The 72,089-nt window shown below is 38.8% G+C and overlaps 4 protein-coding genes and 1 non-coding gene across 11 annotated transcripts; 3 read left to right on the plus strand and 2 right to left on the minus strand.

The window, feature by feature from the left end:
* Positions 1–14,656: 14,656 nt before the first annotated feature.
* On the plus strand, positions 14,657–16,476 carry LOC122048492 (nodulin homeobox-like). Its single transcript, XM_042610055.1, has 3 exons — positions 14,657–14,767; positions 15,250–15,284; positions 15,656–16,476. The coding sequence occupies exons 1-3, from the start codon at positions 14,657–14,659 to the stop codon at positions 16,227–16,229; spliced, it is 720 nt and encodes a 239-aa protein (XP_042465989.1). The 3' UTR covers positions 16,230–16,476.
* Positions 16,477–16,919: 443 nt separating this feature from the next.
* Positions 16,920–17,035, plus strand: LOC122049780. The gene has a single exon (XR_006131037.1). It is a non-coding gene; the product is annotated as a U5 spliceosomal RNA (small nuclear RNA).
* Positions 17,036–30,782: 13,747 nt separating this feature from the next.
* On the minus strand, positions 30,783–33,890 carry LOC122046519 (aluminum-activated malate transporter 9-like). Of its 2 annotated transcripts, XM_042607255.1 has the most exons (7): positions 33,759–33,890; positions 32,635–32,965; positions 32,402–32,542; positions 32,005–32,274; positions 31,780–31,919; positions 31,541–31,687; positions 30,796–31,455 (listed from the first exon to the last, which is right to left on the minus strand). In XM_042607255.1, the coding sequence occupies exons 2-7, from the start codon at positions 32,942–32,944 to the stop codon at positions 30,949–30,951; spliced, it is 1,515 nt and encodes a 504-aa protein (XP_042463189.1). In that variant the 5' UTR covers positions 32,945–32,965; positions 33,759–33,890; the 3' UTR covers positions 30,796–30,948. The 2 variants fall into 2 exon arrangements, with proteins under 2 accessions (XP_042463188.1, XP_042463189.1); XM_042607254.1 differs by lacking the exon at positions 33,759–33,890 and having other exon boundaries at positions 30,783–31,455; positions 32,635–33,127.
* LOC122046517 (pentatricopeptide repeat-containing protein At5g39350-like) lies at positions 33,739–36,587 on the plus strand. The gene has a single exon (XM_042607253.1). The coding sequence runs from the start codon at positions 33,754–33,756 to the stop codon at positions 35,818–35,820; it is 2,067 nt and encodes a 688-aa protein (XP_042463187.1). The 5' UTR covers positions 33,739–33,753; the 3' UTR covers positions 35,821–36,587.
* On the minus strand, positions 36,225–45,867 carry LOC122046516. 6 transcript variants are annotated; one of them, XM_042607252.1, is made up of 15 exons: positions 45,515–45,867; positions 43,967–44,266; positions 43,717–43,894; positions 42,514–42,653; positions 41,199–42,426; positions 41,004–41,104; positions 40,710–40,854; positions 39,656–39,724; positions 39,522–39,567; positions 39,054–39,439; positions 38,166–38,245; positions 37,923–38,058; positions 37,479–37,640; positions 36,904–37,002; positions 36,225–36,765 (listed from the first exon to the last, which is right to left on the minus strand). In XM_042607252.1, exons 1-15 carry the CDS (start codon positions 45,544–45,546, stop codon positions 36,649–36,651), a joined length of 3,219 nt encoding a protein of 1,072 aa, XP_042463186.1. In that variant the 5' UTR covers positions 45,547–45,867; the 3' UTR covers positions 36,225–36,648. The 6 variants fall into 6 exon arrangements, with proteins under 6 accessions (XP_042463186.1, XP_042463182.1, XP_042463184.1 ...); XM_042607248.1 differs by having other exon boundaries at positions 39,656–39,721; positions 43,967–44,357; XM_042607250.1 differs by having other exon boundaries at positions 36,904–36,986; positions 43,967–44,357.
* Positions 45,868–72,089: the final 26,222 nt, after the last annotated feature.

Consider the following 72,089-nt stretch of genomic DNA (forward strand, 5'->3'; position numbering starts at 1 on the left):
TAAACTGGATGGTTAATGATCGTGTCGGTGACCGATCGTGCTATCCATGTATCACCGATCCCCTGGATCGATCCAAACTCCCGACCCTAAACCTCGGGCTTTACACCAACATCCGGTCAACCTTGACTGTTGGTTCATCATTCTAGCATCCGGTCACTCCTTGACTGCTAGAATTCTCCACCAAGTGTTCGGTCAATCCTTTGACCCACTTGGCTTTCCTCTTCGTGCCAAGTATCTAATCACTCCCTTGATCTACTTGGACTTCCCAACGCCAGATGTCCGATCACCCTTGATCCATCTGGATTTTCCCTTGCCCGGCTTCACTCACCAGGACTTTCACCTAGCTTCACTTACTAGGGTTTTTACCTGGCTTCACTCACCAGGATTTCCAATCTGCCTGGCTTCACTCACCAGGACTTCCAAACTGCCTGGCTTCACTCACCAGGACTTTCCCGAATGCCTGGCTTCACTCACCAGGACTTCCACTTTCACCTAGCTTCACTCGCTAGGATTTTCACCTGGCTTCACTCACCAGGACTTTCCACATCCAGTCCAGAGAACGAGCTACCGAGCCCTCTCTGACCACAGTCCGGAGAACGAGCTACCGAGCCCTCTCCGTCTTCCCATGTGCCAAGCTTCCATACTTGGACTTCTCCGTGCCAAGTCTCCATACTTGGACTTCTCCGTGCCAAGTCTCCATACTTGGACTTTCTCCCGTGCCAAGCTCCCTGCTTGGACTTTTCCGAGTCAGGTCAACTCACCTCGGGTCAACCAGGTCAACCTTGACCACGAGTTGCACCCACAATCTTCCAAGCTTGTATCCTTGTCAAACATCAAGATACAACTTTTCTGTTCACGTCAAACATCGTCATAACTCGTCAAACATCAAAACATAACTCGAGTCAAGTCAACTCGAGTCTGGTCAACAAGGTCAACCTTGACCTAAGGTTGCACCAACAATATCAAGTCTAGAACAATTTGCTAAATACATTAGACTATCTATTATTTGTGAGTATCTTAATTGAGATACTGTCACACCACTCTTATTCTTGTGGAGAGTTTTTGAAGGATCACAGGGTGTGACGACAGATTTAACTTGGCTATAGCCATATTTCTCTAACACTCTCTCAACATAGAGTGACTATGAAATTGCTATTCCATCAATTGAACGAGTCAACTTCAGCCCTAAAATCATGTCAGCACAACCCATATCCTTCATATCAAACTTACCACATAAGAGGGTCTTAGTCTCATTAATAATAGAAAGGTTAGAACCAAAAAGTAGAATATCATCTACATATAAACATAAGATAATACAATTATCACTTTTCATTTTAGCATACACACATTTATCAGAGTCATTCATTTCAAAGTCAAATGATAGCATAGCTCTATCAAATTTTTCGTGCCACTGCTTTGGGGCTTGCTTCAAACCATAAAGAGATTTGACTAATCTACAGACTTTATTCTCATTTCCAGAGACAACATGTCCCTCAAGCTGATCCATGTATATCTTTTCTTCAAGATCTCTATTTAGGAATGTCGTTTTGACATCCATTTGATAGACCTCAAGATGATATATGGATGTCAATGCTATTAACACTCGGATTGTAGTAATTCTGGTAACAGGAGAATAAGTGTCAAAATAGTCAATCCCTTCTTTCTGTTTGAATCTCTTAGCAACTAGGCGGGCTTTGAATTTATCTACTGACCCATCAGGTTTTAGTTTTCTCTTAAACACCCATTTACATCCTATAGTGGTACACCCAGGAGGTAAATCTATCAACTCCTAAGTGGCATTAGAGATAGTCCATTTCACTTTTAATGGCCTCTTTCCAATGTTTAGCTTCAGGAGAAGCCATAACATCTCTATATGTCACAGGGTCACCTTCTATATTATAGGTGATAAAGTCCTGGCCTAAATCCGTAGACACACGTTGCCTCTTGCTCCTTCTCAATTCTGTATACTCACTAGATTCATCTAGTCTAGAGTGACTTGAGGAAGGTGTACCTTCTACGGATAATGGAGTTTCTACGGAAGCAGACATATCTCTAGTAGGAATACCAGATATAGACTGAGGTGTTCTCGTCTTCATAGGAAATATATCCTCAAAAAATATAGCATCACGAAGTTCTACAATAGTATTTGCATCTATTCCAAAAATTTTAGATTTAATAATCAGAAACCTATATGCAATACTATTTTGAGCATAACCCAAGAAGATACCATCTGCGGTCTTTGGACCAAGTTTTTTCCTTATGTGTTCAGGTACTAGTACCTTTGCAAGGCACCCTACTTGTCCTCTGGCCTTTCCAAAGCTCATATGAGCTTTTATCCCTGGACCTCATGGGGACTCTATTTAACACATGACATGCAGTATATAGAGCCTCCCCCCACATGAAGTTGGGTAACCCAAAACTGCCTAACATGGAATTAATCATATCTTCAAGGGTTCGATTTTTTCGTTCTACTATACCATTGGATTGAGGACTATATGGAGCAGTTACCTCGTGAATTATACCTGCATCTTGACAAAATTTTTTAAACAGGTTCGAGGTAAACTCTCCACCCCTATCAAACCTTAACCTCTTAATAGATTTATTTGTTTGATTATCAGCTTCAGATTTAAAAATCATAAATTTATCTAAAGCTTCATCCTTAGTTTCTAGCAAATAAACATAACAATAACGAGAGTGATCATCAATGAAGGTAATGAAATATCGTTTATGGTCTCTCGTTATTACACCGTTAAACTCACAACAGTCAGTATAAATCAATTCTAAAATATCAGAATTTCTATCAACTGATTTGAAAGGTTTACGGGGTTGTTTATATTGCACACAAACTTCACGTTTTTTCTTATCATTTATAACATGCTTAGGAATCATGTCTAGATTCATCATTCTTTTTACGGTATTAAAATTGACATGTCCTAATCTGTCATGTCATATATCATAAGACTCAATGTTATATGAACAACCAATATTAGTAGATTTATTTACGGTAGCATTTTCTACATTGAGTTTAAATAAACCTTCATTAAGATAACCTTTTCCAATAAAGGTTCCTAAATGTAATATTACAATTTTATTACATTTAAAGTTCAACTCATAACAGCGCGGACTAACTTTGACCCGCTAATCAAATTCCGACGAACCGCTGGAACATGATGCACCTCATGCAGTGCCAGGACTTTTTTAGAGGTGAACCTCAGGTCAACTTGTCCTATCTCAAACACCCTAGCTGCAGAATGGTTCCCCATGGTCACAGAAGTGCCTTCAATTACCTGATAAGTAAGGAAGGCAGAGCGATCAGCATAACAGTGCACATTAGCACCTGTATCAACTAACCATTCATTGGGTTGATAGATCAAGTTTAGTTCGGGTTTGAAGGTAACAAACCGATCGCTGGTGCCGTCACTAGCAGTCACAACATTTGCTTGTGCCTTGGTGTTGGACATATTGCTCTGGTTTTTCTTCTTGGGGCAGAATTTGACATAATGTCGAACTTGTCCACATGCCCAGCACGGCTTGGTTCCATTTTTCTTTTGAATCTTTGGTTTGGGTTTCATCTTGTTCTTCATTTTCTGATTTTTGAATTTTTTCTTATCAGATGAGACTACTACGTTTGCCTTTGGAATAAAATCTATAGGCATTTTTATATCATCATTTTTATGTTGCTTCCGATGTTCTTCTTCGATATTTAAGGCAATCATCAAATCTTCTAGAGAGATTTTACCTTTCCTATGTTTAAGAGTCATGCCAAAATCTTCCCAACTCGGAGGCAATTTTTCGATGATAGACAAGACCTAAAATTTTTCGGGTAATGACATATCTCCTTCAGCAAGACCATGAATTTGAACTTGGAATTCATGTGTTTGCTCAACCACAGATTTCCCTTCAATCATTTTGAAGTTTAGGAATTTTGGCATAGTGTACTTTTCTAAACCAGAATCTTCGAAATTGTATTTTTTATCCAAAGATTTCTATATTTCTTTAGTAGAAGCCGTTAAGTAGTACACATCAAATAGTACATCTGAGAGGACAGACCAATGACCAATTTGAGGAATTTGAGGTCAATCATGAAAGAAAAAGGAATTCAATATATCAACCTTGAATTCCTTTTTCTTTCATGATCAACCTGCTGCAAAAGGCGGGTTCCGCCGCCCAGCGGCCCCCTACGCCTGCTCCATGGTATTGTAGGAGGAGGGTAAATCAGGGTGAATGCTGGGTTGGCAAGTTGATGGTTGTTCGAGGCTTTAAGCCAGCAGACGGGGATATTATTGTTGGTTGCTACTCGGAAAGCCTATAGGTTCCACTGTACAAAAATTTTGTACAAAGATCTGAACCTTTTCCTAGCTACCATGTGTTCTTTTAAATTAAATTTTGGATCTCCTGCGGAACTTAACACGTTTGATCCAAAACTTAATCTATTTGTTCTTTTAGGTTTTGACTTGGATCTCCTGCGGAACTTAACACGTTCGACCCAAGTCTCCTTAAGTTATTAATTCCATTAAATATTAATTTCCATAAAAGGTTCCCAGTACTGACGTGGCGAGGCACATGGCCTTCTTGGATATGGGAGCAACCACCACCGACTAGACAAAACCTTTAATAGAAAGCTAATATTTAATTTCCTAAAATAACTTTAGGTTAACCAAAGAGAACAATCAAATCACAAGGAAAAGAAAGAAACAAAAGAACACAACTTCGAAAAAACATATTCGAAATACTAGAACGTAAGCCTCTTGTATTTGGTATTATTTCCATAAATAACTAGCATGATGCGGAAAAAGAAATTACTAGTTATACCTTGTAGAAAAACCTCTTGATCTTCTACCGTATTCCTCTTCTAACCTCGGACATTGTGTGGGCAACGATTTACCAAGATGAGAAACCACCAACCACCTTCTTCTTCTCCAAGCAAGGTTCGGCCACAAAGGAAGAACTTTACCAAAGAAGAAAATCAAAATACTAACCAAGCTCCAAGAGATGCTAGCTTCCTCTCCTTCTTCTTCTTCTTCTCTGAGTAGTATCCGGCCACCACAAGAACTCCAAGGGAGAGGGAGAGGTTCGGCCACCACAAGAGGAAGAGATGGAGATGATGGCCGGCCACACCAAGAAACAAAAGAGGGAGAGGAATAATAGATCTTGTGTCTCATGAAGGCACCCTCACCCCTTCTTTTATATTCCTTGGCCTAGGTAAATTAGGAAATTTAATTACAATAAATTTTCCTTAATTTCCTTGACATGATTTAATTGAGAAAAATAAAATAATATTTCCCCAATTAAACAATGATGGCCGGCCAAAACAATAGGAAGCAAATTGGACAAGTTTCAATCAACAATTAAAACTTTCCTTATTTGTTTCCGGAAATTTTAAAAAATAAAATTTCTCTTTAAAATCTCTTCATGGTTAATAAAAGGAAATATCTATAATTTTAATTTTATTAACATGTGAATAATTTTAAAGAGAAAATAAAACAACTCTCCAATCTACAAATAAGGAAAGAAATCTAATCTCTTTCTTTAATCTTTTGTAAATTTTTACAAGAGAGATATTTAAATTTTAATTCTCTTTAAATTAAATCTTCCACATAATAATAAACATTAAAATTAAATTTTCTTTTTAATTAATTATGGCCGGCCCTACTAGCTTGGGTTCAAGTTAGGGCCGCCACCTTACCTAGGCCGGCCCTAGCTTGGTTCCCAAGCTAGCTTGGCCGGCCCCCTTTAGGTGGGTATAAAAGGTGGGTATATGTGGGTATAGTACTCTATAAATAAGAGGCTACGATAGAGACCGAGAGGAGGAATTGGTTTTGGTCTCCCGATAAAATTACATCCCATGTTCGCCGAACACACAACTTAATTTTATCAATGATAATTCATTCCACTAGAGAACTATCATTGAACTACCGCACCAATCCCAAATTACATTTTGGGCTCCTTCTTATTATGAGTGTGTTAGTCTCCTGTGTTTAAGATATCGAATGTCCACTAATTAAGTGAGTTAACGACAACTCATTTAATTAATATCTAAGTCCAAGAGTAGTACCACTCAACCTTATTATCATGCCGGACTAAGTCCACCTGCAGGTTTAACATGACAATCTTTATGAGCTCCTCTTGAGGACATTATCAACCTAGTATCACTAGGACACGGTTTCCTTCTATAATCAACAACACACACTATGAGTGATACAATTTCCCAATTTATCGGGTTTATTGATTCATCGAACTAAATCTCACCCATTGATAAATTAAAGAAATAAATATCAAACATATATGCTTGTTATTATATTAGGATTAAGAGCACACACTTCCATAATAACCGAGGTCTTTATTCCTTTATAAAGTCAAGATAAAAGGAACGACTTCAAATGGTCCTACTCAATACACTCGAGTGTACTAGTGTAATTATATAGTCAAGATAAACTAATATCTAATTACACTACGACTTTCTAATGGTTTGTTCCTTTCCATTCTGGTCGTGAGCTACCGCTTATAATTTATAAGGTAATGATAACTTCTGTATGTGACACCACATACTATGTTATCTACAATATAAATTAAATGAACAACTACAAACAAATGTAGATAATTAGACCAAATGTGATTCTTTATTCATAATGAATATTTACAAAGCTTAGGCTTTCAGTATACACTCCAACAATCTCCCACTTATACTAATGACTAAGCTGCCATATCTTCTACCATACATCTGATTCCCATTCCCTCCACATGCCGATCGAAGCTTTTAAGGGCCTTAGTGAAAGGATCTGCCAGTTATCCGATGCAATCTTGGCGATGACAACTTCTCCTCGCTCACGATATCTCGTAACGTGGTACTTCGCTCTATATGTTTACTTGCCTTATGGGCTCGTGGTTCCTTTGAGTTTGCAATTACCATTATCACAATAAATTGTGATGATTTTGGGCAAACCAGAATCACATCTAAGTCCATTAGAAAGTTCCTGAGCCATACCGCTTCTTTAGCTGCGTCGAGGTCGCTACATACTCAGCTTCCATGGTTGAACGCATTTCGCTTAACACTCCTCCATGAAATGGCTCCACCTCCTAAAGTAAACACATAGCCCGATGTAGACTTACTGTTATCCCTATCTGATTGGAAATCTGAATCCCACAGGGAGCGGATCATCTGCTTGGTAAACTAGCATATAATCTCTAGTCCTTCTCAAGTACTTTAATATATGCTTTACCGCAGTCCAATGTCCTTGTCCAGGTTACTCGATATCTGCTGACCATGCAAAACAGATATCAGGTCTCGTACATAGCATTGCATACATTAGGCTTCCTACAGCCGAAGCATAAGGAACTGCTTTCATGTCCTCTATCTCTTTTGATGTCTTTGGAGACATCTCTTTAGATAGAGCTACTCCATGTCTAAAAGGTAAGAAACCTTTCTTGGAGTCTTGCATGCTAAAACGAGCAAGGATTGTATCTATATATGAAGCTTGGGATAGACACAACATTCTTTTCTTGCGATCCCTTATAACTTTGATCCCAAGAATGTGTGCACATTCTCCTAAGTCCTTCATATCAAATTGTTTGGACAACCATACCTTACGTCCGATAATACCTTGACATTGTTGCCAATTAACAAAATATCATCTACGTATAGTACAAGAAATACCACCACATTTCCGTTACACTTCTTATATACACAAGACTCATCCGGACTTTGAATAAATCCATATGACTGGATTACTTCATTAAACCGGATGTTCCAAGACCTTGAAGCTTGCTTCAATCCATAAATGGACCGATTGAGCTTGCATACTAGATGCTCTTTGCCTTTTTCAATAAATCCTTCTGGTTGCTTCATATGGATGTTCTCTTCAAGACTTCCATTAAGGAAAGCTGTCTTGACATCCATTTGCCAAATCTCATAATCCATATGAGCAGCAATGGATAAGAGTATCCGGATAGACTTAAGCATGGCTACCGGTGAAAAGGTTTCCTCATAATCGATTCCCTCTTTTGAGTGTACCCTTCGCAACAAGCCTAGCTTTGAAGGTTTCTACCTTCCCGTCCGTCCTCTTTTCCTTTGTAGATCCACTTGCATCCAACGGCTTTTACACCATCAGTGGTTCTACAAGCTCCCGCACCTTATTAGAGTACATGGACTCTATTTCGAATTCATTGCCTTTTGCCAAGATCTGATCTATATCTTGGAGTGCTTCATATATCCGGGATCGTGTTCATGTTTACCCGGATCAAGTCCAAGACTCTCCCAAGAACATGAATCTTTCAGTCGCTCACAACCCTCCCACTACGACGAGGCACCGTCGTGGTTGTGTATCATGTGTGACACGTGTTGCGCTCTTGTGGTACTTCATCTTGTATCGTTGTAATCAAGTAGACATGTCCTCTCTAAGTTCTTCTAAAACGACTTTACTCGGGCTTGTGATCCATTATATAGTCTTCTTCTAAAAGCGGGCATTGGTGCTAACAATGACCTTCCGGTCTTTAGGACTATAAAATAAACCACCTTCGCTCCTTTGGGATATCCTACAAACACGCGAACTTACGAGATTCTAACTTATCAAGATCTGGTTTCAGACATATGCTGGACTACACCAAATCCGAATATGTCTTAGACGGGTTTTCGCCCATTCCACAATTCTATGGGAGTAGAAGAAACCGATTTAGAAGGTACTAAGTTCGGAATGTATACTGCTGTTTCCATATCCCAAAACGAATTTGGTAATTCTGAATAACTCATCATCGATCTAACCATCTCCATAAGAGTCCTATTCCTTCGCTCGCTACACCATTCGGGTGTTCCAGGTGCGCACAATTAGGATTGAATCCTGACTCGATAAGTAATTCCTAAACTCTCCTAAGAGGTATTCGCCACCACGATCGGATCGTAGTGTCTTGATACTTTTACCTAATCGCTTCTCCACATCACCTTGTATTCTTTGAACTTGTCAAAGCATTCGGTTTTGGCGCATTAGGTAAATGTATCCATATCTTGAATAATCGCCCATGAAAGAGACAAAATATTCAAAACCTCCTCTTGCCCGGACGGACATAGGACACACAAATCAGAGTGAACCAACTCTAATACTTCTTTGGCTCTATACCCTTGGCCTTGAACGACCTCTTGGTCATTTTACCTTCTAAGCAAGATTCACAAGTTGGAAAATTTTCCAACTCTAATGAACTTAAAGTCCATCGGCTATAAGCCTTCGAATCCTACTTAAGTTAATATGACCAAGCCTTAGATGCCAAAGATATGCTTGGTTCATTTCAAGGTTTTTCTCTTATTAGAATTAGAAGATGAATTATAAATTTCCATGTTTTGCTTTGTGGAAGAATTTGATTTAAAATATACAAATTGCCAACTAATGCACCGGAACGGATAATCACTTTATTTCTTTTAATAACTACATCATTATCGAAAGAAACTGAATATCCATCTAAAAACAGTTTAGAAACTGAAATTAAATTCTTTCTAAAACTGGGTACATAAAGACAATTTCTTAAAACTAAATTTCTATTTCTACTAAAAGATAAGTAGACGTCTCCCACTGCAACAGCCGCCACCTTAGTAGAATCTCTCCTTCAGATAGTCGTCGGGTTTCCCGGAACCCCTGCAAGGAATTGCAGACATGATCATGGCTCCCGTATCTACACACCAGTGCTTGTAGATAACACCGCTAAACATGTTTCAACAACTAGAGTATGAGATATACCTTTGTTTTGGTTCTTACGAGGATAGTCCGCCTTCCTGACTGCTAGATGAAGCACTTGCCCTTCTTCTTCATTCAATCTGTACACTGAGATTTATTCACTTTCTTTCTTGAACCATTTGTTTCTTCTTCTTCTTACCTTCGGTTTAGAAGTAGAACCATTTTCAAGATAGTGAATTTGAGCATTGTGACGAAATAACCCTTCTGTTGTTCTGTCAGTAGTTCCCCTAATAAATAAATCCTTTTATTCATATTATAGTTCGTGGAACCGCTCAAAACTTCTAGGTAGGGTTTGGAGGATCATATCGATCCGGGTTTCCCATCAATTTCTCCTCCAAGGATCTCAGATTTCGTTCGGATAAGCCATCATGTTTAGGATATGATCCTTAGGAGTACCCTCTTGCATGGTGGTCATTATCTTCTCATAGCTTCTTGTCTAGAAGCCCTATCCCGATGACCAAAGAGTTCCTTGAGATTGTTCATAATATCATAAGTCGTTGGTAAATCTTTATGCCGATGTTGCAATACATTTGACATTGAAGCCAAAATGTAACACCGCGCCATCTCATCCGCTTACCCATTTCCTATGATATTCAATCTCCTCTTGGGTAGATTCACCAATGGGTGCATCAGCTATGAAAGACAAATTTATAGCTTTCAGCAGTAAGAACAATATCCGTGTTTCTTTTCCAATCTATGTAATTTGGTCCAGTAAGTCTATTTTGTTGAAGTATGATGGACAGTGGGTTGAAAGTCATCCTAAGAATCACAAATAACTTTTGGTCGAACTCTAAATTTAGAATAATATTGATTCCTCAAACAATACTATTTTAAATTAACCAACACCTTAAAACACCGTGAATTTTGTATGCCACGTTAGTGTGGACGTATACAAATTCAACATTTGTAAAAGGAGGGTTTTAACCCATTAATTTTATTATCTTGTCAACCTAAATTTTTGACAAATAAAATTAATAGTTGGTATTATTTGGTCACACAAATAATAGCAGTGACTCCGTTGGGGAGGATACTATTAGATGTGTCTAAGTGTACACCATTACTTGACACTAAGTCCATTAATAAGATTATGCCCCTTCCGCTGGGGAAGATCACACGCCTTAATTAACTTCCTATAGTCATCCAAAATGGAAGTCTGTTCTAGTGATCCGCAAACAAGCTCATCCGTTATGGAGGAAGGCACTTAGAGCCAACGCGCAAGCTTGTTTGCATCACTTACAAACCCAGTAATGGAGACCATGGGATTTACTTAAAATCCTCTCCCACTTAGTTATTTATAAATGAGGAATTTTAACTATGCTAGCCTACTAAACTTGTAAACTAACATGCACACATAAAAGACAATATAAAAGCAATAAATAGAAAATCTAATTTTCAACTATTATGGCTTTTATCTTTAATCGTCCTCCGTGTGTTGTCATCCCAAGGCTGCCATATTTGGCCACCGCCACGGGTCTATTGTCGCATCCATCTTGCTCCGAGTTCCGCGCCTCGGTCCTTAGAAGGTTCCACGCTTTGCAAGATTCGATCCATGACACAAATAGAATTTTACATTTTGATCCTATATTCCATAAAAGGAATGTACATGTATCTAGATCAAAAATAAAATCCTAATAAAACTAAATACAGCTCCTGCTGTATTTTTAATACAATCATGCACACACATATAAATGCCCTTGACATGTCCAAGGGTCCAATCACACATAATAACTAAAAGCCATAATAGTTGGATCCTGCGTCCATAGAGTTAGCACATCCTACTATTAACCCGCCTAAATTATGTATGACATGTGCATAATTAAACTAAATACCAAATACACAGAGGCAAAACCCTAGCTCTGATACCAATTATTGGTTGCTACTCGAAAGCCTATAGGTTCCACTGTACAAAAATTTTGTACAAAGATCCGAACCTTTTCCTAGCTACCATGTGTTCTTTTAAATTAAATTTTGGATCTCCTGCGGAACTTAACACGTTTGATCCAAAACTTAATCTATTTGTTCTTTTAGGTTTTGACTTGGATCTCCGCCGGAACTTAACACGCTCGACCCAAGTCTCCTTGTTATTAATTCCATTAAATATTAATTTCCATAAAAGGTTCGACGTGGCGAGGCACATGGCCTTCTTGGATATGGGAGCAACCACCACCGACTAGACAAAACCTTTAATAGAAAGCTAATATTTAATTTCCTAAAATAACTTTAGGTTAACCAAAGAGAACAATCAAATCACAAGGAAAAGAAAGAAACAAAAGAACACAACTTCGAAAAAACATATTCGAAATACTAGAACGTAAGCCTCTTGTATTTGGTATTATTTCCATAAATAACTAGCATGATGCGGAAAAAGAAATTACTAGTTATACCTTGTAGAAAAACCTCTTGATCTTCTACCGTATTCCTCTTCTAACCTCGGACGTTGTGTGGGCAACGATCTACCAAGATGAGAAACCACCAACCACCTTCTTCTTCTCCAAGCAAGGTTCGGCCACAAAGGAAGAACTTTACCAAAGAAGAAAATCAAAATACTAACCAAGCTCCAAGAGATGCTAGCTTCCTCTCCTTCTTCTTCTTCTTCTCTGAGTAGTATCCGGCCACCACAAGAACTCCAAGGGAGAGGGAGAGGTTCGGCCACCACAAGAGGAAGAGATGGAGATGATGGCCGGCCACACCAAGAAACAAAAGAGGGAGAGGAATAATAGATCTTGTGTCTCATGAAGGCACCCTCACCCCTTCTTTTATATTCCTTGGCCTAGGTAAATTAGGAAATTTAATTACAATAAATTTTCCTTAATTTCCTTGACATGATTTAATTGAGAAAAATAAAATAATATTTCCCTAATTAAACAATGATGGCCGGCCAAAACAATAGGAAGCAAATTGGACAAGTTTCAATCAACAATTAAAATTTTCCTTATTTGTTTCCGGAAATTTTAAAAAAATAAAATTTATCTTTAAAATCTCTTCATGGTTAATAAAAGGAAATATCTATAATTTTAATTTTATTAACATGTGAATAATTTTAAAGAGAAAATAAAATAACTCTCCAATCTACAAATAAGGAAAGAAATCTAATCTCTTTCTTTAATCTTTTGTAAATTTTTACAAGAGAGATATTTAAATTTTAATTCTCTTTTAAATTAAATCTTCCACATAATAATAAACATTAAAATTAAATTTTCTTTTTAATTAATTATGGTCGGCCCTACTAGCTTGGGTTCAAGCTAGGGCCGGCCACCTTAAACCCAAGCTAGCTTGGTTCCCAAGCTAGCTTGGCCGGCCCCCTTTAGGTGGGTATAAAAGGTGGGTATATGTGGGTATAGGACTCTATAAATAAGAGGCTACGATAGAGACCGAGAGGAGGAATTGGTTTTGGTCTCCTGATAAAATTAAGCATCCCATGTTCGCCCCGAACACACAACTTAATTTTATCAATGATAATTCATTCCACTAGAGAACTATCATTGAACTACCGCACCAATCCCAAATTACATTTTGGGCTCCTTCTTATTATGAGTGTGTTAGTCTCCCTGTTTAAGATATCGAATGTCCACTAATTAAGTGAGTTAACGACAACTCATTTAATTAATATCTAAGTCCAAGAGTAGTACCACTCAACCTTATTATCATGTCGGACTAAGTCCACCTGCAGGGTTTAACATGACAATCTTTATGAGCTCCTCTTGAGGACATTATCAACCTAGTATCACTAGGACACAGTTTCCTTCTATAATCAACAACACACACTATGAGTGATACCATTTCCCAATTTATCGGGTTTATTGATTCATCGAACTAAATCTCACCCATTGATAAATTAAAGAAATAAATATCAAACATATATGCTTGTTATTATATTAGGATTAAGAGCACACACTTCCATAATAACTGAGGTCTTTATTCCTTTATAAAGTCAGTATAAAAGGAACGACTTCAAATGGTCCTACTCAATACACTCTGAGTGTACTAGTGTAATTATATAGTCAAGATAAACTAATATCTAATTACACTACGACTTTCTAATGGTTTGTTCCTTTCCATTCTGGTCGTGAGCTACTGTTTATAATTTATAAGGTACTGATAACATCATCTTCTGTATGTGACACCACATACTATGTTATCTACAATATAAATTAAATGAACAACTACAAACAAATGTAGATAATTAGACCAAATGTGATTCTTTATTCATAATGAATGTTTACAAAGCTTAGGCTTTCAGTATACACTCCAACAATTATTCCACATTGCAACTGGCGACACTCGAACCGTCGCTCTATGCTGCAAACATACCATCAACTTACCAACTGATCTAGCCCCTGGGGGCTTCTTTCATGATCAACCTGAGTCTATGAGAGGTGGAGAGAAAGAGAACACTGAGTCTGAATTGAAAGGTACAGGACTTCACCTGAACAAGATGGACTTTGACTGACAATAGCCATTTTCCACAATCTGAGTATCTAACAGAAAGTTGCCTCCCAGAAGATGAAAAAGCAGAAAATGGCCAGGGTGAGGAAAAGCAACCAAGAAAGAGAAAGCGAAATATTATGAATGAGATTCAGATTTTAATGATTGAGAAGGCTCTATTGGACGAACCAGAAATGCAAAGAAATCCGGTAGCACTTGATGTAGTAAAATTGATTATGCTAACATAATAATTTATAATTGTATTAATAAATGACGAACATATAATAAACAGGTAAAATGAGTAAAAGTTAAGAATTTGTGTATCTCCGGTTGAAGCGTCGGACGTGCCGACTGTCTTTAGAGAATTTGTTGTCACCCATGGTGCAGAGGCTCTCCGGCAAAATCCTCCCAAGATCCGACAACCGCTCGCGTCGTTCGTAGGTGCACTCCAAGACGAACGCCGCACTCGAACTCAACCTCAAATCGCAAACCAAGCCTCAGAACTCAGAACAATGGGAGAGAAGAAGAAGCTGAAGGTAGAAGAAATGCTTTGCTTCGGTGTGATTTCAGAAGGAACGGAGGAAGTGTATTTATACACTTCGAAACAGCGCACGCACCAAAGTGTACGTCGCTTTGCTCCTTCACGCGAACAGAACCGCGTCTCTTCGTTCACGCAGACAGAAAACCGAATGGAGTGAACCAAACCGGACTGGCAAAAACAGACCGGGCCGCCCATAAGCGCGAGACCCACGAGCTGGGGATAGGCCCACGATAATCGCGTACGTGACGCCCGGTTTATAGATTTCCGGCTCGAACCCCCCAAATCCATTCGATTTGGGCTTGGCCCGCGCATGCGTGTAGGCCCCCTTATTATTGCTAAGCAAGGAGGGAAGAGTTCCATATATAAGGTCTTCCAAAATTCTTAGCTTGACAATGTAGAACTAAAAACAACTAAAGGGAAGGGAATAGTTTGAATTACAATTCAACACTTCAGGCATGGTCTGATAAACTAAGTTTGCAGGCATGTAATAAATCTTGATATCATTTTCTCTCTTTGGATACTTAGGAATTCTATAATAAAAGCTTAAGTTAAATTTTTTTTCAGGGCTCTGAAATTACAGCATCTCAGCTAAAGAATTGGTAAGAGCTATCGCTTGTGTACTGTTTTTTTATACATATGATAGGTCTCTGATTGAGGCCCTTTTGTTTCTACACAGTGTTGTTGTCTCTTTTTCCACTAGAAACTATTAGACAACAAAGTCGATTTTGTCTTGATTTGAACAGATAACTTTTGAGTTTTACTGATCTACTTGAATCTTCAGTCCGTCACATCTCAAAAATGCTAGTTTTTGTTTGGGTCATGAGTAAGACTCCTGATAATAATAGACAATAGTTCTTGGGCAGACATCAGGCTATGGTTTATGCACAATTTCCACTTTTGAGTCTCTTGTCTAATATTACTCTATCCTTCAAGTTATTCTCGTGCTTTAACAAAGCAACTGCTTGTGCAGGGTAAACAATAGGAAAGCTAAGCTTGCCCGAGCTGCAAGAGAGGCCCGTGCTCCATCCGAAGGGGATATTTCCTACCCAGACAAGTCGAGCGGTCCATGCTCTTCTCATTTTTGTGATTCCCCTGAGAGCCCCACTGAAGAAAACTATGCTGCCCCCGGTAGAGGAATCTCACACCAAACCATTTCCAGAACAGGTAGCATAGAAACAAGATCAGCCAGATGCGAGGATATGGACATGAGTACACCAACTGATTTTGTCCACAGGTCTCAGCTAAATCAAGCGCCCTTGAGATCTCATTTGTTCGAACCAGGTCAGTTGGTTTCAATGGAAGATGCCGAAGGTAACTTGGTTGGCAAAGGACAGATCATTCAGGTGGAAGGTAGATGGCATGGGAAGAGCTTAGAAGAAAGTGGCATATGCATTGTGGATGTTACAGAGCTCAAAGTTGAGAAATGGAAGGAGGTGCAACACCCTTCCGATGCAGCGGGACATACTTTCGAGGAGGCCATGGCGAAAAACAGCGGCACTATGTGGGTGGCCTGGGATGCAGCAAGGCTTGCTCTGTTGCCTTAGCAAATAACATCTCTGCCAAAAGATAGAAGCGCAGGAAGATAACAAAGCTGATGATTTAGATTAAAGTTGTTTCAGATAATCGAATTCTGTTACCTAAAATGCAAATGCTCTTGTCGAACCGAATTCTAATATGTATTTTCTGCAAGTATTTTGTCAACCATCCATTTTGCTTGGCTTTTCAAGTTTGGGTTCGACAATAACCTTTCAAGTTGAACAAGTAGTGGTATACTTCTCATTCTCTTCCTAAGTCAAACTAGCTTGTTCCTAACAACAAGCATTAATCCATTATCATATTATATTTATCAAGCTATTTGCAAGCATAGACTGTTCGACAGTAAACTGACGGCAGAGCACACATAAAGGGTGCAAAAGACCACCAGTCTAGAATGCTCGGTAAACCAGTACAATCAAAGAGAGTTTGTGCTCCCTTGACGCTACGAATTATACTGCTCATCTTCCCATTGTCTATACACTCTTCGGCAAGATCCCACAGTTTCCCAACAGTGCGATTCCAAGAGCCGCTTCATGATATCCATCGCTTCTTCCCTCTCGTCATCGGAGCAAGCGAAGAGCACGAGAAGGAGTGCTGAATGTTTAGCTAGTTTTTAGTCCCACATCGCTCGTTGTTGACGCTGCTTCCTGCGAGAAACGCTATAAATAAGTGCGAGATGCTGTCTTGCCAACTCACGCAGCTGCGTGGTGAGCGCAAAGCGAATTATTCTTTCGCCTTTTACTAAAGAATACCGTGTGCTCGTCACTTTAAGCAGCATACGCTAATTTTTGAAGGGGCTTCTTGTAAAAGAACTCCTGTAAATTAAATATTAAAATTTTATTTAGCAGGTTTTGTTTACTTGTGATTTTTTAAAAACCTATTATTTTACGTAACTACTAAAATATGATATTGGATGATTAATCATTTAATTAAATATTAAGGGTAAAGCTACTTTCTATTTAAAGTGGCTTTTTGTCTGGGCTTGTTTACAAGAGATATTGGAACGGATAAATTGGTAAGCGGCATAGAGCATATAAATATATCATATTAGGTACCCAAGCCTTGATTTGATGGATACTATAATTTTTATGCAGATAATGTAAGGGCAAATCCTTTCTGTTGCTCGCTGAGAGTCATTGTTTCAAAGAATACCATTTAAGCTTCAACTTTTTGAAATATAAAAATTACGCTAAACATATCCCTAAATAATGATTTAACCACCAGGCAAAATAGTTGGTCAACTAAAAATATCCATGGACGTACGTGAATTCTATGTTCAAACACCATTAAACCTCCATAATATCTAGTATTTTTTTTTTAATGTTATTATTTGTACATTATTTTACTCCAAAATGTTCAATGACATAGAGACTTATATTGTTCATGCAGAACCAACAACAAATAAAGATATTTATATGTAACAGAATCTTCCAATAGGCAAATACTATGTCAATTTAAAAAGAACACAACGTAGTATCAACCGTTGTGGTTGATGTGTGGCTTACTTTCCATTCTCCTCAAAGCTCAAATTAGGTTGTCCCTAACAACAAGCATTAATCCATTATCATGTTAATTTATTTATTAAGCTATTTGGCAGTGTTTGTTCCTGTTTGATATCGTCGACTTATGTTGATAAAGTTACCAACACCAAGGAAATGTTAGACGACCAATAATGCTTGCGAAGCTTGAGAGAGAGAGTTAAAATGGAAGCTAGAAGGTGTTCTGACTCAATCATTCCGACGCTCAAATCAAGTTTCTGACACGAGGAAGAGAAAAAGAATAGTAAGTGAGAAGATGGTGGTTTGTGCGTATGTGTACGCGTGCATGTGTACCTTTTGCCTACAAATCATAGGAGCGGACTTCTTTTATATCACTATTGTAGAATGAAGACATGATACCTCTCTCGTTTAGGTTCTCTCCTCTAGGTATTTGATTGATAGGATGTCATACTCTAGTAGGAAAAGTATCACATTCTTGTATTTACAGTCATGTCACTCACGTTATGTAGTGTAGAGGATCATGCTGTGCAGGGGCGGATCCCAAATTTTAAATTTGGGTGGGCTGCATGCTAAGTGACAAAAATAATTATCGTCAGAAATTTGTATACCCTTGAACAACCTCCAAATTCTCAATTTATGACTGAAATCGAGATCAAAATTTACCTAGAAATCACCGTCCTAGGTTACCGTGGTTGACAAGACAACAATAGCTCAAATGTAGTTCCGACACGAAACAAGGGCCAACGACCCTTCTCAAGTTGCGATATTACTTCAAGATTTTGGTATCAAACTACCAATAGAAAATTTAGGTTGCGGACTTTCTAAATATGTAATCAATCTTGAATTCTGACGATCAACGATGCTACAATTGACAATGAAAGCAACAACAATGATTTTGGAGTGAATTTGAAAAGATCGAGATGTCTAGCCATAGGAGAGAAAATGCCTATATCATAAATTAGAAAAGATTTTTATATAGTAATAAACTAATAATATTATTACTAATAATATTTGTATATAATTAATGATCAGTAGTTTCATTTTGTTAAATTTAATTTTTTTTTCAACATAATTCCTATTAGGTAAATTAAAAAACACCCAAAAGAAATATTTTTCTCTTAAATTATATAGCATATTTAATAAGTATATCATTCGTCGATCATATTAAAATATATTAAAAAGGAAGATTAATTTCATCATCTTGTACCCGTCCATGTGATATCTCACGTGCTATGCCAACCCGCATGGTGTCCCACCTGTTATTGAGTAGGCTAGGCTAGTTGGACTAGAGGATTCGACCTATTGAGTTAAGGGGTGTCAGGTCGGCGAAGTCGAGAGTTAATGTGTTAGATTGGCTTAGCCGAGCCGGGTGAGTCGGAGGAGTCCAATCAGTGGGACCAAGCTGAGTGCACATTAGGCGTCGGATCGGCGGGGTCGAGCCGAGTGAGCCGGGGGTGTCTATTCGACGAGATCGAGACGGTTGAGCAGGAGGCATCAGATCGACAGAGCCTAATCGGGTACACATGAGCTGTCGGATTGGCGAGGTCGAGATAATTGAGATGAATGATTGAGTTGAAGGAACCAACATTCGTTAGGAAGACTACTCGGGGGAGTCGACCATGTCGGGAAGACTCCTCGAGGGAGTTGGGAAGACTCCTCAGGAGAGGTCAATGACTCGGCTGATCAAGTCAACTCGGTAGTTGACACGTCCTGTGGAATCTATGTTAACCAAGTTAAGGACCCGCCACGCGAACCCTTATTTACCTTTGCATCACAAACATCCCCTTAAATCTAATCCAAAAATGCGGGAATCTGACTGACTAGACTATTGGTGCTGAGGATCGAGGAACTCTTCCACTGTTAATGGAAATATGACATTGTTAGAAATAAGATAAGCATATTAGACTTGGCCATGGGGACTCTATCGGGGTAAAGGAGATGAAATGTCACTGACCGTCTGGATAGGGAAAATGAATGTTTGATCCTCAATTATGTGCAGTAGAGAGAGAATAGTAGACTCAATTTCATGACTCCTGAATACTTGTGGATTCAGAGAGAGAAGAACTCGATTCACGAATATATCCGAGTCGTGAGTGATTGAACCCTAAAAAGGGCAATTGTTGATGGATGCCATTAGCCTGAAATCAGGGGGATATACGAGCTCGATTGACGATTATGTTTAAGTCGGAAGATATTTGACCCTGAAAAAGATAATTACTGATGAATATCACTAGTCCGAGACCATGGTGATATATGAACTCGATCCACGATTATGTTCGAGTCGGGAGAGATTGTACCCTAAAAGGGATGATGGACATTACTAGTCTGAGACCAGGGGATATATGAGCTCGATCTACGATTATGTTCAAGTCGGGAGAGATTGAACTCTAAAATGAGAAATTGTTGATGAATTCTATTAGTATGAGATCGGAGGATATATCAGCAAGATCCACGACTATGCCGGAGTCGGGAGATATTGAACACTGAAAAGGGAAATTGATGATGTTGGTGTATTTCACATCAATGATCAAACATGAGTTTTGATGAATGACAAGTGGATTAAAGTTAGATGTGTTGTTTATCTAACCTTGTTATTGAGTGCGCAGGGTTGACCAACTTGATGGGTCAAGAGGATAAGACACTAGGTAGGAAGTCCAATCGGGATGTGTGATTCCTGATTGGTAAAGTCAAGATGCAAGATTCTAGCAGGAGGTCGAGATATTTGATTCCCGATAGATTTGAAGTCCGGATGTGCAGTTCTAACAGGAGGTCAGGATGTTTGATTCCCGATTGACGAAGTCCGAATATGTGATTCCGGCAGGAAGACCTGGTGGGTCAGATTGGACGTCAAGGAGGTAGCTTGATATTTGATAAGTGGAGGTAAGTCACTGGAGGAGAGCGACTCAGTGAAGATGTATCCTGTTTGAAGTGACAGTAGACGTCAGTTCAGTTTATGTCCATTTGGAAAATCTAAACTGAAACCATAACTAGATCCGGATCTGAAGAACATGATCTAATTAATATTATTTTTATTGCACTAACTTTATCTTGCAAGGTATATTTTATTTTGTTGGACTAACACTTTTTGTAGGGTGAAAGGAGCACAAATTGCCTCGGGTAAACAGACCTGAGGGCCTTCTATGCGACGGAAGGCGCCTTGAGCTGAGCAATGGAAGGCGCCTTCGGGAGCTTGGAAGGCGCCTTCGGTCAGATAAGGCAGTAGGCTTCATCGACAATGAGGAGCAGCTTTGTCGGGATAAACTTTGGGGTTGAAGGTGCCTTCAGTGCTATGGAAGGCGCCTTCAACACTCAATAAAAGAGTATCTCGACCAACCCTCAATACACACCTCATTTACAAACTTTTATGCAATCGTACGATGCTCCGACTGCTCCAACATCGTGTTGCTCTTCTGCTACGATACTACTACGCTTGACTGTTGCTGAGAAGCCGTCCAATACCGAGATCAATCGATTAAAATTACAAGTGTTGGGTAATGAAGTTTCATTTTTGTACTTAATTGTTGCATAAAGGAAAGTGTAGCTTGTTACACTTTTCCTATTCTTTATTGTACTCAATCCCCTCTTTCGGCGGGTCTTTAGTGGATTAGTTGATAGGTCCTTGGGACCTGCGTCTTGAAGTAGGAGTCGTCGAAGGCTCCGAAGTAAGTAAAACCAACCGAGTTCACGTAGTTATGTTTTTGCTTCTATTTCTGTGTTTTCCACTGCATACTTTTGATTTCAAAAGATAAGTTTTTTAAAACCACGTGATTTACCCCCTCCCCCATGCGTCTCGATTCAATAAGTGGCATCATAGCTTGGTTTTGCTTTGAATTGGTGCAACCACCAATCAAATCAGGGAAATTATTTTATTTTTTTGGATCTTAGTTTTTTGTATTTTATTTAAATTGGTAAAATTTACCTCTTTAAATAACTCTTTCTCATTCAGCTTTTTCTCAAAGTTGGTGCGACACCACTCGAGTCGTCAATATTTTTTTCTTCAAACTCTACTAATCCAAGACCTAATATTGGGACATTTTTTTTTATCTTTTTTTGCTAGATAATTCAAATGACACAAATCAAAGGATACAATACTGCTCGTCCTCCCCTCTTTAATGGAAATGATTTTTCGTATTAGAAGAAGAGAATGGAGGTCTACTTGAAGACTGACATCGAGCAGACACCGATTGACAAAGCAACCAAAACACCTATCGACATGGAGGACTAGAATCCGAAAATGAAGAAGAAGGTCCAGATTGATAACAAGGCGCTAAATACCCTCCAATGTGGGTTGACCAAGGAAGAGCTGAATCGAGTCAGACTGTTCAACAATACAAAGGAGTTGTGGAACAAACTGATCAAACTACACAGGGGAACGACCAACTCAAGGGTAACGAAACGAGACCTGCTTCTAAATTCTTTATTCAATATCAAAATATAGGATGAAGAAACTGCAAGCTAACTACACGCGAGGATCAAGGATATCCTCAACGGCCTACACATGATTGGATATCAACTTGAGAACTGAGACGTTATAAGGTATGTTCTGAATTCGTATCTTCAAAATGTACTGTGGGCATCAATTTTGGATGCCTATAAAGTTTCGAGAAACCTTTCAAAGTTAAAGTCACACAAGTTATTTTGTGAATTGGAACTCCACGAACAAATTAACACCACAAAGGTCCAGAAATGGATCATTTTTCTTGCAGGTACTTTAAAGGAAGCCAAAGAACAAACTCGAGCCAAACCTGAGTCAGAGACGGAGTATGACTCGGATTCTGATGAAGAAGAGTAGCTAGTGAATATGGTAAGAAAAATGTTTACTAGACACAAGAGAAACTTCTTCAAGCACGACGTGAAGAAGATGTCCAAGTCCACATCCAACAACCCAAAGGCGAACATCACGTGCTACGGTTGCAACTTTTGGAACCCCAAGGTTGTTTTGATGTGATCAACAAATTAAGTTAGGTTCTGTGGTGTTTTGACCCTGTGTCTAAGTGTACAGGAACTTAGGAGCACAGGAAGTCGAGCGGAAGACGTAGCTAGCGAGAATGACGGTACGGGAGAGAGCCGACAGGCTCGATGCGTCTGAGGGACGAGGCGCTGCGGAAGAGTACACCGGCGGATGAGAAGGGAGCTTGCGGTATTTTCGAGGGACGAGAAGCTGGAACGGAAGATTGCTCGAGGAGCAAGGGACGCAGCTAGTGAGAAGGTCAGCACGGGAGAGAGCCGACGGGCTCGGTGCATCCGAGGGACGAAGAGTTGCGGATAAGTACGCTGGCAGACAAGAAGGAAGCACGTGACGATTCCAAGGTACGAGAAGCCGAAGCAGAAGCCTGCTCGAGAAGGTCGAAATTGGGTTCGGGTGAGCCTTATTTCGGTTGGCCGAAATCACCCAAGCGAGCAGAGCGGAAGATTTGGACCGAGGCGAACAGAATCGGAGCAGAGAGTCCGAACCGAAAAAAGTCAATAAAGTTGACTTTAAGGGTCCGGGCGCCCAGAATCAATTCAGGAGCCCGGAATGTGACTTTTGACCAGATCACGTTTGACCGTGATCCGTTGCGAAGGGGATAAAGTTTTATCCCCTTCCAAGCGCCTGGAACCCTCCAGGCGCCCCGACCAAGGCTATAAATACAACCTTGGTCCAGAAGCTTTCATAACAAGAACAAGAATTAGCAATACAATACTTGTGAGCCTCCATTTTTAGTTTAGCTTCTGTTTTTGCGCTTTCACTACTATAAGAGGCTCCTCCGCCTAAAGGAGATCTTTTAGTGTGTGATTCATTCATTGGATTAACAACCTCCCCGGTTGTAACTAAGTCAAGTCTGTGAGCCTCTTCTTTTAGTTTCTTTCTGTTTATTTAATTTATGAAAGTGTTACTTTAAAAGTCCGAGAAGGGTTGTGTTAATTTTTGCAGGGCTATTCAACCCCCCTTCTAGCCGGCCCAACGGTCCCAACTGTTGGGGTTGCAAGGTTGCAAACATAGTCCCATATTGGAAACACATGGGAAAGATCATGGGTTTATAAGAGAAAAGATATCTCCATTGGCATGAGGTCTTTTGGGGAGAGCCCAAGAGCAAAACCATGAGGGCTTAGGCCTAAAGTGGACAATATCATGCAATTGTGGAGATATCTAAATTCTTTTCGATCCTACAATTGGTATCAGAGCCCGGACTGCAGAAGGTTTAACTGTCGACTGTGCACAAGAGCTATGGTCTGATTGAGCCATGTGTGTACAATATTGACCTCGAACAAAGAAAGTGGGGGCTCCTATGTTCGGATCAAGAGGACCAGACACCAGGCAGGAAGTCCTAGTTGCGACTAGGCAAGGAAGTCCTAGTAGGTCGGGTGGACCGAGGGGCAGGAAGACCTGGTGGGTCGAGGATCGGACGTGGGAAGCCTATGGTCCTTTGTTTGAGGGGGGGGATTGTTGGGGTTGCAAGGTTGCAAACATAGTCCCATATTGGAAACACATGGGAAAGATCATGGGTTTATAAGAGAAAAGATATCTCCATTGGCATGAGGCCTTTTGGGGAGAGCCCAAGAGCAAAATCATGAGGGCTTAGGCCCAAAGTGGACAATATCATGCAATTGTGGAGATATCTAAATTTTTTTCGATCCTACACCAACAAGTGGTATCAAAGCCAGGACGCCTCAGAAAGACTAACCGTCGACTGAAGCAACAAGATGCCCGGAGCTAACATCTACCCACCAGTATTCGAGGGGGAGTTCACTTTTTGGGAGCGACGAATGAAGGTTTATTTTAAAACTGATTTTAATATTTGTCTAACAATGAAATATGATTTTGAAGTGCCCAAAAGCAAAGAAGAAGAAGAACTTGAGGAGCATCAATGGACTAACGAGCAACGTAATGATGTTATGGCAAATGGTAAGGCTGAGTCCAGCCTCTTGAGCGTACTACCTGCCCAGGATCTCGACAGAGTTGGAAAATACAAAAGCGCAAAAGAACTTTGGGAAAAATTCTTGAAGCTCTATAAAGAACCAGTTGAAGTCGAATCCAACTCCTCGATGGACATCGACTCGCCGTCAGAAGAGTCCGAGATCGAGGACATTACCGGGTCAGCCTTAACAGCCGAATTTCATCCCGAGGACACAGAAAGATCATCCCAGATGAGCATCAATGAAGGTGGAGAATCTTCGGAAGAAAACAACTCAATAGGGGGAGAATCAACAGCCGATAATGTAAGTCAGGTATGACATCCACCTCGTGACCAATTGATTAATTCAATCAAAACTTTGTAGAAAGATTTTTGTGAATTAGAAATTATATTGTTGAAAGATTTTTGCGAATTAAAACCTAAAAAGTTATTAACAAAGAATAGTGAGTTAAAAGAAACTCTAGCAACAACTTGTCGATTAAAGGATTTTGATAAACTAACAATAGAAAATGACATGTTAAGGGAACAAATACAATTTTCTGTATGTTCAAAATTCCCTGCTTTAAATTTAATAAATTATGATAAACTAAAATGAAAATTTAAATATCACTAACCTAAAATTTTGAATTAGACTTAGCGCTTTCAGTGAGAAAATTAAATGTTAAATTTCCTTATGAGACTTTGTCTAGAAAGTGATTGTTACTCCAATAACCAAGAAGACCTAGTGTCTCGCCACTACCTGGAAGTCGAATATTGAAATAAAATTTTAATTAACTTACTGATAAATCATTGAAATTAAATATTACTTTAAAAAAAATTCAAATATTTTTTTTTAAAAAAAATTTCTCAAAATTGTCTAAAAGTTGTCTAGTTAGAATTTTTTTTTTTACTTAGAAAATTTTCTTGCTTAAATTTCTTACTTATTCTCAAAAGTAATTTTGCTTGCAAAAACTTAGAAATTTTTTTTCAAAGTTTTCTAAATTATTATCCTTAGATTTTTCTTAGAACCCCATTTTTTTATGTGATCAAAGGGGGAGAAGGAAAAGATTAAGTCCAGGGGGAGGTATATTATAATTTTTTACATTTTATTGCAATATTATTTGTTATTGCACTTTATTGCAATATTATTTGCTTTAACTTTTATGTTGGTTACCCTGTCTTAACTTGGGTTGCTCACATCAAAAAGGGGGAGATTGTTGGAACCCCAAGGTTGTTTTGATGTGATCAACAAGTTAAGTTAGGTCCTGTGGTGTTTTGACCCCGTGTCTAAGTGTATAGGAACTTAGGAGCACAGGAAGTCGAGCGGAAAATACAGCTAGCGAGAAGGACGGCACGGGATAGAGCCGACGGGCTCAGTGCGTCTGAGGGACGAGGTGATGCGGAAGAGTACACCGGCGGACGAGAAGGGAGTGTGCAGTGTTTCCGAGGGACGAGAAGCCGGAGTGGAAGATTTCTCGAGAAGCAAGGGGTGCAGCTAGTGAGAAGGTTGGCATGGGAGAGAGCCGACGAGCTCGATGCGTCCGAGGAACGAAGAGCTGCGGATGAGTACGCTGGCAAATGAGAAGGAAGCACGCAACAATTCCGAGGGACGAGAAGCCGGAACGGAAGCCTGCTCGAGAAGGCCGAAATTGGGTTCGGGCGAGCTTTATTTTGGTTGGCCGAAATCACCCAAGCGAGAGGAGCGGAAGATCTAGATCAAGACGAACAGAACCGGAGTAGAGAGCCCGAACCGCAAAAAGTCAACAAGGTTGACTTTAAAGGTTCGGGTGCCCGAAATGCGACTTTTGACCAGATCACATTTGACCGTGACCCGTTGCGAAGGGGATACAGTTTTATCCCCATCCAGGCGCTTGGAACCCTCCAGGCGCCCTGACCAAGGCTATAAATACAGCCTTGATCTAGAAGCTTTCATAACAAGAATAAGAATTAGCAAATACAACACTTGTAAGCTTCCATTTTTAGTTTAGCTTCTCTTTTTGCGCTTTCACTGCTGTAAGAGGCTCCTCCGCCTGAAGGAGATCTTTTAGTATGTGATTCATCCTTGAATTAACAACCTCCCCAGTTGTAACCAAGTCAAGTCTGTGAGCCTCTTTTTTTTAGTTTCTTTATGTTTATTTAATTTATGCAAGTGTTATTTTAAAAGTCCGAGAAGGGTTGTCTTTAATTTTTGCAGGGCTATTCAACCCCCCTTCTAGTTGGCCCAGCGGTCCCAACAGCAATAAGAAGGGGCACTTTAAACACGAATGCCCAAACGAAGACAAGACAAAAAAAGACAAAGCAGAAGAAGGCGCTTCAAGTGACGTGGGACTAGTCCTCCTCGGATAGATTGGAAGCCGATGAACCAAAGCAAGCAAGTTACCTCGCGCTGATGGCAACCGGAGGCGAATCATATCAAGAAGACAAGTCCAAATATGAGTCAAGCAACAGATCCACATTTGATTCGGACGAACAAAATGGGGTACATTTTAATTATACTGCAAAGTTTTTCAAAATAATTTCTTTCTTGGACAAAAAGTTAACAAAAATTTAGGAATACGCTAAACTCCTCCTTAAGGAAAATAACACTCTTAAGGAACAACTGAACTTAACCTCTTTAATTGATCAAGTTCAAGACAGAAATTCAACTCAAGTTACAAGACTTGAGGAAGAAAACTCTGTCTTGAAAAGTCAAGTCAAAGAACTAAAAGATCAGTTGAAAAAGTTTACCTCGGGAATCAAGTATCTAAACATGATACTTGGATTCCAAAGAGTTGTGTACAATGAATCCGGACTCGGATACAAGTCTAACTCTACCCTTAAATCATTTCTAACCCTAACTGAAAATAAAAAACTAACTAAAGCTTGAGTTCCTAAAACTTATTTAACCAACAATGTAGGACAAAATCAATATTATGTACGTAAAGATAAAATTCATATTATTAAAAATAAACCCCCAAAATAATTTCAATCAATCAAGAAAATTACAAAATCAAAACATAAATCCAATCAAAATTACAAAACTCATAAACAAACTATAATCAAGTTTAGTATAACTATAAACCTAAACAAAAACTTAAAAGGAAAATCAATGATTGAGAGGGAGACTCCAAATTAATTGGCACTTAAAAAAACATAAACCTTACCTATTAAGGGTATTAGGACTAAAATGATTAGAGACAAAATTTAACTTGACAAATAGTATAGGAGAAGTTTGGGATGATAGTAAGTTAGGGAAGCTTTGTCTATGTATGTCTAAGAAGATATAACTTTGACCTGGTGCATTTGACATAGTGGAATTAACTAAAGCTACCCCTTACTAATCCTAGCTGGTTAAACTAAAGTTTTATATTAAGTTCTTTGGGCAGGATTATTTGAAAAATCTCGAAACACGTGATTACCCTAAAAATTTATTTAAAGAATGTCTGCTTGATTAACCAAAAGCTAAACTTGAATTTAACACAAGTTAAACTAACCCCTACAAATCCAACTTAATACATCTCACAAAATTATAGGATTCCCTTGATTGAAAATATAGATCGAGTATGATAAATAATGATTAAATTAAACTAAAAAAAATAAGATAAATTAAATTAAATTTAAAATTAAACCTAAATCTAAAAGTAACTTAAAAAATTAAAACAAATTAAAATTTAAACTTAAGTTAAAATTAAAACCAAATAAAACAACTTAAACAAAGTTAACACTTAAGCTAAACTTGTTCACAAAACAAGGAATTTAAATAGATATTAGACAATGGTTGTTCTCGACACATGACTGAGGATCAAATAATGTTCACAAAATTAACATTCAAAAGATTAGGAATATTTGCCTTTGGAAATAACGACAAACTTAAGGTAATTGGAATAGGTAACATTGAACTATAATCTAATTTCATTATTCATAAAGTACTACTTATTAAAAAATTTAAATTCAACTTACTCAGTATTAGTCAATTGTATGATTCAGAGTATAAGATTAGGTTTACATCCACTGAATATTTAATTAAACATATGAAAGACTCCATAATAAAATTAAAAAGATTTAGGAATAATAATATTTACATAATTAACCTAGTTAACTCCTCACTTAAGTGTCACTTGACATAAAAGGAGGACACCTAGCTATGACATAGAAGACTATCCCACACTCACTTTAGAAACCTCACCAAACTAAATGACCTAGTTAGAGGACTACCAAAACTATCTAACTTAGACTCAACAATTTATAATGCTTGTAAATAAGGAAAACATACCAAATCAATAGACAAACCAACTAATCAAGCTCAAACCAATTCAACACTTGAATTATTATACTTAGATTTATTTGACTCACATAAGATTAAATCTATTAATGAAAATTTATACTATTTAGTAACAATTGATGATTACTCAAAATTCACTTGGGTAAAATTTTTAAAAAATAAAATGAAATATTTGAAATATTTAGTGATTTTTGTAAACAAATTGAAAACAAAAATGACTTAAAAATCAAAATAATTAGGAGTGATAATGGTGGGGAATTTAAAAATCATAGGTTTACTAAATTCTGCTTAGAAAATGGGTATCATCAAGAATTCTCGTGTCTTAATACACCTCAACAAAATAGAATAGTTGAAAGAAAAAATAAAACCCTCCAAGAAGCCACTAGGACAATGCTTAATGAATACCAATTATCAAAATATTTTTGGGTAAAAGCTATTAGTACAACTTGCTATGTATAAAATAGAACAACAATAAATAAGAAACATAATAAAACCCCATTTGAAATTTACTATAATAAATTACCTAATATCAAATATCTTAAAGTATTTGGGTGTTTAGTCTACATATTAAATACAAGAGAACATTTAGAAAAATTTACCTCAAAAATTGAAAATGAAATTTTTATAGGATACCCACTAAATAGTAGAGAGTATAGAGTTTATAATAAAACTGTCCTAAGAATTGAAGAAACAACAAATGTAAAATTTGATGAATCTAACTCTAAGGAAACTAACTCAAATCAAATTCAAACTCAACCAATTGACTTTGTTAGAGTTATCACTGATCTAGAGGGAGCAAGTGAAAACTTAAATCAAATAGATGAACATGAAGATGAACAAAATCAACTACAAGAAAATGGACAAAAACAAACTGAATCTAGAACAATAAGAGTTAGCTCAGACTACCCAATTAAATAAATAATAGGTGACACATAACTAAGGGTTCAAATTAGATCATCATTTAGAAATCTAAGTCAAATATCTTTAATTTCTAAGATTGAACCCAAAACAGTAGAAGAATCCCTACTTGACTCAAACTGGATTATTACCATATAGGAACAACTGACCCAATTTGAAAGAAATGAAGTCTAGGACTTAGTTCCTATACCTGAAAATAAAAAATTCATTGAAACTAAATGAGTATTTAGAAATAAGTTTATATTAATTCCAAAAATCATTGTTTTAGGTATTCTTTGCGTTGCGACGAAAAGCACTCACACCGCCCGACGCTCACACTCCGTTGACACCGACTTCTTCGCCAATGTTGTTGTCGACGCCATTGCCAACACCAACGTTGACGCCGACTTCGACATCGACGTCGATGCTGATTTCGAGGTCGACATCAACTTTGACGCTGACATCGACTTCGAGGCCGACACCGACTTTGCATTGCGACGAAAAGGACTCGCACCGCCCGACGCTCACACTCCGTTGACGCCGACTTCGACGCCAATGTCGTTGCCGGCGCCATTGCCAACACCAACGTTGACGTCGACTTCGACACTGACGTCGATGCCGACTTCGAGGCCGACACCGACATCGACGCTGACATTGACTTCGAGGTCGACACCGACTTCGACGCTGCATTCAATGTCAACACCGACTTCGATGTCAATGCCAACGTTGATGCCGACTTTAACAAATGAGCTACAATTACTTGAACACGTAAGTTTTAACCAATAAATATATGCAAGATGTACTAGATTCTTAAACACTTAAATCTTTAATAAAAGTGACACAGGTTATAAAATCTAGCCAAACACAATAACACATATTAATCTTTCCTTCCTTTTAAATAAGGAAAATATAAATATTTTATTTTTCTTTCTTTTTCTTTCCGTTTCGTTAATGAATTTTCCCTTTCGTTAATGAATGTTCGCTTATCTCATTCAAACATAGTGTTAAAAACCCGAGGAGGAAGAGGGGGAATTAAGCTGAATTTTACATCTATTATTAAAATCTATCTTTTTTATTTGACCCACAATAAATAAGTAGATCTTAAAATCTGGCCAAAAATAAATTTGGGTGAATTATCAAGCGCTCATGTCAGACCACACCTGCGACCACCACCCATTTGGGTGCGGGACACCTATCAAATTAACGACGTCTCCTGCTTAAACTTAGCGGTCGCAGCCAGCTCGTCGACCGCTTCCACGAGGTGGTCGAGTCGAGCCACGAACTCGACGAGCAACAGCGCGAAGGTAGCGAGCGAAAGCGACGCCGAGCTTTCTGCCGCCCGCATCCTCGGTCCACCCTCACCTCTGTCGTCCTCCAACTCGTCCACGCCCCTCGACGGCCATGAAAAGAGCCGCCGGTTCTGCTTCCTCATCGCCTCATGGTACGACCACCGCGGCTGTGCCAGTGGAACTGTATCAGCCGGGCATGGTCCAGAATTTTGGGAGATAAGAAGAAGGTGGAACTGGAGGTCAAGGGAACGCTGCAGGCGGTCGCCAGAGACATGCACGCGCTTGAGGCGGTCCAGTTGAGGACTGTGCTTCATATTGCTGATGTCACCTGCTAAGCTTCGGAGGAGTTCTGCTGCGTCGACGACCGCCTCGAGGATCTCCTTCTGGAATGTAATTCGAAGGTCGCTCGGAGCCTGGCATAAATAATCAAATTAAAACTAAAAGAATTCATAAGCTCGACTCCCCAAACAGACTAATTAAGGGGGGAAAAAAATCAACCTGAATCTCCGATCTCAAACAGCCATAAAGCGCCATGACTTCGTAGGCGCAGTGCCGGAGTACGGCCGCGACTTTTACGTACTCCGACCAAGTGTGGTAGTAGTGCCTGAATCTTCCATGCGGCGGTTCCCATTTCGCCCAAATCTCCTAAGAATTTAATTGAATTCTAAGTCGTCGATCGATCGATCGATCATTCTAACTTCTAAGCAGGGGAGGAGGGGAAAGAGAGATTTGATTACCAAAGAGTCCATCCTTGCAGAAGAATTCAACATGGCTCGGCATTTCCAGTGCGCAAGATCGGCGGGGAACTCATTGGCCATCTTGCACTGTACACCAGTCTGGTCCAATCCTTCTCCGCTGAAATAACTCTTCCCACATTCTAAAATCCAAAATACATCGATCAATTATGGTCGTCCAAGAAATTAATTTGTAAATTAGCTAGCATCAACGACGCACTGACCGACCTTCGAGCGACTCTGCGACAGAATAGAAGCCGTCCACAAGCTCGTCGTGCAGCTGCTCGCCGGCCCACGCCGGGAAGACGAGCACATTGACACCGACGGCGACAGCCGCACCTATCGAAATCGAGTATAGGCGCTCCACGGCGGTCCGGATTGGGTTCTCCAAGCGATACGTAGAGATCACAATGAGACAAAAGGTGAAGAGGGTGACGCGAAAGCCGTACTCGTATGTGACAAAGGAAGGCCACTGCTTCACGAAGGAAGTGGCGGCTCCTGCAATCAAAATTTTGAAGTTAATTTATGATCTGCAGCCAGCCAGCCAGCTTGTTCAAATTAATGTAATTTGCAAAAGAACAGGATGCATGTCGGATTTGGGCATGTATTACAATTATATACCTACCTACAAGGAAGATGCTGATGGCAATAACATAAGGCTCGCCTCGAGGACCCCCAACGATGGTTAATCCAATAACGAAGATAGCGAAGATTCCGGCCACCAAAGTTCCGATGGCTCGATTGAATCCGCGGTACAAGGTTGTGCCTAAACAAGTTATTAGGTGATGATGTGAAGAATACGATACACAAGAATTGATGTAGCTAGTTCAATTAATTAATTAGCACGAACGTACGCACCTACAGTGTATTCGAACATGACACCGACGGTGAGGATGGACCAGAGAATGTTGGTGCCGAAGAAGTCGAAAGGCCCCCGGATCAGGATGAGCAGGGAGACAAGGAGCATGGCGAGGCCAACCTTGAGGGCAAAGACCACTCTGTTGCTGTCCTCCTTGGCAAACTCTAGCACATCTCGCACGCACTTGGTAAGCAACGAGCTCCTCTTGCTTGCAGTTGTAGTATTCTTGACGAAGAACTCAGGCAAGACGGCGTTGGGCGACAAGATCACATCGGTAATAATTTTGTTGCAGGGTTGTCTTCCATTCATTCTTCAGTGCAATGGCTCGATCTGCAGTCAATATTAGATTATTCCACACAAATATATAGACCGGATCGATAGTTTTTCACAAGAAGCTAAGGATGGTATAGATGCAATTTATATATAGTTCCATTGAGCTAGCTAATTGCCCACGGAAGCGAATTAATATATATATATATGCTACTGGTCCAACGCTAACTAAGAATAATCTCAAACTATCACAAAGGAAAGCACAATATAATTGAATTTTTTTTTTGATAAACTAGATAATTCCAAATTTAGTATTGATCCGTCGACAAACACTATATAATTGAAGGAGTGCGTCACCAGGTGATCAAAGATGCCTGATAGCAATAATGTATGTGTGGATGAGGACGGTGAGATAGAGAATATGCCGCCAGCTAGATGATAAGAAATAGAAAAGGTACAAAGTTGGGGTAGTAAAGCACAGAGCTAGGTACTAGCCATGGAGATGTATAATCCTCCAAATTCTCCCACTACTACATCCAATATAATGTCATTGTTTCATTATTGGTTGACGGGGTGTTGGGGACGAACGTATTCGTCTTTTGCCACAATTGTTTCAGTATTGATATGTTGCTAACTAGCTAGTTGATCGATGAAAATGACAAACGAATATTGCACATTGTATTTTATTCAGCAGATGCCAAAAAGAGAGCTTGAGGATTAAGCGAGCAATATGTTTTTGATTTATTTTTTTTCATTAGTAAAATTTCTGAAAATAGATTTAATATTTTGATGGATGTTGTATTTTCTAATCGATTAGGTCTTTGAAATTAGATAGCTCTTGTAATCTAATGACCTTGCTGGGAAGGAATGATGATGCTAGTGGGGTCTGTTACCGTCCCGACAGGCCCCAAGCTGTTAAAGAAGCTCTTGCTGCCGCCGTCACCCGCTGCGCATCCTGCCGCCGCCTCCGGTTCCTCCACGGACGTATCATCGCCTCCGGATTTCGCCGCAACCTCTACCTCTTGAGCCTCCTCCTGTCCAAATATTTCCACTTCGGCGACGCCTCGACCGCACGATTAGTCTTCGACGATGCCCGACGAGGGGGGCCGACGAAGACCCTCCTATGGAATTCGCTCATCAAGGGATACCTCAAGCGCGGTCGCCCCTGTTCGGCCTTGGATATCTACCACGAGATGGTGGCCTCGCCCCCACCGCATTGCGATCCCGATAAGGTTACGTTTCATCTCGTCCTCACGGCTTGCTCCCATTTAGCCGAGTTCGAATTGGGCTGTAGAATTGGAGCTCGTGCTCGGCTGAAAGGGCTAGATTCTGATCTCCTCGTTGCGACAGCGCTGGTTGATATGTACTGCAAAGCCGGGGTGATTGATGCGGCACGCAGGGTGTTCGACGGAATGCTTATGAGAGATGTTATTGTTTGGAACGCAATGATTTCTGGGTACTCGAAAGCCGGGTTGTTCCAGGAGGCTGTAAGTTTGTTCAGAGCCATGAGGCTTACTCATGGAATTTTCCCTACCGAAGCTACTATAATTAGTTTGATGCCTGTTTGTTGCTATTATTATTCTTCTCCAGACAACGTAGAGGGCTTACATATCCTGGCTATTAAACTCGGTTTGGAGTCAAGCTTGGTTCTGTTGAATGCTCTACTCGAAATGTATGTGAATTGCAACAACTTGATTACTGCGAGCAGTTTGTTTAGCAGGATGGAGAATAAGGATGCCATCTCATTGAGCACTATGATTGGTGGTTATGTCCGACACAAGAAGCCAGATGAGGCTCTCACATTGTTCAATTGGATGGTCATGAACACGCATATTTGTCCTTCTAGATCTATTTTGATTAATGTGATTCTTGCATGTGCAGAATTGGGTGATTGGAAAGAAGGTAAACTGATACAAGACAATTACTTAACCAGTCATGACAACAGAATTGTATCAGACTCGTCTATTGTCACCGTACTAGCTTACATGTACGCCAAGTGTGGTATGTTGAATATTTCATTGAGTCTTCTAGATCCATGTGAGGAAGTAAGAGGAGATGTGGTTACATGGAATGCTATGATGAAAGCGTGCAGTCAGATCGGTACGATCAGTAAGGTTTTTTATCTCATGCTTGAAATGCAAAGGAGGGGCATCAGTCCTGATCATGTTACATTTGTTAATTTGCTCTCTGACTTATGTTGTACCCCCGTCCTAAAGAAAATCACTGAAACACATTCTCAGATCATCAAAAGAGGATTCGAAATCCATAGGCAAACTTCTAACTGCCTTATTAATGCCTACGCCAAGGGTGGAAGCATTGCAGATTCAAGTAAGATATTCGATGGCATCATTCAGAAGGATGTCGTTTCCTGGAGCACAATGATACAAGCTTATGCATGGGATGGAAAATTAGACCAAGTGTTAGATCATTTTGAGCAGATGAGGGAGAGAGGAGTAATGCCAAACCATTTTACTTTTCTCTCGCTTTTGTCTGCATGCAGCCATGTAGGTCTAGTGCAGAAAGGCTGGGAATTCTTCAACAGTATGAAAGAGGACTACAACTTGGAACCAGGTATTGAACATTTGACTTGCATGGTCGATATGTTATGTCGAGCTGCGAGGTTGCCTGACGCATATAGTTTAGTCAAGAATGCAATGCAAAGAGGCAAGAGTTGCGCAGTTTTATGGGGTGCTTTACTCAGTGCTTGCAGAGTGCATGGTAATGTGGCAACTGGAGAAGAAGCTGCCAGGCATCTCTACCAGCTGGAACCGCAAAATGCGGCAACTTACAAAATGCTTGCTGATGTTTATATTGCGGCAGGGAGAAGGGGTGATGTCAATGGTGTTTTGAGTTTGATCTGCTCAAATGATTTGAAAAAGATACCAGGATTCAGTTGGTATGAGGGATGTTCATGATTCATTCCTCTGTCGTGGAAGATGTAAGGTGCAACTTGGAGTCGAGGCTTGGCTACCAAACCGACTTGAGGATGTACATTGAAATGGTTTAATTGCCCGAGCTTGAACTGAATCAGTGTTCGACTTTACCTGGTTGCCCACACACATGGAGCTCAAATTATAAAAGCCCGTATATGTGGATCTTAAAGTATTTCAAATGTTGCTCGGAATGAAATGGGCATAGCCACTTCTCCACAGAATCACGAGCAAAAAATATCACCTTTCTCCTCATCTCCACAAGCTCAGGTGAGGTCGACATTAAGGTGCAGAGACATGAGCAAGCTTCCGTTACATTTTAGACAAAAAGACAATCCATTGCGTGACCATTATTCAAGTACATTTATCGTCCAAAATTACATTTGAGCTTTCAGAAGGCAATAGAACTTTCACTATACCAATTCAAAAATTACAAAAACTTTATAACGAAAAAGAAAAAAACACGTACAGAGCAAGATACGAGAAAGAAAAATCTGTACAGTTCTCTCCATGACTAAAACCCATTGGCTTCTTCTGAATCAAGAGCCAATACATCATACCCAGATGATGGATCAAATTGAAGATACCAAATCACTCATAATGCACAACCTGAATCATGGAGAAACCACCTTCTCTATGCAAAAACAAAACCTTTTACACATGTACATGATATAAAGCTTCAACAGTCTGGACAAACCAACAGTAGGACATGAAGTTCATCTTACAATCCGACCGGCCGACAAAAGCACAAGTGATCCAGTCAAAAAGAGTGATTGATTGTTTTCAGATGAGCAAAGTTAGTGATTGCCTTGTCTAAATTGATACTTTTTCTTCATGGCATTCCCTGACAACCTCACTGAGCTCAGGGAAGGTCGACAAAAGCAACAGCTCAAGGAGTTCAAACGCAAAGTGCTTCAAGCAAAAAGGAGACTGTAGAGAAGATGGATGGTCATTAATATTTAATTACATGTCAACTTAATTCCTTTCTTTACTATTTTCAGTATTACTATTCTGAGTCAGATTGTAGGTGAAAGCATGTTCTTCTACTTTATCCCTAGAAGCAAGTACCTGAAGGAAGAAAAATATATCCTGCGCACACTGTTCATATTCCTTTCGGCCAACAAGACCAACAAGAGCAGGTGGCGCTTTCTCTGTTGAAAAAAGATACTGTCCAGCATTATCACAATGTAACCTAGCTCCCAGTAATAACATAGTAGCACACTTCAAAAACACATTAAATTGAGGTATATAACTTTTGCATGCATGTTATTGACTAGGCAATAAAGATGAATTTTTCTTGTCAAAGCCTTTTGGGAGAAGATGGAAAATGTTGACATGATGAACATACAGATAATAAGCAGTTTAACTTCGAACTGCTAAGCACTGATATTAAACTTGTGTTTGAAAATTAAGACAAAGGTAAGCTGTGGGTATATAGATTTTGTTGCTCGAGTATTAGTGCATGGTTTGCAAGAACAATTGGTGGTATAAAAAAAATAATGAACCTTCCATCCTCAACAACGCCATGGGGTTTAAGATCTCTACCACGTCAGTCAAACACTCAATTTTTTGTTTTTTACAAAATGGGGATTGCACATTAGCTAAAAGTTTAAAATTAAAAAGTGAGGAACAATATTACCTACTATTAGTTCATACACAAATTTGGCACGACGATCAGCTTCTACTTGTTGTTCATAAGTCAATGGATTGCTCTTTAGGTTGCTCTGAGTGCCTGGAGTTGAAATGGGTGCAGTAGCTTTTCGCTTAGGATGTTTAGTTATGAAAATCCCATCAGGCCATAGAACCTGCCAAAAATTACAAATTCTAATCAGGATATAGCAACAGCGATGAAAATGATGTTTTCTTGAGGTAAAATGTGTAAGAACAGCCGATCAAGAAAATTTGGTCATACTATGGTGTATGTGTATAGGACAAGGGTAGAAACATTCAAATATTTTGAGCAATTGGCTCAACTTATCATTTGCAATAAACCTATGGTTTTATCTGTTGAGAAAACAACTATAGTTTAAATTGACAAGTGAACAAAACACTTTTTGTTGTTAACATGAATGAGTAGATTGAAGTACCTGCTCAACACGCTTGATTGCAGAAGCAATTACCACTCCTGTTCTAAGAAGTTGAATTTTCTCAATAAGCCAGTCATCAAAAGCATCACCCATTCCCAACTGTAACAGCTGCTTAGCTATCCAAAATGCTTGCCGCCTACAAGAAAAGCATCACAATGTGGTCAATAAAAGCAAGAAGAGAGGTTTGATCATGTAGCAAAAGTAATAACCTTTGTGCTCAACTGACAATATATCTAAACACACCTTATCCAACCACCATCCTTCAGCTGGAAAATAACATCTACTAAATTTAGTATGGGAACACTCAAATTTGGCGGTACACACTGCAATGAGAGTTAAAAATGATAGCATATCATAATAAGCAACTGCAAAGAAGTACCAAACCTCATAGCACAACTAGGAACAAACCATATAAAGAATGATAAACTAAGTACTATTAAATGAGCAAAACGCATGTGCATGTGCATGTGCATGTGAAAGCACATTGTCTTAGAAATTCTGGAAAATAAAGGAAATAGTAGTGAAATGGGTGTTAGCAAAAAGCAAGAGATAAAACATATACAAACACATCGAAAGACTGACATGTTACTAGTCCAAGTAATCTCTCATGCTACAAATTTGCAATTGGGTGCTTATCATAATTCAGAGCGAAAAATTATATAATTGAGCATCAAACTTCAAAGTCAATAGCAATAATAAATAGCTATCAACAAACCCACATCAGCAAGAACTAAACCTTCAGCATCAAATTACAGCAAGTGGGTAATTTCCATAGTCAAAATGAAATGCTTTTCTATGATTAATAGAAGTACTGGGGATTTAGCTAATTTAAACTTACATGGCAAACATTCACAAACACTTCCAAATGAACATGCAAAGTTCAAAGTGTCTTTTCAAACAACTTTATTGCCCATGTAATTCATACATAAATATCATTCACTTCAAGTGTATCTTTCTTCTTAATGTTGAGCAAAATAAAATATTCACCTCCGCGGACACCTGATTAAAAATTTTGTTAAAGCACAGTGAGGCAGCAAGTGTGCATTTCTGAATTTCTGATCAGTATATATACAAAAAAATCATAGAGGGGATTCACATGTACACTATAATACAGAGTTAATTCCAACTTACTTCAGTAGGAATGTTCAGTGCCCCACCAGTATCTACAACTTTAGAGCTCTCTTGCAAATTTTCAACTTCAGCTATTGAGACATTTTTTACCTGGTTAGAGTTACCAGAATATGAAGTATTATTTCTGAGTCTGCTTTCATAATCATTTTCTGAATTGTCATGATATGGATTGTTCTGGTCTCTGCTATTAAGACCAGGAATTTGCTCCATATGTGATTTTCTCATTCTTAAACCATCAGATTCAGAATAACTACCAGTCATTACTTTAGAACTGTCTTTGATCTCAGAATCAAAATTTTTCTCAGCAGAAGAGAACTGACTACCAATATTTTCAATTGATTCAAACCTCTTTGCACTCTTTTCATGTGGCTTATCATCAAGATTAACTGAATAACAGAAACAAGATATGAGTAGGACCAGGACAATGCCAGTCGAAGTCATTCAGAAAATGAAAAATTAAAAGAGAACCTGATAAAGTTTGAATGACGGAGAGAGAATCTGTAAAAATGTAAGTCTGAAATAGCAACAAGGGTTTCATCAATCCAACTAATATTAGACATAACAGGATAAAAATCATATTGGAGTCTGAAATTTGAACTGGCCTGTGAATCAATACTGAGGAAATCCCAAACATCAATAGACTCTGATATGCTTGGAATTTGAAGTAACTTCTGAGAGAAGAAAAAGGTGCAGTTAATTAAGAAATTGCATTACTATTTGATGCCAGTATCCAAAATAAAAGAGAGAATGAAGTAACAGTAGCAACAAGCAAGGAATCTAATTTCTTGCAATATTAACAAAAGGTAGGTCATTTGAACAAAAGAACAGCAACTATGTTTAAAGTAGAGATGCAGCAGTAGTTTAAAATAGAATCATTTACTAAGGGTTGATTATGAGACTGTATCAATTTCGGCTACAAGATTGCCCAACCTATAAATGATTGACAAGTCTAGATCATTCAAATAAAATATTCATTTAAAATAAAACTGGTCAGTGAGATTAATTGTTTGATCTAAAATATTACTTTATTTTATTTTAAGAGTATCCAAAATACAATACTAAATTTTTTGTAATCCTATCAGTTCAAGGACACCTAGTTCGTTTTGCACAAGTCTCAATGAGACTAGATTAGTAAAAGCCTAAAAAAAAGAGACCCCTCGCCCTATTGTTTAATTTACTCAATCATGAATACAATTTTAATCTCATTTCTTCATGAGATTGACCTTTGAGGCACACAACCCTGTGAAATTGGCAACTAAGACGGATTATTGATTAAGGCACCATGTCTTCCCGGTGTTCTGCCATTGCATTATTATCTTTGTAAGAATGAAAGAAAGTGCAAAAGAGAAGTTGTACCACAGTAAGCCACTTTCCTTGCTACATGTCGCAAAGTACTTGGAATCATGATGTCAATTTCAAAATTTTAAAAATAGGTTCACCTAGCATGGGTCTAGGCAAACTGATTGTGTTTGTCTTGAATGCAACTATCATAAAACATTAGTCACAAAGAATTGTACTATGTTAAGGTGGTGTATCTAGTCACCGATCAGCTTTGCATCAAAATGCAACCCAAATGAAAAAGAGTATCAGATGAATGGAAGTAAATAAAACCAAGCAAGAAGGACTTCACCACAACTGTGTTTAATGATTAGATACCTTCAAATATATGTCAAGAAGTTTACATCTTTCCTGGACCACAGGAAGATCCAGCCCAGATGATAGAAAATGCTTGGGTGGCAAATGTAAGTTATACTCTGGAAACTCTTTTAGATGTCGATGTAGCTCCTCAAAATGGCGGTACCTAATGAGAAAACCAAAAGAAAACAGAAGAATAAAACATAGAAGGAAGAAGATAAAGAAGAAAAGAGTCACAATAACCACATAGGAAAACCAAACTAAAAGATTCATAAAATTTTCCAACTGCATGCCATATAGCCTTATTAATCAAACCTTCTTTTAATGAACCAACTATTGTTATTTGCATCAGTCACCGAAATGGAATAGACAGCAAATGTTCCTGAACCACTTTTTACAATATTGGCACCTAGTACCTGTACGAATGCATGCCTTAGCACACTGCATACAGTGAAACAAATAAAATTATGAACAAAAATATGTTAATTCCTACAAATATATTGGAAGTACCTCACATCTCAACTTCAAAAATGTATCGGCCAAAACAAGGATATCATGAGACTTCATAGACGAATGAGAAGACTCAGTTGAAACAGAAGACAAAGCTGTAGCCCCATTATTGATTCTACCCCTAGCTTCTGTGTCTGAGTTGTCAGTTAATTCAAGTGTTCTAGTATCATTTTTTGAGTCCTTGAGTATGTCATGCCCATCAGCCAACAAAAATGATGTTCTTGCAACCTCCTGCCACAGTGGGGCCTTTTGATTGCTTGACCTAGATCTTTTTCTTACTGACAATGTTCTTGATGTCCGACGATGATGAATATGAACTTTACCACTTCTCTTTGCTCCATGAGTTTCAGTTGCTTCAAGAGGATGCCGTATACTTGAAGAAACAGAATCCTTCTTGTTTTTGCTTTCCCATACTTTTGTACCTGGAGAACCAAGACCTGTCACACTACTGCTTTCATCATCAGTTGTATAGGAACTTAAACTTTCTGATTTAGTCTCTTCATGGTTTGTATTTTCTATTCTTTCTTCAAATGATGGATCTGAATGGTTAGAGTCATTACAATCTGTCTCAGGCAAATTTTCCAGCTGGGAGGAAGTGGGGAATTTCTTGGATATGTCCCGAATGTATATTTTGCTTTCAATTGGCTCAGAATGAGTGATAGATGAACTTTGTGCCACTGATTTTCCTAATTTACTTGCTTCTTTCTTTTTATAGTTTCGTCCTTTTGCCCAAAGATCATCCAAATGTTCTGGTGCAAGAGCTTGTGTCTTTCTTCTTGAAAGAATGTCCAACATCTGTGCCCACTCACTTGCATATGCACCAGGTTTCTTCTCATCCATACCTTGAGAATTCAATAGCAAAGTGTCTTTTGACCAAGAATCCTTAGCTTTGTCGAGGACAAAGTCTAAAGAAACAGGAAGATCATTATGATTCCTTGGTGTGACAATCAAACCAAACTTAGACCCAGATTCATTTTCCTTCCCAGTGTAATGCATTCCATTAATTATGCCACTCTCATGTGGACCAGTCTTCTGATTGTCATTTTTTAATTGTACAAGTTCAAGACCCGGACTTGAGTGATCCAGTGAACATGAAGTTTGATCATCCGAAGGTACTGAATGTGCTCTCCGCATGATTATTGGTGCTTCTTCAGCTGATGGTGCAAATTTCTTATTAATATTATTGGCACGAGATAAAACCAAAGACTCGATCCTTTCATTTATGAACCTGACATCCAGATGGAACCCACATACTATTATTAGGTTAATTCACCAGAATGCCATGAAAGTGATTATACAGGAAACAAGCAACTACCTTGGATTAACTAGGTTCAAAACTGGCCTAATCACAGTACAAGCAAGAAGCTCTCTAACTGTGTGGCGAAAGTATAAGCAATTTAAATCTTCTGGCTTGAAAAGTACAAACATAATTCCACGAACCAAATTCTGCAAAACCTGGAATATGGTGAAGAACATCAAAAATCATTACAAAACAACTAATGAAGGATTCTTCTAAGAAAATCAATGTTTTTAAACAAGCAGGTTGAACTCGTTAAACCAGAGGATGAAGGTCAATCTGATTCCTAATACGGTTGGATAACTCTGTTTCAACCAATTTTTTGATTGGTTCAAATTGAAAAACCACAACCTGGGTGCTGAGCAATTCAACTCCCTGACCAAGATTTGAAAACACTGACAAAGATTGCAAACCCTGTCTAAAATAAAGATCAGAAATCCTTTTTATAAGTTGGAACCTGAATCTTACAAACCCAACCATGAGATGCTCATTTAATGTGATGTGACAAGTAGGAACTTGTAAAGCAATGTTGTATTATGGGATGCCAATATATAAGTTCACACTCCTGCTGTGCTTTATCAGAGAGAAAAAGTAACAGATCGAGGAAACTAGAATGATATGAGTTTGGTATTAATTGTTATACAATAGAGTTAACACTGTTACTGAGACTACCATAGATTCCCTAGGTAAAAGATCAATTGTATGCAGAATAAGTGATGCCCGACAGAATGCACAGAAATGAATCAGAGATCTTGTAGCCACAAATTGATAGAGAGGAGTAAAGCTTGGTTTGATACCTCAAACTAATAAGAAGACAAATCAAAATTAAGACAGGTCAAAAACTTTTAATTGCCCATGGACTGAAGTCAGCAAACTCAACACAATTACTCTGAGACACCTTTATACAAGCAATCAGAAACTGAAGAAGTGCATGGAAAAATTTGACAAAGTCTAACTTTGATCAGTTAAACAAATTAATATCTGAAAGAAAGTTGGCTAAAACCAGAACAAGTGCAAGCATCAGAATTTGGGGTGCTAACGAATGCTAATAAGCAACAAGATAAAATAATTTTCACTGCCATCAATAGTCAATGCCAACTTTGCATGGTGGTCAAACTTTTTAAGGGACTCAGAGATCTCTATGAATAATAAAAGTTGAATATTACAAATTTATTTCTCGTTAAAGAAAAATACCAAAAGCATTTTTAGATTACATACAACCTTGTGCTCAGCTTCTGCAGAGAATAATGCTGGATGTAATTTATTGCCAGCAGCTAGAACTAATTTAATTTGTATATCTCGTTGGTCAAATGGCATATTCTTATTTTCCTGCCTCCCAATCTTAGACTGGCTATAACGGTAAAGCTCCAAATGGTCACGAAGTAGATTGACAACATCCCTGAAATACTAATACCATACTTAGATATGATAATAAAGATTTGGTAAGCATATTGCAAATGTTAATCTATACCTGGTCAAAAGATCAATAAGATTTACATCTCTTGCCCGGCAAGAAATTTCTCCAATGACCCTAGTGATGATTTCAACTAATTCTTCTGGACCATCTCTGTCAGGTGTTATACGTGAGTACCAAAGATCAATCACCCACTCTGAAACTAGGTGTCTTGTGAATTGCTCTATTGCTACTTCAACTATGGGTGAATTCACCTTCTTTCTCCAGTCTGATTTCCCAATTGGAAACTTGAGTAGTTCGACAGGTATGCTTTGAGGAGATTTGCTGACAATTGAAATTTTATTCGGTGTAGGCTTTCTTCGGATATCAAGTTCATGTGATAAATAAAGAGAAAAAATGATCACAACAGCAGCAGCTGGCAAGTTAACCCAAACTGAAGAGCTGGTTACTGAAAAGTATACAAAACAGGTTTGATACTTAAATATGCCAAACTGATGAAACCAAACATATCAAAGGGGTATTAAATAAAAGGAAATGAAAACAAGCTACACATATGCTGGATGTGATAGTTCACGTTACCAAGAAATGTCCATCTCGTTATTAAAAAGAAAATATTTCCAGCCATAGCAGTAGATTGGTTAAAACTAACTTATTGGATGAAAACAAGATGACTGATGTGAAGGACATTGTTCAAACTAAGAGATTTTGTGTGGATAAATCTATGACAAAAACAATAATATGTTTATTAGTTTTCCACAACTATCTACCATTCAGAACTAGTAAAGAAATTCAAAGGAATAAATTATGCTTATAGTTTGTAACTAGTTGTAATGATACGGAGTGTTAATTCATATTTGTCATATTTACATGCAAGGCCATTGGACATTTGTAGTGTTAATTCACACTACAATATTCACTTTGTTTGACCATTTTAACACAGCAAAACTAGTCAAAACTCAACTAAGTATTTAACTACTACTAGGTTGTGTGTTATCCATGTTAATGCTCACACTCATTTTCTTCCACCGACTAGCCAGAACTTGGTAGCTAATTAGCATTCCCTAAAGCAGAATAGATTTTTTTTTTGTTCACTGAAAACTACTTCATAAACCACCACATTGACATAACATGGAGATAATTTGAACATCTAATACACAGCCACTAGGAATAATTATTTGCCAATTTAGCACAGCTCATAACGTGTCAGGCAAACAATCAGGATCTTAACAACCTGAATATATTAGATTATAGATGCAATTGTAGTGTTAGATCAGGGGTAGTTGTCAAAAATCATTGAAATGCATCTAAAACACAAAGAGTAAAGTCAAGTTACATTCTGGAGTTCAATAAAGATTCTACAGAACTCGAAAGATCTAACATGATCGATACAACCAAGTCGAACGGGAATAAGTTTCCAAGCAAAATCGAACCCAATTCATGGAGTTGCTTAAAGAAGGAAAATTTAGGGGAATTATAACGCGAGCGATGATGAGCATGCCACCACCAATCAACCTACCTCACTGAATCATGGTCAATATACAAAAAAAGGGACAACGCGATACATGGAGAATTCTCCCTGTAAGAAAAAAGAATGTGAGGACTTACAGGACATGAGATAGGAGAGGCCAAAAACACATATGAGCAGCAAGACGACCCGATTCTTGGCCTCGTCCACCAAGCCGCGCATCGTTTGCATCCCCGAGCTCATCCCTTCTCCGCGATCGGACGAAGGAATCGAACCTCCCCAATCGGTACGATGTAAGAGGAGAAGGCCAGGAATATGGCACCAAGGTGAGAAAAGAAAGGCAGGAAGTGGCGGTCGTGGACTAAGAAGGCGAGTGAAACTGTCGTCAGTTAGTAGGTTAGCATCGACTCCTTCGTCGTGCCGCCGTCTTTCTCGCCTCCATCCGCCCTTCTTCTCTACCGTTCCTCCCTCGACTCGTGCGAGCCGCGTGCTGAATAATAATATTTTTTTAATAAAAAAGCAGGAATAATAATAAAAGAGGAAATTTCGTTTCGATCCCTATAGTTTCGTTTTTGCAACATGGCCGAATATTTTTTGTTTACCTTTTAACTCCTGTAGCTTTAGTTATTTATCCGAATGCCCTCTTTGCAGTCAACAGCAACGATCCTTTTTCTCTTTGATGACGTAGTAGAATCCTGACAAAGTCCTGAGTCCCCTGACTGACTCTGCCTTGGGAGAAAGGCAATTGTCAACTTAACTCAGTTCGAATCCTCTATCCTCATTTTTCTATGTCCCCATATCTCATTAGTGATCGGACAGCTCAGATGAGATCTCAAGACATTATGACATCTTTAAGATGTGTGTAGCATTTTGTGATGTGCAAAGCATCCTTGAGATCTCATCTGAACCGTCCGATCGGCAATAGAACATGGGGACAGAGAGAAACAGGGATAGAGGATCTGAACTAAACTTAATCAGGGCACCAAACCATCGGATATCGGATAAAGATTCGATCATGTGGAACCGTCGCATAAACGGCCTCTTGAGCCGATCCCACATATAAAGATTCGATCATAGTTGAGCTCTAGTTGCTTGCAACCACCGCCTGGTCAGTAGACTTATTTGCTGTGTGTCCTTCCACTTAGATTATTTATTAATAATCTTTTATGTTCATGTAAAATATAGAATTTTAATATAAAATGATATAATAGGATGATTGTTTGGCTGACAAATAATTAAAATTATAGGGTTCTATTTTATATAAAATTCCTCTTCTTTATTCGGAAAGTGATTATCAAAAGGTAGTTATTGAAAGTTATTTAAAAAAAAAAAAAAAAAACTCCCACGTAGAAGAGAAAGTTATTAATCTTTAAAAAACGTTGGATAACTTCCCATAAGATTTATAAATGCTATAGGTCCTCTCGACTCCTATCGAGGCACTTATCATTTACCCTCTGTTTGGATGGGGTGAGATAAGATTTATTAATGAAAGGGGATGGAAGGGGAAGGGAGGGGAAGGGAGGGAAAGTAATATATTTATCTTGCCATTGTTTGGAAGGGAGGGAAAGTTCAAAGGGATGGAAATGAAGGTTAAATATACAAATTTATAAAAATATCCTCTTATTTTTTTAATAAATCTGCATGTGAAAATATAAATAAGGATAAAATTGGGATAAATTTTCCTTACCCTTCCTTACACCCCAATTTAGGGTGTAAGGAATTTCACTGATTCCCGAGCATGCAAGGGGAAGCTTTACCCTTCTCTCCCCTTCCCCTTCATGGCTCACTCTCTCCCAAACAAGTGTAAAAATTTATTTACCTTTCCTTCCCCTTTACTCACCTCCTCCCAGACAGAAGGTTAAGCTTCCCTACTTTACCTCTTTTCCAATAGTAATGGATGGCTTAGGGGATGTTAATATGGTGATTCCATATTTTTTTTTATATACAAATTTTGTATCTCAACCTTAGGGGTTGATTCAGTTGATGAGTGGATAAAATATTAAGTGTAGTAATCGGAGGTTAAAATTCAGTAGGAGATTTCATTATCTTTGTAGACTTGTGTCCATACACTTGTTAATTTAAATTTCTGTTGAACTTCCTCCAAATAATATAGGACAGTCATAAAAAAGCTCTAATATAGCTGTACCATGCTATAAATATTATATTTTTTATCATAAAAGATATTAAAGTGACATTTGATTAAATGATGGGAATAACTATGGGTATGAGTTTGATAGTAAGATGTAATGAGAATGAAAATAGAAATGAAACTCATCTAATTATATGGATTTGGTTGATTTCTATAAATCTAGAAATCATTCTCAAATTTCATTCTCAAATCCATAATCCAAACATCATCTTTTATTATCATTCTATTCCTTCATTCTTTAAATCTATCAACCAAACACCCTATAACAAATAGAGACGATAGAAAAAAATAGAAATATGGAAGATAGTTCTGTATATCAAAAATATGTTGCATTATGCATTTAGATACATCTTTCTCATATAATTTTTTAATTTAGATATGGTAAAAATCATTATATACAAGTTTCTTTTTCACGGGTTATATCTAATAATGTTATATAAAACATCATAATTATGAAGAATTAAGAAATTATGAATTGTTCTTGTTCAGTTTTAATATCAAAGAGTTATGTTGAAATACATAATTTCAATTTGGAATTATATATTATGGATTTTAGTTTTTGTTGATCACCAGAGTGTTTACCAAAGTGATCGACAGAGATAACTTCGTTAGAGATCAACTGCCTAATAGTATTGTGTTGTCGACAAATATGTCGTGACTTATCATTATACAAACTATTTTGTGCCCTTGCAATTGTCGATTGATTATCACAATATATCATCACGGCAGACACTGATTTTTCCCAACATGGGATATCTTCTAAGAGGTTACGAAGTCATTCTGCTTCTTCTACGGCTTTATCTAAGGCTATAAACTCATATTTCACAGTTGATCAAGCTATGCAGATTTGTTTCATAGATTTCCATGACACAGCTCCACCACCAATGGTAAACACATATCCAATTGTGGATTTAGAGTCTTTTGTATAAGATATCCAATTACATCACAATAGCCTTCTAGTACCACTGGATATCTTGTATAATGTAATACATACTCTAAGTTATATCTTAAATATTTAAGAACCCTTATTAATGCCTTCCAATGATCATCATTTGGATTACTCGTAAATCTACTTAATTTGTTGACCGCATAGGCAATATCCGGACGTGTACAGTTAGTGATATACATCAAACTACCAATTGTCCTCAAATATTTCAATTGGGATACAGGTTCACCATGGTTCTTAGCTAAGTACAAGCTTAAGTCCATCGATATTTTTATTGGGGAAAGATCATATACATTAAATTTCCTTAGTATTGTCTCAATATAAATTTCCTTAGTACTGTCTCAAGTATAACATCTGCTATACTCATCTTCATATCAAAGGTTTTGATCAATGATCCTGTCCAGAATCTGAGTCAGATGGAGGTCGGCAGAGATGACGTTGGTGTTGACAGATAGGCGACTTTGACACACCCTGTGTGCACATGTCGAAAAAGTGAACCCTCACGTGGAACCTCGAGATCTGTAGCAGTAGCACTGGTGGTACTTAGACTCTGCACACACTTAGATGAGCACACGGAGCGTTAGAGATTAAAAACCATAGAAAAAGTTCCCGACGCAGGCCCTCCGACGCTCAAGTCAGGTCATTTTTCCCCGGAAAAGTAGTGTACGATGGAAAAAAGAATTGATGAAGACGAGTGAGTATGTGTGCATACCTGGACAAGGAAGAGGACCTCCCTTTTTATATGACGTTGCATATCTTTAAATCTTGACCGTTGTTAGAGAATGTCGAGTGTCAGGGCCTGTTGGGTGAGAGAGATTGTACGACAACCTCCTATTGGTAGAAGGAAGGTTTCACTCTCGGGGAGTAGCAAACCACTAGAGTATTCCCCGACGTCTAGTAGTTATTCTCTGACAAGAGGTTATGATTCTCTGACATTGTTGTCACTTAGTGCTTTCCATCCCGCTCAGGTTCAGCTACAGCTAGCTCGGGACGACTACTCAGATGTGCTACCAAGACTAAGCCTTGATGATGAGCTGTGGTGAACCAACTAGGCTTTATTTGAGACTGTGATGAAGGATCCATCTTTCACGATTTGACCGCTGAAGAGCCGGTCGGGAGTTGTCTTAGTAAAAGTATCAGGACCATCTACAAAGCCTGAGCTGGGGTAATCCAATCGGTCGGGAGCAGGCCAGGAACTAGTCCAAGCTTCGTCTTACATCTCAGATCTGGGACTTGCCCCTGCCTGTGACTGAATAGGAGTTATGCGGCTAATGACGCGAGGTAGTGATTCCTGCCTTCCCTTGACTGTTGACCTCTTGACTATTGACTGTCATGTCCTCTTGAATTTTGACTGCTACATCCCCTTGACTATTGAACTACTGACCTTATCGGGTCCCTCCTTTACGCACCGTATCAGTCAACATCTTCTTAGTAGTCATGATTACATCATGATTACTACCCATGATGAGCATATCGTCTACATATAGACAAATAATGACAAACAAGTCAGGTATGCCTTTGATATATATATGCACGTATCGCACTCATTTATTTTAAATCCATTTGACATCATAGTTTTGTCAAATTTCTCATACCATTGTTTCGGCGCTTGTTTTAGCCCATACAGTAACTTCATGAGTCTACACACCTTAATTTATTGTCTTAGAGCCACAAACCCTTCAGGTTGCTCCATATATATTTCTTCTTCTAATTCACTATTTAGAAATGTTGTTTTCACATCCATTTGATATACGACTTTTTACCAAAAGGAGCGGCCACATTTCCTTATTTATCAAAAGAAACACCCTAGTTTTAAAACTACCAAAAGAGCACCAAAAATAGTGTTATTCCTTTTCTACCCCTCTTACCAACCTCCTAAATCTCACACTATTTTTCAATGCATGGTGTTGGTGCGGGAAGCATCCGACGATCGAACCGGTATTTTGATTATATCAAAGGGTTCAAGTTAAGTTGGTTTGTTATCTAATGTGTGTGAATGAGATTGCCAGAAAGTCCTAACTACGGTTAGGCAGGTGGAAAACCCTAGGGGGTGGTAACTCTAGGTGGTGAAAACCCCTAAGGGGCGGTAACCTTAGGTTCTCGGGAGTGGTAACCCTAGGTAGAGAAAAACCCTAAGGGGTGGCAACCTTAGGTCCTCTGGGGTGGTAACCCTAGGTGGTGAAAATCCTAAGGGGAGGATAACCTTAGGTCCTAGGGGAGGTAACCATAGGTAGCGGAAACCCCTAGGGGGTGGTAACCCTAGGTCCTAGGAGGGTAACCCTATGCAGAAAGTCCAGTCAGTCTAGAGGACCGGACTGGCAACAGGTATGCTCTCCTGAGTGGAGTAGGTGAGGACGTGTTCCCAGTGGAGGGAATAGTAGGCGTCGGTTCGACCTAGGGTTTCCGGTAGGAAATCCGAAGTCAGAATCGGACAACCCAAAAGTTGGCAACTTATCTGTTTTACTTGCTATTTGTCTAACTCTGTTTTGTAAGAAACTAACATTTCTGCAGGGTCAGACTTAGCCATGATCGGTCGATCGAACGGCCTGATTGGTCGATCGAACCGCAACACAAAAGGACTAGATTTCCATATTGCAAACCGGGTTCAGTTGAGAAATCGATCGACCGAACCAAGGATGGGAGTTGACCATATCAAAGTTGAGGGGATCAGATCGGATGAGGAGGTCATCTGATCGGTCAACCGAACCTTAGGATCGGTCGACCGATCCAAGGATAGGAGTTGACCAGATCGAAGTGGAGTGAGCGGATCGAATGAGGAGGAGATCATCTGATAGGTCGACAGAACATGGGGATCGGTCGACCGATACGCTTCGGGTCAAACCTGATCCAGAGCTTTGAGGATCTGGATCAGACCTGCAGAGGCTATAAAAGGAGCCTCGGGAAGCAGCTTCGATAGAACGAAAATAGAACAACTTGTGCTCCTGTGCGCTGCTCTGAATGCTTCAACAACGTTCTGCTGCTCCGACAATAGACGACTACTTTCTTCATTTTGTATTGTTGGTATAATCATTTTTATTTTGTACTTGTACTTACATTCCTGTAAAGAATTTTGGATGTATAGTAATTGCCCAACGAAAGTCATCAACGATCGCGTGCCTTGGAGTAGGAGTTATCACAGGCTCCGAACCAAGTAAAAGAAACAGTGTTAGCATTGCTTCTGTGTTTATTACTTTTTCACTGCATATTTACTTGAATGTTTTCGAAAATGAAATAGCCACGAGCGCTATTCCCCCCCCCCCCCCCCTTTAGCGCTTTCGATCCAACACATGGGTATGATATGGGAAAATATCATGCCTACGCTAGGTCTGATATTGGACCATATTAGGCAACGTGGGCCTAATATTTTTCATATCAGGTCCAACATGCATGATATGAAAAAATATTAGGCCCTATGTGGACCTGATATGGGATCATATCAGGCCTAACGATGGGCCTGATATGGGAACATATCAGACTCTTTTTAATCCTGGAGAGAGGAGATGCATTGAAAAACGGCGAGAGAGAGGGGATTTAGGAGGTTGGCAGGAGGGGTAGGAAGGGAATAACACTATTTTTGGTGCTCTTTTTGGTAGTTTTAAAACTAGGGTGCTCTTTTGGGTAAATAAAGAAACGTGGCTACTCCTTTTGGTAAAAAGTCATTTGATGTATCTCAAGGTTATGTATTATACCAATAGCAATGAGTACTCGAACGGATGTGATCCTTATACTGGTGAATATGTATAAAAAAAAGTCAAGGCCTTCATTTTGTTTGAATCTCTTTGCCACTAGCCATGCCTTGTATTTTTCGATAATTCCATCAGCCTTATATTTTTTTTCTTTAGAATCCATTTACATTCTAAAGGCTTGATTCCAGGTGGAATATCCACAAATTCTCGATTATGGTTCGGAGCCTTTGATGACTCCTACTACAAGGTCCACACTCGTTGAGTATTTTCATTGGGAAATCACTATATGATCAAAAAGATTACAAAAATTTAAGTGCAATGTAATAAACAAAAAATGTTACCGATAACAAGTAGAGTATAAGCTTCAGTATCGGTTGTCGAAGCAACTTTTCTGTATTGTGGAGAGTTTCTTAGAACAGTGCGTGAGAACAAAAGTCGGAGCAATTGATGTACTAAGGCTTCTAGTTGAAGTCCTTTATATAGGACCTTTCCGAGCGCCTAGACCACTCCCGACTGCTTGGGTTATTGACGTGGCGGCTCCTTGGCGAAACTCTATCTCTGAAATTTTATCCTTCTCCGAGCGCCCGAACATGTCAGGACACCCGGACTATGACGTATGCTGGCCAATTAGTGTGCTCCACATCAACTCAGCTAGTTGCCTGTCCGGCCCCTTCCCAAGCACCTGGACCATCTTCGGGCGCCTGAACATAGTCTAAGCACCTGGAGTCCCCTTTTTCAGCCATATAATTTTCTGCATCATAAGGTTAACACCAATGTTGAGAAAACTAGATCGGATCGGTCGGTATGCTGGCCGAACAACGAACTGGTCCTTGATTCGGTCCAATCAACCATTAAAGCTGAAAAAGGAAATTGACCGATCAAAATCGATCAACAACCAAGAACCGCCGGTTCAACCGGGAAATGGTGAATCGGCGATTCTTTCCCCCTGCTTTTTGGCTTTTTCGTTTGGAAACCTAGCGGCGGCTTTGTTTTGTTTTCTTTCTTGACAACTCACAACTGCAGTCTCCACTCCACTCCAGCGAGCCTCTTGCGGAATCTCACCAAGCTCTCCTTTCTTTTTTTTTCCCTTCCAATTCTATAATCTATACATAAGTCTCAACTCTCAACAGAAGGCTTTATATTTCAGCTTCTTCAAAGCTTGTTCAAATCTCTAAGGTTAGTCTTTTTTATTTCCATTAATTTTAGTTTTTAATTTCCATTAATTTTTAATTTTTTTTAGCTTCCATTCATTTATTTTTTTCCCAAGCTTAATATATTTTATACGGCTAATTCGAAGCTTAAAAAGTAAGTAATATACATCTAATTGTAAGCCTAAAAGGGAAAAAAAGTCAAAATTAGGAAGTGATTTACAAAAGGCATTTAGTTATCTGGGCTTGATTCCTTCTTTCTTGAGTCCCTTAAGTAGATGAGTGTTCCTGCTATGAGTGACCAACAGTTCATATGTGTTTTTGTTTCCTTATCTTTGTAAACATATTAACAACAAAGGTTCATATTTTCATTAACATACCCTTTGTCAAATTCTTCAGATGTAATACTTAAAACTAAAGGAAAATGAGAATATTAGGAAATCCAGGCACATTACTTTTAGATTATCTGTTTACTAAAATGCTAGAAGATAACCCTTTCAAAAGGGAAAAGCAATAGAAGAAAAGAAAGTATCAGAGTAAAAATCTTCTCTGGTAAAACAAAAATATTCACAAATAGTAAAACAAAATCAATATACACTTGAGAATATAAACTAGTGGAAAGTTTTCATTTTTTATTATAGCTGTTTTATGGTATTCCAAGAGAAAGTTTTGAGAATTTAAACTAGTGGAAAGTTTTCATTTTTTATTATAGTTGTTTTATGATATTCCAAGAGAAAGTTTTCATTTTTTTATTTGCCTTTTGTTGTAAGAGTTTGGCCTATGCAATAGCTTAGCCTAATCACGTGCACACTCATCTTTTAGTTTGTGTATAAGAATGTTAATTTTTTTCTTATATCCTACATTTTCATATTTCAGGATAATGGATGATAGTAGTGGTACTGGTAGCAATGCAAATTCATTTGCCGAACCATTTACGAATGAAGAATTTGCAAGCCAAAGCCATAGGCAGAAAGCGGAAATAGCATGGGCTCATGTTTCTGAAGGTGTAATGCACAAGGAAGAAAAACTATGGCATGCATTTATTGTCACAAGATATTTGCGGGTGGGGGCATATTTCGGATGAAGCAACACTTAGCAGGAGCAAGGGGTAGCATTGTTTCTTGTGGAAAGGTTCCACCAGAAATTAGACATGCTATTTCAGTAACATCGAAAGATATTTGAGAAGAAGAAAGAAAAACAAGGGAATTTGGTGTAAAAAATCCATTTGGTCGATCTGTAGATGAATTTAATGGTGATGAAGTCCAAGAAATTTCCATTATTCATACTAAAGGAATTACAATCAATGAGGCAAGTGCACCATCTGATAAAGGAAAGCGAAAAGCCACTACACTAGGCCCAAGTATACATAATTTCTTTAAAGGTGGACATGATAATTCACAACCCACCATCAAGGCTATTTTGCAAAGTAAAGAAAAATGGCACAACTATGATATGGCTATTGCACGTTGGTTTTATGATGCTTGTATTCCTTTAAATGTTGTTAACTCTCCATTTTTTCAAAAAGCTATTGATCAAATAGCATCAATGGATCATGGGTATAAAGCTCCATCTTATTATGATCTGGGAGTGCCTTTGTTGCGAGAAGCTAAGAAATATTTGGCTTTACTTATTGATTCATTTCGAAGTGCTTGGGCTGAAACTGGTTGCACTATAATGGATGATGGGTGGAAAGACAGTAGACAAAGACCATTGATTAATTTTTTGGTTTACTATCCTAAAGGTATATCTTTCATCAAATTAAATCCGTTGATGCATCTGATGTTGAGACAAATGCACAAAATTTGTGTACTTTATTTGCTAAAATTGTTGAAATCGTTGATCCAAGAAATGTGGTGCATTTGGTTACTGATAATGCTAGCCATGATAAGGCTGCTGGAACTCTACTAAGTGAAAAATAACCAACCATTTGTTGGTCTCCATGTGCTACACATTGCATCAATTTAATTTTAAATAATATTGGTCAAATGAATAATGTGAAAGCCATATTATCACTTTCTTCAACTGTAATTGTATTTGTGTATAACTACAAGTACACTTTAAATTGGTTGAGAAAGACAAAAAGGGTGGTAGGAGATTATTCGTCCAAGAGAAACTAGATTTGCAACTACTTTTATTGCATTAAAAAATTTGCATGATCACAAAGATAGTTTGCAAGCTCTAGTCACAAGTGGAGATTACAAAAAGTTCTTGAAAATAGACAAAGGAAAAGAGGTCAAGCAAATTGTTTTGGACGAAAAGTTTTGGAATAATTGTTTGATTACAGTGAGGATTATGAACCCACTTATTCATCTTTTGCGTATTTGTGACACTGATGAAAGACCTTTTTTGGGTTATGTATATGAGGGCATGTATAGAGCAATTAATGACATCAAGAAGCTCTTTAAAAACAAAGAGAGATTCTATAAGCCTTATACTGACATAATCAATGAAAGATGGGATAGAATGTTGAGAAAGAATCTTCATGCTGCTGCTTATTATTTGAATCCTGCTTTTCAATATGATCCCACATTTTATACCCATCCAGAGAACACAAATTGTTTGTTTGATTACATAGAATCAAAGGTAGATTGGTGTAGTTTGGATGTATTAACATATGAGATTGGTATGTTTCGAGATCGCCAAGGGAGTTATGGGCAAAAATCTACTATTCTTAGCAGCCAAAAAAATCGTCCAGGTAATAATTTTTTATTATATTATTTTTTTTGAAAAAAAAAATTTATTATTTAGTTTTCTTTATCTAATATTCTAATATTCATTATGATTGTGGTAGAGAGTTAGTGGAAGGTTGTGATGCTCAAAATTTACAAAATCTTGCAATTAGGATTTTGGGTCAAATAACTTCTTCTGGATGTAAACGGAATTTGAGTGTTTTTGAACGTATTCATACAAAAAAAGGAATAGATTGGAGCATAAGAGACTTAATGATCTTATATATGTGCATTATAATTTACGATTGCAATATAGGTATATATGAAATTATTCTTTTTTTATTAATTTCATTATTTTGTATCAAAAGATTTATTAATATATTAATAACTCATGAAATGTGTTGTAGGAGTGAATAACCGAAGAGAAGTTATGATCCCGTTGATTATGAGCCCATTGATAAGACAAATTTTTGGGTGGTGGAAGAAACGCCAATAGGAGAGCTTGATTATGATGAGGTGGAAGAGGAGTTTGAAGAACTTCCAATACCTCTAGAAAGTTCGAATTTTCAACAATTTGAATATTGTTTTGATATGATATTATATTATTAAGTATAAAGATATAACTATTTTTCTTGTACTAAATGTGATTGTTTTTTCCTTTTAAGATGATGGAGATGAAGCTGAGATGAGGATGTTAATTTGGACTTATTTCAACGTAGAAGTGTTCTTGTTGATGAAGATGATTGGATATGAACGTGATAATAGAGTTGTAAATTCATGATGAATTGGTTATTTTTAATTATGTATTGTTGTTAAGAATGATTGTATTTGTAATGAATTATTATCTTTTTTTTAATTGAATTGGACTATTTAGTAGTTATGTTATTGTTCAGTATATATTTATTTGCTAGAGTTATAAATTTAGTGAATTTAATGCTATAATTGAAGCAGGACTTATATGAAATAGGATAAATTATTGGTACAATAGGTTTCCTCTCTTTCTTTTGAAGCGGGAATTTTTTTAATTATTGAAGCATGGTTTATATATATATATATATATATATAAACCTTAAAAACTTCGATCCGATCACCTCATCGGTTCAGTAACCAGTCCGATTTCCAAAACATTGATTAGCACAACAAGCAATAATATGAAAAGAAGAGTAGTAATAAAATATTTGATAATTTTCAGACTGTTCGGTGCTAACTTTTAGTTTTGCTAAAACCTTAAATCAGACCGACGCCTAATATTTCCTCAACCGGGATCACATTCTCACTAGATCTCTCCTCCAATTATTTACATTTACTTACCATTTGTAAACTTAGTTGACCTTGATCTCTTGACCCCACTAGGTCTTCCTATTAGATGCCTCATCTAGACTTCAGTCAATCGTCTGGTCCTTTTTGACCCGACTGGACTTCTTGCCAACTATTTAGTCCTCTCTGACTTAGTTGGACTTCCTGCCAACTATCTAACCCTCTCTGACTTAGTTGGACTTCCAGCTAATTGTCTGGTCCTCCTAGCCCGACTAGACTTTAATTTGGTGTCTAGTCCCTATCAAGTCTTTCAGTTTTGCACACTTGGTAAGTGGATTAGAACACAACTCCTAATTTTAATTTTTTATCATACATCAAAACTTAGGTTTGATCATCAGTACTAACTGCATCAATAATCTTTCCCTTTTTAATCTAATGACAACCTAAGTTAAAGTTAGAAAAAAATACAAAAGTATCAATATGAATATTATGTTTGTTTTTTATTTTTTTTTTGGTTATTGATTTCTTTTTTCTAGCTTTTGTTTTTCTATCTTAAACATGTTACCCTCTTCTTTTGACATTCATCAAAATATATAAACTAAAAAAGGTAAAAATAACTAACAGAACATACACAAAATATATAATTTAAGGAAGGTAAACTAAGGAAGGAACAAAACAACTGAATATACAATTACAAGTGTGGAAAAATATAAAAGATAACTAAAATAAAAATAACTAGCCTCAAGTACACAACATTAGCAAAATGTAAGTGCAGTGATCTACTTAGATGATGATGGAGTATGGTCCGAGCTCCAAAAACGTAACATATTGATTAGCTCGAGATGACGAGTGATAACTAGCATTTCTATCTATTATTGTTCCTTTTATTTTTAGCATTTTTTACCTTCTCATATGATAAATTTGGTATTAATATCATGTTTTATGAGTAGGAATTAATTTGGACTTAATCACAAATTTCTTATAAATTATGGAGTTTAATCTCATATTTTTAATGTGAGTTTGTAGGAAATCTAAAGAGTCATGGATTAGGGTTGAGTCAAATCGAATTTAGTTTGATTTGAAAATCAAATGGGGGAGATCAAGTAAAATCAATATGAATCGTTGATCCAGATCAAGAGAGATCTTATTCCTTCATTCAAATCTAAGCATCCTGCCCTTGATCCAGATCTAAAATGATATGGACCATTGGATTCAAGTAAGAAGGTAACTTGATCCGGACCATTCATCTCTTTATCAGCTAGATCTGATGGCCGAATCTTCGTCCATCTCCCTCACAAGCACGGACGACCCAGATTGAAAGAGAGAAAATCTTGCTCTTTATCCTTCACACAACGACATAGTGGAAGTTGGCTAGGCCTGGGCTTTCTTCACGGTTCGCGTCTTTCTCCCCTGATTCCCAATCACCCCCTTTCCTTCTTCTCCGATCTGCTCAAGTCGGCGATGGATGACAACGCCGGCAACTCCTGTGAACGACATCCTCTACTAGGGTTCACTTTCCAGTAGAGTAGTTCTGCACCGGCGCGGTGAGTCTCTCTCATTTCTTGATTCTCGACAAAAGATGGTGGTGCTTAATTAGGACTTCATGAGAGCAAAGTGTTCTTCTCAAGCAAAGCACCCATTTTCATCCCTTCCTCAGTGGAGCCTTCTTCTGTGGACGACGTTGCAGAAGCTAAAGATTCCAAGGAGGAAGTTGGTTGTCTTCATCCTCTCCGGCGGAAGCCTTTTTGAATCTATCACTGTGTTGTTGTGGAGCCTTCTTCTGTGGATGGTGTTGCAGAAGCAGAAGACTCGTCTATCTCAGTGCACACACTAATTCAGCGAAAAACTTTCACTTTCCGACAGAACTCACTCAAGCACTTCCAACATTATGTGCTGTGGAGACTTATTCTGTAGACGACATTGCAGAAGCAGAAGACTCCATTTCAGTGAGCAATTCCATTCTAATTCTAGTCAAAAACTTTACTGTTCATGTTGCGCAAAGAGAGGGCAACACCTCTCAACTGTTGGTGCAACCTTAGGTCAAGGTTGACCTGGTTGACCTGACTCGAGTTGACCTGACTCGAGTTGTATTTTGATGTTTGACTTAGGAAGATTGTTGGTGCAACCTTAGGTCAAGGTTGACCTAGTTGAGTTGTATTTTGATGTTTGACACTCGTGGAAGAGTTGTATTCTTGATATGGGACAAATGTTTGGGAGATTATTGGTGCAACGTAGGTCAAGGTTGACCTGGTTGACCTGATTCGGGAAAGAGTCCAAGTATGGAGACTTGGCAACGGAAAAAGTCCAAGCAGGGAACTTGGCACTGGAAAAGTCCAAGCAGGGAGCTTGGCACGCGAAAAGTCCAAGTATGGAGACTTGGCACTGGAAAAGTCTAAGTATGGAGACTTGGCACGGAGAAGTCCAAGCAGGGAGCTTGGCACGAGGGAAAGTCCTAACTGGGATGTTAGGCAGGTGGAAAGTCCTGGTGAGTGAAGCCAGGCAGTGGGAAAGTCCTAACTGGGATGTTAGGCAGTGTGGAAAGTCCTGGTGAGTGAAGCCAGGCAGTGGGAAAGTCCTGGTGAGTGAAACCGGGCAGATTGGAAATCCTGGTGAGTGAAGCCAGGTGAAAACCCTAGTGAGTGAAGCTAGGTGAAAGTCTTGGTGAGTGAAGCCGGGCAAGGGAAAATCCAGATGGATCAAGGATGATCGGACATCTGGTGTTGAGAAGGTCAAGTAGGTCAAGGGAGTGACCGGATACTTGACACAAAGAGAAAAGTCCAAGTGGGTCAAAGGGATTGACCGGACACTTGGTGGGGAGTCTTAGCAGGTCAAGGGAGTGACCGGATGCTAAACATGATGTACCAACAAGTCAAGGTTAACCGGATGTTGGTTTGGGAGGTTTGGGACTTGGTTTGGGCAAAAACCAAGCTCTGGATCGATCAGTGGATCGATCCAGTGATACACTGGGTATCTAGATCGGTCTGGCGACCGATCAGTAACCAAACAGTAGCCTACTGAGTGTTATCTGATCGGTCTGCAGACCGATCAAGAAACAACGATCAGAGGCAAGAAGTTCGGGAGAAAAGCATGCTGATCGGTCCCCAGGACCGATCAGAGGAAGCTCTGATCGGTCCCCATGACCGATCAGATAGGCTCTGGACCGATCAGGGTGGAGCCTGATTGGTCCAGCCCTAGCCGTTGTGACTCAACGGCTAGGTTATTTCGGGCTTCTGTGTTCTGTTCTTTTTGCTTGCAGGTTCACAGGTTAGCCAGGATATCAGGGGATATAAGAAGAGATCGAGGGTTGCTGACAACAACTCTTCTTCTTCCTCCTTGAGCTGTTGTTCTTCTGAAAGCTGTGCTTGAGCTTTGCTGAGCTCCGAAGCTTCGGGGGAGCTTCTTTGACTGAGTTGCTTGTTGGCATTCGTCCGTGAAGTTGGTGCTTCATCCGGGACTTCAGTCGACGAGAAGGCAAGCGAGTATTTGTACATTTATTGTGTATTTTGTTCTTGTTCTTCTTTGTACTCCTTTCTTGTTGTTACAAGTATTGTGGCGAGGTTTCTCCACCCACAAGGAGCATCTATTAGCCGGTTCTCCAGGGACTCATCCACCGACGGATTGATAGGCTTCGTCCACCTTACGGACACGCCGAGGAGTAGGAGTTCATCTCCGAACCTCGTTACATCGGTTTGTTTTTCTTCTCCTTAGTTTCTTCCTTGTATTTCCGCTGCGACTAACCCTAACTGTAGGAAGAACGCGAGAATTTGGGGCGGCTATTCACACCCCCCCTCTCTAGCCGAGTACGAACGATCCTAACAAGTGGTATCAGAGCGAGGCCGCTCTTCAACGGATCAACACCCGGGGGAGCACGGGCTAGAGATGGATCTCTATGGAGAAGATGTCACGATTCAACCCTTCTACGAGTCTCACGACAACTTCACATATTGGAAGGTAAGGATGATGTATTTTCTTAAGACTAATATGTTAAATTGGTTTTGTGTACAAGAAGGGTTTTCCCCTCCGATGGATGAGGAAGGAAAACCTATCAAGAAGAAGGAGTGGACGAAAGAGCAAATCCGACAATCCGAAATCAATGATGAGGTAACGAAAATCATTGAATTTTCTTTATCTAATGATATTTTGTGTAAGATAGGAGGATACAATAATGCCAAGGAGTTGTGGAACAACTTGGCCAAACTCCATGAGGAGAGCCCCACTTCAAGCCATGAAGAGGAGCCTAGTGAGCCAAGTAGCTCACATCGTGGAGGTGAGGAATTAGAAGTTGAGGGCTACTCAACATCTAAAGAAGAAGAGGAGGTGAGTTCTTCTTCAAGATCAGAGCACGAAGAAGAAGCTTCTACCTCCGGGAGGGATGAAGAAGAGAGCATCCATCCATCCTCAAACCTAGGTAACTCAAGCATTTTAATTTCTAGCAAATTACACATAATGTGCTTTGAGTGTAGGGAATTTGGGCACTACAAGAATAAGTGTCCAAAGAGGGTTAGAAAGACCCCACCGGCGCCAAAGGTCAAGAAAGCCGGAACCCCGATACGCAAAGGCAAAGAGCACGTGGTGTGCTTCCAATGCAAGCAACGGGGATACTATAGGAGTCAATGTCCAAGGGGGAGGCAATCTCGCAAGGACAAGAGACAAAGCACGTGTATAGGGGGAGCTAAGGCAAACCCTAAGGTAACATTTAAAGCTCATTCTTGCAATTCTAGTAGGATGCATGCTAGTAGTCTTATTGCCATTGTCAATAATGATAAGCATGTTAACACTAGAAATCGATACATGTGCTTAGGAGCCAAGCATGTTAGCCTAGATAAGAACAATTCTAGAAATGCTAACCCTAGAATTAACTCATCTAAGGCTAAGGAAAATCTAGATAGAAATCCCAAATCATCTAGACACATGCCTAGGAATACCTCAAAGAAAAATGATAAATCAAAACTTGAGGTATTAGAGAAAGAAAACCAAGTCTTGAGGTCAAGACTTGATTCTCTAGAAAAGGCTCTTAAGGATTTGACTCTAGGGTCTAGGGGTCAAAAACCAATGTCCAAAGACAAGAAAGGTTTGGATTACAAACCTAAGTCCCAAGTGGTCAAGCCCACTTATCACAATGTTCCATTCGATTATGGAACAAAATCTAGGGCTAGGAAGACCACCCCCAAGGTCACAAGGGGAGTCACCCCTAGAGTTGGTCTTGATGAGTCCCAAATGACCAAGGCTTTAAAGCCTAGGAGGGTCATTAGGAGGGTTGCTAGGGAAGTTATCCCTAGTGAATATTTAGTGAACCCAATGAGCTCTAATAGGTATTGGGTTCCTAGGAGCATCTTCTCTACCCCATAGATGGGTTAGAGAGTGTCAACTCCGATTAGAAGGGTAGTTAACCCAACTTTGAGGAAATTGACACTCAAGGAGCATTTTCAAGGTTTTGAGAACTTTTGAAAATGAAATGGAATTATCATTTACTCCTTTGAAGAGTTAAATGTGCCTAAAGATTGGAAATTTCATTTTTAATCTCAATTGGCATAATTTGGGAAAATCTAGAGTTCAAGAAGTGTCAAAATTAGGATTTTGGCATTTTGGGGCAATCTAGGATTAAATTTGAAGTTAGCCAAGTGCTTAAGGATACTTAGATAGGTAATCTAGGTATATTTATTTATGCTAAATCTTGCCATGATTGTTTGCCCTCACATGTCATGACATCATGTTTAGTTTTATTATCATTTGAAATATCATGATAATGCTTAGGCTAGTTTTTATGTCATGTTTATTTAAGTTTTAAACTTTATGCCATGACATCTTGACATTGGCACATGTTTTCATTTATGATATCATTTTATGTCATGTCATCATCTCTTGCATTAATAATCAATTGAATTGATTTAAGGATGAAAAACACATTTTGATATTGAGATCAAATTTGTGTTTAGAAAATGCATGAGACCTTAGTCTAAGATACCTAAACTCATATCTCACATCAAAATTGCCATGGATGTGTTTGATACACTTTAGATGTGTGTGAGATATTAGGATCATGAATTAGGATCAAGGTGCATAGTTCTTGTACCTAGATGAGCCTAATTCAAGAAATGGAGGATCATAGGGAAAGCTTGTGTACAAGTCATGTACATTTAGCCCTGAGATTATGGTCCTAAATTAAAAGGTTTAAAATCATTTTGAAATTGATTTGGAAAACCTTGATGAAGCCATCTTAGTGATTGCATTCATCATTGAACATTGTGATACAAAGTTGAGTTAAACTTGAACTATTTCAAAGTTTTTGAACTTTGTATCAAGATTGAAAAATGGAAGTTATTTTCATAGAAAACTATTTTTCCATGATAGTATATGTTATGAGGAATGTATCCTTAAAATTTTACAATTTTTGAAATTTTCTGTGATTTTCTAGAGGTTTCTGAATTTCGGGAGAAGAAATCAGAAATCTGATATCAGACTTGTGGACCGATCAGGAGGTTGCCTGATCGGTCCAGGGGATGCTGGATCGGTCACTGTGACCGATCCAGGGAATCCCTGATCGGTCTGGTGACCGATCAGGGCGTGCCAAATGCTGATTTTTCGACTGTTTTGTCTGAAATTTCAGCTGGGAGTTAGTGTTTTGGATTTCTAAAGGTTTGAAACTCTCCAAGACATTGTTGGTGCAATGGTCAAGGGGGAGTTGACCTTTAGGGAGAGTTTTACCTATTAGTCAAGGGGAAGTTGACTTTTAGGGGGAGTTTTTACTCCTAAAGACTTGAGTGATATGAGATTATCACTAAGTTGAGTGTTGACCTTAGTATCAAGGGGGAAATTAAGAGTTTCAATGAAAGGTATGGGACTTTCATTAGGAAGAAACTCTTGACCTTGATTCACTCTTTTTGATGTGTGTCAAAAAGGGGGAGAGTGTTGGAGAATGGGAGAATGTTCTAGATAATGTTCAAGGAAGAACATTAGAGAACATTGGGAAACCTAAGTTAGGTTATCGAATTAACCTAACTTGATTATGGTTTTGTCAAACATCAAAAAGGGGGAGATTGTTGGTGCAACCTTAGGTCAAGGTTGACCTGGTTGACCTGACTCGAGTTGACCTGACTCGAGTTGTATTTTGATGTTTGACTTAGGAAGATTGTTGGTGCAACCTTAGGTCAAGATTGACCTAGTTGAGTTGTATTTTGATGTTTGACACTCGTGGAAGAGTTGTATTCTTGATATGGGACAAATGTTTGGGAGATTATTGGTGCAACGTAGGTCAAGGTTGACCTGGTTGACCTGATTCGGGAAAGAGTCCAAGTATGGAGACTTGGCAACGAAAAAAGTCCAAGCAGGGAACTTGGCACTGGAAAAGTCCAAGCAGGGAGCTTGGCACGCGAAAAGTCCAAGTATGGAGACTTGGCACTGGAAAAGTCCAAGTATGGAGACTTGGCACGGAGAAGTCCAAACAGGGAGCTTGGCACGAGGGAAAGTCCTAACTGGGATGTTAGGCAGGTGGAAAGTCCTGGTGAGTGAAGCCAGGCAGTGGGAAAGTCCTAACTGGGATGTTAGGCAGTGTGGAAAGTCCTGGTGAGTGAAGCCAGGCAGTGGGAAAGTCCTGGTGAGTGAAACCGGGCAGATTGGAAATCCTGGTGAGTGAAGCCAGGTGAAAACCCTAGTGAGTGAAGCTAGGTGAAAGTCCTGGTGAGTGAAGCCGGGCAAGGGAAAATCCAGATGGATCAAGGATGATCGGACATATGGTGTTGAGAAGGTCAAGTAGGTCAAGGGAGTGACCGGATACTTGACACGAAGAGAAAAGTCCAAGTGGGTCAAAGGGATTGACTGGACACTTGGTGGGGAGTCTTAGCAGGTCAAGGGAGTGACCGGATGCTAAACATGATGTACCAACAAGTCAAGGTTAACCGGATGTTGGTTTGGGAGGTTTGGGACTTGGTTTGGGCAAAAACCAAGCTCTGGATCGATCAGTGGATCGATCCAGTGATACACTGGGTATCTGGATCGGTCTGGCGACCGATCAGTAACCAAACAGTAGCCTACTGAGTGTTATCTGATCGGTCTGCAGACCGATCAAGAAACAACGATCAGATGCAAGAAGTTCGGGAGAAAAGCATGCTGATCGGTCCCTGGACCGATCAGAGAAAGCTCTGATCGGTCCCCAGGACCGATCAGAGGAAGCTCTGATCGGTCACCATGACCGATCAGATAGGCTCTGGACCGATCAGGGTGGAGCCTGATCGGTCCAGCCCTAGCCGTTGTGACTCAACGGCTAGGTTATTTCGGGCTTCTGTGTTCTGTTCTTTTTGCTTGCAGGTTCACAGGTTAGCCAGGATATCAGGGGATATAAGAAGAGATCGAGGGTTGCTGACAACAACTCTTCTTCTTCCTCCTTGAGCTGTTGTTCTTCTGAAAGCTGTGCTTGAGCTTTGCTGAGCTCCGAAGCTTCGGGGGAGCTTCTTTGACTGAGTTGCTTGTTGGCATTCGTCCGTGAAGTTGGTGCTTCATCTGGGACTTCAGTCGACGAGAAGGCAAGCGAGTATTTATACATTTATTGTGTATTTTGTTCTTGCTCTTCTTTGTACTCCTTTCTTGTTGTTACAAGTATTGTGGCGAGGTTTCTCCACCCACAAGGAGCATCTATTAGCCGATTCTTCGGGGACTCATCCACCGACGGATTGATAGGCTTCGTCCACCTTACGGACACGCCGAGGAGTAGGAGTTTATCTCTGAACCTCGTTACATCGGTTTGTTTTTCTTCTCCTTAGTTTCTTCCTTGTATTTCCGCTGCGACTAACCCTAACTGTAGGAAGAACGCGAGAATTTGGGGCGGCTATTCACACCCCCCCTCTCTAGCCGAGTACGAACGATCCTAACATCAACCTCTAAGGCACGGAAGAAGAGGGAGAGAGAAAAGAGATCGCGCAGAGCAACAAGATAAAGACGCATAAAAGGAGAGCAAACACGAGGAAGGAGAAGAAGAAGAGTTATCGTGATTCGATGACGTGTCTACTACACAAAAATGGTCAAAGCTTTATTAGAATTCTCTCTACATAAGAGAATCATATTACATAATTTTTGTGATTGTTGTTTTACAATAGGTTTACAATGCCCCCTATAAATAATGCACAACCTCAGGCTCGGTAAAATCATAAAAGAATTTTGTTATGAAAAATCGCAACAGAATTCTATTATGAAAAATCATAACAAAATTCTATTATATAAAATCGTAACAAAATTTTATTACAAAAAATCTTAACAGATTTTTCTTTCATAACATCCATCGCATCAACATCATCCAAATATGAGTCACCTATCAACAATCTCCACCTTGGCGAATATTCACCCTTTCGAAGAACAAGAGTATCTGAATAAAACTCCACCTGGATCCCTGGGTTTGAGCTTTTTTCCTCTAGCATTTAGATATATGGATTAAGTTCAAGCAATGCTTAAATTTCTCTGTGGTCACTGGCTTTGTCAGCATATTTGCAGCATTGTCTGCAGTGTGAACCTTCTCAAGTTGAATTTCCCCGGAAGCAATCAACTCTCTGATCTTGTGAAACCTCACATCAATATGCTTGGTTCTTGCATGATACACTTGATTCTTCGCCAAATAGATAGCACTCTGACTATTGCATAACAACTCGACTTCATCTTGCTGAACACCTAGTTCTCTGACCAACCTTGTAAGACATAAAGCTTCCTTTGCTGCTTCAGCTGCTGCCATGTACTCGGACTCTATAATAGACAATGTAACAATAGATTGAATCATAGATTTGCAACAAATAGGTTCTCTTGTCACAGTGAACACATATTCTGTAGTAGACCTCCTGTTATCTAAATCTCCTGCATAGTCAGCATCTACATACCTAACAACTGAAGGATCTTCCGATTGTCTACTAAACATGATTGTCATAATTAGTTGTATTTCTCAAGTATATGAAAATCCATTTCACTGTATCCCAATGTGGTCGACCAGGATTTGAGAGAAACTTGCTTACCATACATATTGTTTGCGCTAAATATGGTCTTGTGCAAACCACGACATACATCAGACACCTAACTGCACTGGCATAAGGAACCTTTGACATCTCTTGGATCTCGCCATCCATCTTTGGACACTGTTACTGGATAACTTGAAGTGATGCGCCAGGGGTGTGCTCGCCGACTTTGCATTCTTCATGTTGAACCTATCCAGCACCTTCTCCACATAGCTACGTTGAGACAACCATAATCTCTCTGTAGCTCTATTCCTATGAATCTCCATCCCAAGAATCTTCTTGGCATCTCCCAAATCTTTCATGTCAAATTTCTTTCTCAGTAGCCTCTTCAATTTATCAACCTCTTTCATCTTCTTCATAACAATGAGCATGTCATCTACGTATAGTAGTAAGAAAACTAGTGATTCATTTTCAAGGCTCTTCACATATATGCAGCAGTCATACTCACATCTCCTATATCCGTTTTGAATCATGTATAAATCAAAACCTTTGTACCATTTCCTAGGAGATTGTTTCAATCCATAGAACAATTTCTTCAACTTACAAACCAACCGCTCTGGTCCGGGCTGACTAAATCCCTCGGGTTGTGACATAAAAATCTACTCTTCCAAATTTCCATGAAGAAATTGTAGGACCACTGGCGGCCGACTAAAAGGGGGGTGAATATCCCTTGTACAAATCAAAACAAAAAATATCTTCCTCAACTTATAACTTAAACAAACACTTGCATAAAAAAGAATAAGGAAACCAAAAAGACAGAGGCACAGAAGTTTTTACTTGGTTATAACTGGGAAGGTTGTTAATCCAAGGAAGTGGAGCATACTAATATCTCCTTCAAGCGGAGAAGCCTCTTTACAGCAATGATCGTACAAAAAGATGAAGCTAAATGAAAACTAGAAGCGTACAAGTGTTGTTTCTCAAGATGATTGTTGTTTTTAGCTTCTGGGACCAAGGTTGTATTTATAACCTTGGTCGAGGCGTCTGGAAGGGTTCCAAGCGCCTGGAGTGGAATAAAATCTTATCCCCAATGCAACGATCAAAGATCACGTCGAAATGGCTAAAACTTGGGTTCCAGGCGCCCGGAAGGGTTCCGGGCGCCCTGAAGGGAAAAGTCAACATTTTGTTGACTTTCTCTCTAGGCCTCCAGCTTCGGCTCCGCTTGCTTCGGTCTGGATATTTCTGCTCGCTTGGGTGATTTCGGCCATCCGAAATAGGGCTCATCCAAACCCAACTTCCGACCTTCTCGAGTAAGCTTCTGCTCCGACTTATCGTCCCTCAGAATTACCATGTGCTTCCTTCTCGTCTGCCAGCGTACTCTTCCGCAGCTCTCTGTCCCTCGGACTTACCAAGTCCGTCGGCTCTCTCCCGTGCCGACCTTCTCACTAGCTGCGTCTTTTGCTCCTCGAGCAATCTTCCGCTCCGACTTCTTATCTCTCAGAAACACCGCACGCTCCCTTCTCGTTCGCCGGTGTACTCTTCCGTAACACCTCATCCCTCAAATGCACTAAGCCCGTCGACTCTCTCCTGTGTCATCCTTCTTGCTAGTTGCATCTTTTGCTTGACTTCCTATGTTCCTAAGTTCCTGCACACTTAGACACAGGGTTAAATGCAATAGAACCTAACTTAACCTGTTTGATCACATTAAAACTACCTTGGGGTACCAACAGAAATGTCGTCTTCACATCCATTTGCTCAAGCTGCAAATTGTGATGTGCCACTAAATCCAACACCGCTCTAATTGACGTATGTCTTACCACCGGAGAGAAAATTTCTTCATAGTCAATCCCCTTTTTCTGTGAATACCCTTTTACTACCAATCGAGTCTTGAACTTCACTTATTCTCCCTTTAACATTATTTCTTTCTTCTTGAATATCCACTTGCACCCTATGACTTTCTCTCCTTTAGGAAGTTCCACTAGATCCCACGTTTGGTTCTTATGCAATGACTCCATCTCTTTTGTCATAGCACCCATCCACCTGTCCTTCTCATAACTGGGTATCGCCTCCTAAAAAAATATAGGGTCTCCGCTATTAGAGTGTATACTAAAAGCCTAGCTTTTGTAAACATTTATTTTTGAAATTAAAAGAATCACATTGGTCAAATGTCTACATTTATTTATTAAGTGTAGTTGTTCAATTAATTTATATTGTAGATAACATGGTGTGGTATCACATACAGAAGATCGTGTTATCGGTTCTTTATAAATTATAAACAGTTGCTCACGATTAAGATGGAAAGGAACAAACCGTTGGAATAGTCGTAGTGTAATTAGGTATTAGTTTATCTTAATTAATAAATTACACTAATACACTCTAAGTGTATTGAGTAGGACCATTTAAGGTAAGTTCTTTTTATACTGACTTAATAAAAGAACTAGACCTTAGTTATTATGGAAGTGTGTGCTCTTAATCCTAATATAATAACAAGCACATATATTTAGTATTTATTTCTTTGACTTATAAAAGGGTGAGATTTAGCTTGATAAATTAATAGACTCGATAAGTTGGAAAATGATATTACTTATAGTGTGTGTTGTTGATTATAGAAGGAAACTGTGTCCTAGTAATCTAGGTTGAGAATGTTCCCAAGAGGAGCTCATAAAGATTGTCATGTTAAACCCTGCAGGAGGACTTAGTCCGACATGACAATGAGGTTGAGTGGTACTACTCTTGGGCTAAGACATTAATTAAAATGAGTTGTCAGTAACTCAATTAATTAGTGGACATTCGATATCTTAAACACAGGGAGACTAACATACTCATGATAAGAAGGAGCTCATAATGTAATTTGGGATTGGTGCGGTAGTGCAATAATAACTCTCTAGTGGAATGAGTTATTATTGATGAACTTGAGTTGCGTGTTCGGGGCGAACACGGGATACTCAAGCTCATCGGAAGGTCAAAATCAATTTCTCCTCTAGGTCCCTGTCGTAGCCTCATTAATGCCTCATATCCACCTATGAAAGACCCATCTTGGTGTCCAAGAGGGGGTCAACCCAAGGCTTGGTGACCAAGCTAAGGGCCAGCCACTATTCTTCCTAAGGGGGTCGGCCACAATTTGTTTTGAGGGGCCGACCACCACATTTTAAATTAGAAGGGGTGTTTTGAATTTTTAATATCTTCTCTTTATAGATAACTACAAGTTTAAAAGAAGGATTTTAAATTTACAAAACTTTCCTTATTTGAATTAGGCCACATGGTTTAAAAGAAAGTTTAAAAGATTTTAAAACTTTCCTTTTTTAACCATCCTCATGGTTGTTGGAAAAAAGGAAGGGAGTTTTAAATTTGAAACTTTCTAATTTTGTAACCATGTTAAAAAAGGAAATTTTAGAAGAGAAGTTTTAAATTTTAAAACTTGGTTTTAATTTTTAAAACTTTCCTTTTTTAACATTCACATTAAAAAATTAAAAGAGAGCTTGTAAAATTTTATAAGAACTTTCCTTCTTTGCTTATAAAATTTTTTACAAGATTATTATCTTCCTTTAAAGGGTCTCGGCCAATCATCCAATCAATGATTCAATCAATGATTGAATCAATCAAGGGAAACAAAAGGAAAAATAAAAGGGGAAAAGGAAAAACAAGAGGAAGATTTTTAATTTTTGTAAAAATCTTTCCTTATTTGCCTTGGGCAAGTAATATAAAAGAAGGGGAGGGGAGGCCTCATGAGATCAATTCTTATTCTCTTGCTTGTACTCCCTCTTGTGGCCGACCCTCTCTCCCTCTCTTTTCTCCTTGCTCTCTTATTTCTTTGTGGTGGTGGTGGCCGAATTTTAGAGAAGGAGGAAGAAGACTTTGGGTGGTGTTCATCTTGGAGGATCGTCGCTCACACGACGCTCAAGAGGAGGTGAGGAATACGGTAGAAGATCTTGATGTTATTAGCATACAAAGAAGAGGTATAAACTAGTAATTATTTTCTGCATCATACTAGTTCTTCTTTGTACAAATTCTAAACACAAGAGGCATATGATTCTAGAGTTTCAGATTTGTTTCGAAGTTGTATTTTTTTTGTTTTTCGAATTTGTGATTCGATTGTTCCTTTTGGTTAAACCTAATGTTATTTTAGAAAATTAAATATTAAATTTCTATTAAAGGCTTTGTCGAGGCAGTGGTGGATGATCTCATACCCAAGAAGGCCTAGTGTCTCGCTATGTTTGACCTGGGAGCCGATTTTAGAAATAAATATTTAATCAACTTTATAACATAGGTGCATTTGGATCAATAGTGTTAAGTTCCGCTTGCGGTCCAAATCTAAACCATTAAGAACAGATAAGTTAAATTTGGAATCAATAATGTTAAGTTCCGTTTGCGATTCTTAATTTAATTTCTAAAGAACACAATAGGTCATTTAGGAAAGGTTCGACACTTGTATAAAATTTTGTACAATGGAACCGGTACGATCTTTCTAGGACCAACCAACATCCGCTACTAGTGATAAGCACATAAGATGCTAAGTCTTCGAATCTGTATCTAGTGGGTGATTTTACGACTTGTCTCGTTCTACCACTAGCTATAGTGTGATGCTCCGTGTGCTTTGAGCTAGAATCATCAGAGTCATGAGTCTCTAGCTCCACCTGCACACTATCTTTCTCTATGTTGCTCTTTGGTGTTTCCTTTCCTTCTTCCTGATTACGCTGTAACATAGCTTTCTCGTCAAATACTACATCTCTGTTGATCACGATCTTGTTTGCTTTAGGATCCCAAAGCTTGGAGCCTTTAACTCCTTTCTAATACCCCAGAAATATGCACTGCTTTGACTTCGCATCCAGCTTTGATCTTTTCTATTAGATATATGCATATAGGCTGGACATCCAAAAACTCGAAGATAAGAGTAATCTACTTGATTCCCTGTCCATACTTCCTCTGATACTTTT

The sequence above is a fragment of the Zingiber officinale genome, chromosome 2B (genome assembly GCF_018446385.1).
Source record: "Zingiber officinale cultivar Zhangliang chromosome 2B, Zo_v1.1, whole genome shotgun sequence".
Classification (NCBI taxonomy): Eukaryota; Viridiplantae; Streptophyta; class Magnoliopsida; order Zingiberales; family Zingiberaceae; genus Zingiber; species Zingiber officinale.

Coding starts and splice junctions, on each gene's coding strand:
- LOC122048492 (XM_042610055.1), top strand. CDS start 14,657: ATGGGAGAGAAGAAGAAGCTGAAGGTAGAAGAAATGCTTTGCTTCGGT. Junction 14,768..15,249: donor AACAGCGCACGCACCAAAGT/GTACGTCGCTTT, acceptor ATTTTTTTTCAG/GGCTCTGAAATTACAGCATC. Junction 15,285..15,655: donor GCATCTCAGCTAAAGAATTG/GTAAGAGCTATC, acceptor CTGCTTGTGCAG/GGTAAACAATAGGAAAGCTA.
- LOC122046519 (XM_042607254.1), bottom strand. CDS start 32,944: ATGAATGGAAGACAACCCTGCAACAAAATTATTACCGATGTGATCTTG. Junction 32,543..32,634: donor CATGTTCGAATACACTGTAG/GTGCGTACGTTC, acceptor TAACTTGTTTAG/GCACAACCTTGTACCGCGGA. Junction 31,920..32,004: donor TGTCGCAGAGTCGCTCGAAG/GTCGGTCAGTGC, acceptor TTTGGATTTTAG/AATGTGGGAAGAGTTATTTC.
- LOC122046517 (XM_042607253.1), top strand. CDS start 33,754: ATGACCTTGCTGGGAAGGAATGATGATGCTAGTGGGGTCTGTTACCGT.
- LOC122046516 (XM_042607247.1), bottom strand. CDS start 45,617: ATGAGCTCGGGGATGCAAACGATGCGCGGCTTGGTGGACGAGGCCAAG. Junction 44,358..45,514: donor CCTCTCCTATCTCATGTCCT/GTAAGTCCTCAC, acceptor TATACTTTTCAG/TAACCAGCTCTTCAGTTTGG. Junction 39,440..39,521: donor CGTCATTCAAACTTTATCAG/GTTCTCTTTTAA, acceptor TCTGTTATTCAG/TTAATCTTGATGATAAGCCA.